Source organism: Scardinius erythrophthalmus (assembly GCF_964197995.2).
Source record: "Scardinius erythrophthalmus genome assembly, chromosome: 14".
Lineage (NCBI taxonomy): Eukaryota > Metazoa > Chordata > Actinopteri > Cypriniformes > Leuciscidae > Scardinius > Scardinius erythrophthalmus.
Genome location: NC_138234.1, coordinates 36,668,061 through 36,740,149, shown reverse-complemented (window position 1 = coordinate 36,740,149; position 72,089 = coordinate 36,668,061). Strand labels below are relative to the sequence as shown.

At 40.3% G+C, this 72,089-nt stretch overlaps 4 protein-coding genes across 7 annotated transcripts in view; 3 read left to right on the top strand and 1 right to left on the bottom strand.

Moving 5' to 3' along the window:
* The window catches only part of tm4sf18 (transmembrane 4 L six family member 18), a 7,243-nt gene extending 51 nt beyond the window's left edge, over positions 1-7,192 (top strand). Inside the window, exons 1-4 of the mRNA XM_081384303.1 lie at positions 1-358; positions 1,870-1,941; positions 2,675-2,817; positions 6,660-7,192. The exon at positions 1-358 is cut by the window's left edge and continues 51 nt beyond it. Coding sequence (XP_081240429.1) covers positions 182-358; positions 1,870-1,941; positions 2,675-2,817; positions 6,660-6,858 — 591 coding nt within the window. The 5' untranslated portion in view covers positions 1-181 and the 3' untranslated portion in view covers positions 6,859-7,192. The remainder of the gene's footprint in view (positions 359-1,869; positions 1,942-2,674; positions 2,818-6,659) is intronic.
* A 9,167-nt stretch (positions 7,193-16,359) lies between these two features.
* On the top strand, positions 16,360-30,984 carry cp (ceruloplasmin). The gene is made up of 20 exons (XM_081383652.1): positions 16,360-16,547; positions 17,483-17,727; positions 17,822-18,034; positions 18,995-19,168; positions 19,375-19,629; positions 19,720-19,885; positions 19,977-20,116; positions 20,284-20,424; positions 20,503-20,547; positions 21,408-21,622; positions 21,805-21,955; positions 22,062-22,274; positions 23,226-23,433; positions 25,341-25,480; positions 25,586-25,714; positions 25,820-25,926; positions 27,304-27,523; positions 27,825-27,964; positions 29,917-30,079; positions 30,326-30,984. The coding sequence occupies exons 1-20, from the start codon at positions 16,390-16,392 to the stop codon at positions 30,361-30,363; spliced, it is 3,261 nt and encodes a 1,086-aa protein (XP_081239778.1). The 5' UTR covers positions 16,360-16,389; the 3' UTR covers positions 30,364-30,984.
* On the bottom strand, positions 30,434-54,338 carry hps3 (HPS3 biogenesis of lysosomal organelles complex 2 subunit 1). 4 transcript variants are annotated; one of them, XM_081383654.1, is made up of 19 exons: positions 54,020-54,338; positions 52,411-52,632; positions 50,350-50,643; positions 46,933-47,110; positions 46,747-46,829; positions 46,279-46,465; positions 45,276-45,357; positions 43,497-43,651; positions 43,233-43,334; positions 41,250-41,358; positions 39,801-40,006; positions 39,554-39,731; positions 38,890-39,123; positions 37,128-37,313; positions 36,856-37,050; positions 35,252-35,359; positions 33,274-33,480; positions 31,439-31,529; positions 30,808-31,358 (listed from the first exon to the last, which is right to left on the bottom strand). In XM_081383654.1, the coding sequence occupies exons 1-19, from the start codon at positions 54,255-54,257 to the stop codon at positions 31,246-31,248; spliced, it is 3,168 nt and encodes a 1,055-aa protein (XP_081239780.1). In that variant the 5' UTR covers positions 54,258-54,338; the 3' UTR covers positions 30,808-31,245. The 4 variants fall into 4 exon arrangements, with proteins under 4 accessions (XP_081239782.1, XP_081239780.1, XP_081239779.1 ...); XM_081383653.1 differs by having other exon boundaries at positions 30,812-31,358; positions 37,128-37,337; XM_081383656.1 differs by lacking the exon at positions 43,233-43,334 and having other exon boundaries at positions 30,434-31,358.
* A 1,290-nt stretch (positions 54,339-55,628) lies between these two features.
* Positions 55,629-60,931, top strand: LOC308701766 (serine/threonine-protein kinase pim-2-like). Its single transcript, XM_081384192.1, has 6 exons — positions 55,629-55,987; positions 57,458-57,649; positions 57,878-57,972; positions 58,072-58,122; positions 59,457-59,838; positions 59,913-60,931. Exons 2-6 carry the CDS (start codon positions 57,523-57,525, stop codon positions 60,209-60,211), a joined length of 954 nt encoding a protein of 317 aa, XP_081240318.1. The 5' UTR covers positions 55,629-55,987; positions 57,458-57,522; the 3' UTR covers positions 60,212-60,931.
* The last annotated feature ends 11,158 nt before the right edge of the window (positions 60,932-72,089 follow it).

Here is a 72,089-nt window from a genome sequence, read left to right as displayed (position 1 = left end):
TCATATGGTCTGTCAAAGAGTTTGCGGTCACACTGTATAATGTCAGGCTGTTTCCTGTCTCCTCCTCCTCCTCGGGGGGGACGAGGAGGGGGGGGGGTCTCTTAAAATCCCTCCACTCCTCCGTCCACCACCCTAGTTCCCTGTCCCGGATTACAGTCTCCTTCCCTCGCTGCGTGTGAAGATGTGTTCCCTGGGCTTTGCCAGGTCTCTGGGATTCGCCCTCATCCCTCTCGCCACTTGCTGCATCGTGGCAAACGTCCTGCTCTTCTTTCCCGACGGAAAGATGATATACATTCAGGAGGATCATGTGACCACATATGTCTGGTACTTTATGGGGATCGGAGGAGGTGGTTTTCTGGTGAGTGTCAGATTTGTGTTGGTGTAAATGTTGTCTTGTGTGGGAAAGTGTTGGTGGATTGAGGTGAGCAAAAATGAGCAATGACCAATAAACTGAATAAACACTACATATTGTCTTAGTTCAAATATAAAAATGGTAAATGTTAGTGTTTGGTTGAGAGGTTAATATAGAGTCAGGCTAATGAAAAATCACTGCAATGAGGCAATAAATATATAATAACTGTAAGGTTTTGGCTTAGGGGTTAGGATGTAGTAAATAAGCGTAATAAAAAAACAGAAGTCAATGGGAATATTCTTGGTCAAAAGCGGTTGAGTGTGTGGGATGAGCAACACACTCTCAAGACAGTTTGAAAGTATTTTATGATTTGGCAAATTGGTGATGAATTCGCACAATCACTTATTCATAATCAAATTCAGCTGTTCCTGCCCACGCCCCCTTGAAGGATAGATTTACGGTGGGTTTAGGGGTGGACGCGATGACCTTTTACCCATTTTTCGTATTTTTCGCACGGGTCAGATTGTGTGAATTTGGGCGACTCATACAATACTTACAAAATCTCCTAAGATTGGGTTAGAATGAATGTTATAAAGTAAGCTTCTGGGCATTTCTTGGTTGAAAATTAACTCCTTAAATGAGAAAATAATGAGTTAACACTTAAATAAATGGATAAAGCGCCCTGAATTATACAAGACATAAGCTACATCTGAGGAAACAATGAAACACCTAAGCAATGAAAACTTTACTTGTAATGGAATTAAGCTTAAGCTGAAGTACAAGTGCTAGGTCAAAATCTTCAGATAACCAATATGTTTGCCAATATATCAATCGCATTAGGGGTGTAACGGTACCCTCATACCACGATTCGATACATATCACGATGCTGAACTCACGATACGATATTATCTCGATACTCCAAGACATGTGATAAAAAGTTAACAATAAATGTAATGTTCATTGAAATTGCACTCTTACGACAAACATGTCTTCTAATATCTTCATCTGTTGCGTATACCGATCTTCAGCGGACACATTATGCACTTTTGTATTGCAATATAATGTGACACGATATATTGTTACAAACCAACCTGATCTCACGGCAATTCGTAAGTATTTTACGAGGTGGCTAATTTGTACGAATTCATACTATTTTACGAGTTGACCAACTTGTATGAATTCGTACGAATGACCTACCCCTGACCCCGCCCCTAATCCTACCCATCACTGGGGTTTAGACTAATCGTACAAATTCGTATGAATTGTTCGTGGGATAGTGTTGTACAACCCTAGTTCCTTGTCGCCGATATCTTCATAATCTTTCATCAAAATGGCAGATTGCTCCACATCCAACACAATTTTCCTTTTTTCCTGACATTACCAAACCACTTTTCACAGTCCATGGATAAAATGTTCCATTCTTGTTGAATTGGTGTCAGAAGTAAAATGCAGTAATTGAGGTTCAATTACTTAAGTAGCTGGTTGAACTGTATTGAAAACTGCTTGTCCACATTCAGGTGCTGATCCCGGCCTGCGTGTTTCTGGGAATGGGGAAGTGTGTGGATTCCTGTGGGACAGAGAATTGTGCGGTGAGTGTTGGGAAGGGGGTCGTGGCCCTGATTTGAGCTGTAACTCAAGGACATGCTGTACAGGGCTGTGTTTCCCGAAACCATCGCTAGCCAACTACAGTCGCAAGTTCTGTCGTTATCATCATAGTTCAACGAGTCAGTGTTTCCTGAAGCCATCGTTCAAACGAACATTCGCAAACAGCATCGCAAAGTTGTGTGGTTGGAACGACAGCTCTCGAGCTCGAGTTTTTTGTTTGCATGACGTGGACTCAATAAATCCTTATCTTGAGCAAAATAAGCAAGCTGACATTCAGTGCAATCTATATATTTGATTTAGAATACATACAAATGTAATTTATGTTTAAAGCTTCGTTTTTGAAGAGTGTGTGAATGTGCTTTAGTACGTAAGAACGAGCCTATGATTGAATCTGGAAATAAAGCAAAATATCGGAGAAAAATGAGAATTTCACATCAGATGCCATGTCTGTAATGTATAGCAAAACATCTAGCGTTAATTCGATCTCAAACAGATTCATTTACAGTAGTTATTACTCCAACACCTGTGTGTCATCATTAACCAACGTGGTTGAACGACCAATTTGCGACAATAGGGTTTTGGGAAACAGTCGTGACTAGTTGATTTCTTCAATGATGCTACAGTAGTGAAGCAGTGAGTTACAGTGCTGTACAGGAAACACACCCCTGGTCAGCCAGATTCATCAGTTTCACACTGTGTGTGTGTGTGTGTGTGTAGATGTGTGGTTCGGTGATAGCGGCTCTGGTGGGGCTCGCCGGATCTGGGTTCTGCTTCCTGATCTCCGCTGTGGCGCTCCTGAAGGGGCCGTACTGCTTCACTTCAATGGGATGGGAATATCCTTTTGAGGGTGACGGGGGATGGTGAGCTCTTTTTCTCTTTCTTTTTGATATGCATTGTTGGTGACTTCATTAGAAAAAAGTCCTGAACTTGGTAACACTTTAGAAAACTGTTCCTTCATTTATGAATAACTACACAGGAACAAATGTGTAACGCACTATTAACATTCTAGTAACTACTATTAACTAACAAGAAACTTTGAGTAGCACATTAGTAAGTAATAGCGCTGTTGAATGTGGTAGTTCACTATTAGCTAATCAGTAACCACTATTTCTGTCATGACCACTATCGTCAAATACGATTGACAATTAGCATTCAGTTAGGATTGGCGGTATGGTTCTGTTCTGGGCGAGTACTCCCTGCGCATCCATGAAGCCTAGCATGGATAAGAGCAATAACCCCCCTCACGGTTAACAAAACCAACATGAATGTGTTGCAGATATCATTAATTCAAGATTTAAAGTACAACATAATTCGAGAATTTATTCTGATTCAAGGGCACTCAGAAGGCCAAATCCTGACTGACGACAGGAGGAGCTGGGGAGGGAGGAGGGTAATTCGCTCCTGAGAAACGTGATAGCTGCTGATAATCCTGAAGGAGCTTATATATGAATACAGGGATAGGTGTTGTATTCCTATAGGTCAGTGGTTCTCAAAGTGTGGGGCGCGCCCCACTGGTGGGGAATGGGGACGTGACAGGTGGGGCGCGCCAAACGGGAGGAAATTTTCCTTTTTATGCCTTTATATCTTTCTTTATCCAGACATCCCAACTGTCCCGGAAGTTCCAGGAGTCTCCCACATATTCACTGTAAACCCGAATAAGTTAGCAGAACTCAAAAAATTTAAGGCAATCGATTGCCTCAATTTTTTAAGTTTTGAAATTCAAAGATTAAGTAAGCAGAACTGTCAGATTTTAAGTTTGTACTTAAACATTTCAAGTTAAAACAATTAAACATTTCAAGTTAAGAACAATTAAACATTTCAAGTTAAGAACAATTAGTGAACAAACTCCATCGCACACCTGCAGGTGATAGGTGCGATAACAAGACCAATTAGGTAGGTCGTTTCAGCAGATAAGGAACTGATGAAGGTCGTGTGACCGAAACGTTGTGTTAATAAATATTCATTTTAATAGCAAGTTAAAAACAATTAAAATCAGAGTACACTATTTCATACATTTAACTTAAAACCTTCATGTAATCTCAATGTGAACACTTTCATTAGTATTAACTTACAGTTTTAACAAGCTAGTTTGCTAACATACTATTATGTTATCATGCTATTAATAGTATGTTATACAGTAGCACTTGCTGAATGAGTGCAACAATAAAAATATTTTATTTGCTCTCAAATCAAGCCGCATGCACCACTTGTCACCATGATGGTAACTATCCTAAAACCAACATTAACAGAAATTCTTCTAAATTAGCATAACAAAACATTAATCAATACTCAATCTCCCACTTAACATTAATCTTGCACAAAAAAAACATTATATTACGCTTAATTTTAGCATTTACTCATTCCCATTCAAGTGCCATCGGCAAAGCATGCTGGGAAATATACATCCCAGCCGTTTCAGTTAAACTTAAGTTTGTTTAAATTAAAATAAATCATTTCATAAAACTCAAAACAATGAAACAGTTCAGTTTACTTAAAATATATCAGTTCTGTGAACATGAAAGAAAAAGAAAGTGCTAAATACTCATAAAAGTTCATTTGACTGAACTAATTCGTTTAATTTAAGTTTGTCCTACTCAAACTAATTATGTATTTTGAGCGTTAGGGTGTACAGTGTTGATAGCGGCTCCTTGATGCCCGCAAATGAGATCCAATCTCCCAGAATCGTGCACTAGAGAGTGACCGCGCGCATGTGTGTGTTTGTGTGACTATAAAGGCACATTACTGTAATATTAGCGGAACAAACTTTCGCGCCCATAGATACAGTATATGTGTAGCTATATCTATGTTTCGTGCCGATGGGTATCAGGCTAGTGTGGGCAATAAATAAATTGTGCAATGCAAAACAGGCTCATTGCAGCCACTAATGCAGGGATAAATAGACCTGTCTTGCCAAATGGATTTATCTTCTTTTCTTTTTTAACAGATTGCAAAGTGACACTTTTATTGCTTTTCTATTTTTGAATTTCATGCAAATTATGACACAGCTGCACTTTTATTTTCTCTATTTTTGAATTTCATGTAAACTATGACACAGCTGCACTGTGTATTTTTGAACTTGCTGTTATTTGATGTAGATAGTTAGTTTGTTTTTAGATATAACTTGTTACTATACTGATACTACTTGTTAATTCAATAAATTTGAACATTTTATTCTTTAGCATGTTGAGGCGGGTGGGTCTTGGAAATTCCCCCTTGTCCAAAGTGGGGAATTACCGAAAACGTTTGAGAAGCACTGCTATAGGAGGATGTGGATCAGCTGAGAGTCACTGATGCGAGCTTGACTAACGTGACCTGCCAGAACGCTACGCTTGATTTGTTTCATACCTCACTGAGAACTACTATATACAGGTTCATAATTAACATGAATAATGCATAGTTTATAATAAAAGGTAATGGTAACCCACTAGTAATGACTCAAGTGTTACTACAGGAACTACTAATTATTTGGATCAGTATTCTAAAGTGAAAAACATGAAAACTACCTAAAATAGCTTTTGAGATTTTTGTAAGATTTTGAACAGTAATTCCTGTCGATGGATTTGGCAACACTTCAGTCATTACTAGTGTGTTCCCATGATCTTCACTTTAGAATACGGATACAAATAACCAGTAGTTCCTTTAGAAGGATGTAGTAACACTTGAGTCATTACTACTGGGTTACCATTATTACCTTTTATCATAAATTATGCATTATTCATGTTAAAGGTGCATTAAGCAAGTCTCTGAGTTTTTGCAGAACTATGCCCCCTCTGGCGGCAAGCGAAACTGCAACCAGAGGTGTGCACGCTCACGGACAAAAGTTTTCTTTTTTTTATCTTACGTGGAGTTTGCGTTGGTGTTTGAAATGAACTATAAGCAGGTCTCTTACAATCCATCTTCTACGGAGAATGCCGGCGAATACACAAACCTGCCAGGCATAGCTATGTGAGCGTGCCGTGAACGCGCATGACGTCACGCCTAGTCTAAAATTCCGGCCCGAATCCCTCTTATTTATTTTACTTTACAGGATTATAGAGACATTCTCAGTGATCAGAGAAGGGCTCATTCAGCCCATCAGGCAATTGTTTAAGCATGTATGGGTTAGAAAACGGGTATTTTTAACATGAAAAGTTGCTTAATGCACCTTTAATTATGAACCTGTATATAGTAGTTCTCAGTGAGGTATGAAAAAAATGGTATAGTTACTAGAATGTTAAGTAAGGGATAATGTAGAGCGAGGCGGTTGTTATAGCGAATACAACCCCGACAGGCTGATCGGGAAGCGGAGCTTGAATGAGCCTGAAGAGGGTTGTATTCGCTATAACAACCGCCTCGCTCTACATTATCCCGCTTATTACATGGCTACCCACCAAATAAATCAATAATTTGACACAAAATATTGATTTAAAAAGGAGTTTATTGATTTAAAAAACGATTGTATTGCTTCCGCTAAAGAAAATAGTCTGTTCCGTCTCTACGGTTAGAATCCTGCGTCCATAGCAACGCTCTGTTTTTCATGGCAACGGTGTGTTATCCTTCACAGCGGTCTGATATCAAGAAATTACACACCGCATTCTACATTAGAATTCAACCAAGCCATGTACTAATAGTGCGTTACTCATTTGTCTCTGTGTAGTTATTCATTAATGACGGAACAGTATTCTGAAGTGTTATGCTGAACTCGGTTCCTTGATTTCTCCAGGTATCTGCTGGATCGAGAGAGGTGGTCAGACTGCACTCAGCCGGCAAGCGTAGTGGAGTGGAACGTGACGCTGCTGTCGATCCTGCTGGGTCTCAGCGCGCTGGAGTTCCTCATCTGTGTCCTGCAGCTCATCAGCGGCCTGGTGAACGCCGTGTGCCGGCCCTGCTGCTACAAGCAGGAGTACAGCCTGAACGCTTGAGGCCCTGGACGCCAGGCCCGGACTGAGATCTGACGATCACACACACTAACAGCTGTGTTTCTGATGACCACACCACTGCAGTCGAGATTAGCAGCGCATGTTTTCTGTATAGAACAAACATCTGTATTGTATACTAGCTGCATTATGCATTTTTTGCTAAAATATAAAAGTATTTTTGTATGAGTTCTGGTCATTTTGTACAGGAAGCTGTTTTGTAAATTATTTAAATACTGAGAGTAATAGAAGAACGTTTGATGAATGTTGTTTTATATACTTATAAACGCTGTAATATGTTTTAAATATTCCCTTCAATAAATACATAGGTTTCGTTTGGTTTTAGACTACTTTTGTCTGTTTTGTTAAATTTGTGGATAATTTCACATTTTTGGGTTTCAGATTTCTAAATTAATAATGCAAGAAATCCCCTGGGAAGTGTTTGCTGTAAGCCTCATTATCCCCGTTGCAGCAATAATCTCTCAAACTTAAAGCCGTGTCACACCGTACACTTGCACAAAGCCTTGTTGGTATGTGTTGGTGTGGTCTCCTCTTGGTATGTGTTTTATAGACGTGCAGATTTCTCTCCAAACATAAGCAACACTGAGTACGTGAGCACAAACTCTTTAGTTTACAGATCTGTGAAAAGGTATTTAGTCCCCATCCTGATTTTATGTGTTTTTGTGTATAAGTCATACTAAACAGTTTCAGATTTTTAATCCCTACAGTAAAGTATTGCCCCATAATCTTAATAACTGGTTGTGCCAACTTTAGCAGCAAAAAGCAGAACCAAATGCGTCGGAGACCCGGAGCTCAGTCTTCCACATCGCTGAGGAGGCGCTCTTCCTTTCAGACCAGCTTTAGTTCAGCCTCAACGGAGGTTTATTTCAGCATGAACTCCTGTAAATCCTGCATCTCAATCAGGTTCAGTCTCGGACTAGATATTCAGAGGCATGTTTACTCCTATGCTTTGGATTATTGAAGTCTCCTGTGAAGACTTCAGATGAAGCAAGCTCTGAATCAACATGCACCAATGCTACATTTTTCTATATATCCTAATCATTTGTTAACAAACATGTATTCATTACTTAAATGAGCTCATTCTTTCTGCCTTAAATTAATACATTGTTTAAATGAATGCATTATTAGCTAACTGTGTGATTTTACATGTACATTTCTGAAATTCATAACTTGGACACAGTCACCTCTGATAACAGATCACTCTAAACACATGCATTTTCTATAAAGCTGCTTTGAAACAACATGTATTGTGAAGCACTATGCAAATAAATGTGAAATGATTTGGATGATTGCACTTGCGTTTCACAGACTGATGAAATTCTCCTTTTAGTATTTTCTGGTAGAGAGTGAAATTCATCCATCCATCTTCCAAACAACTTCTTCTATGTGGGGTCACGGGACGCTAGAGCACATCCCAGTGTTTCCCAGCCCTGTTCCTGGAGGAACACACATTTTGGGATGTCTCCTTTATCTGATGCATTCATTCATGTCTTGAGTCTCTTCTAATGAGCTGATGAGTTGAGTCAGGTGTGTTTGAGTTGGAAGAGTTTGAAAATGTGCATTGCTGGTGTTCCTCCGCACCAACATGGGCAGAACATGCAAACTCCTCACAGAAAGAGCTATTGGCTACACTGTAAAAAAAAAAATCTTAAAAAAACGGTCAATGACTGTCAGCTACGGCTGCCAAACAAAAACCGTAAAAATAAAGTAAAATATCCTAATTTAAATGAAGTGCAAAAAACTTTTACAGAAATTTTCCTTAAATGTTTTACAGAAAAACACTGTTATTTTACAGCTATTTCCTGAATTATTACGATCAAACACCTTCACTATAAAAAATCCCATAAAAAAACAGTCAAATGACTGTCAGCAATGGCTGCCATACAAAACCATACATGTAAAATATCCTAATTTAAATAAATGCAAAATACTTTCACAGAAATCTTCATTAATCTTTTTTTAACAGAAACAGTTATTTCACATTTATTTTCTGAATTTATTCCTGAAAAACATCCAGTTAACTACATGCATGATTTGCTGTGACTATGCATCACTGCATCAGCAACTACACAGTTACTGTCTGTTAAATACAGCAACATGCAGCATAACATCTGTGTTTCTCTGCTCATCTTGGACTGAAGCTCAGGCTCTACTCTTCAACATATCATCTGTGTTTCTCTGCTCATCCTGAACTGAAGCTCAGGCTCTACTCTTCAACACAACGGTGACACACAAAACACACCATACAGAAACACTTTAAACCCCAACAGGACATTAAACACTACCAGATCTCTCAGGATCTCAGCATCTTCACTTATTACAATCCAGACTTTATTTCTTTCATACTAACATTATTATTGAGAATTAACAGAGGTTTAGAAGTTGAAGCTTCATTGAAAATAATAAAGTTTGATGTCACCATGATGGAGATCAGTGTTTGCTTTAGTTGGGCTCTTGACCTTTTGGTTATTAACATGAGTGATTCTCTGGCTGCTTAACCTGTGTGTCTCTGATGCATATTTGTTATGCTGGGAATCCAAGAGCAACTCAGATCAGATGATGTTAGTCACTTATTAGTGATAATAGTCATCATGTAGTGTCCTGCTTCATTGATACCATCTGAAGTGTGATATCTGATTAAGGCGATAACTATTAGTTGTTCATTTTGCATGACAAAACTGCTATATTAGATCCTGCAGTGCTGTGATACTCAGATTTTATGAAGTTCTTATACAGAAAATGTTTTGACAGGATCATATAGACTCACTCAGACATCAAGAATCAGCGTATGAATCGCAACAATGGTGACAATGAAAAAAAAATCTGTACTACTATAAAGTCACAAAAAGGCTTTGTTGGTTGTCACCATTGTTGAGATTCATATGTTGATTCTTGATGTCTCTATACTACTAAACAAAATGAACCAGCTCAAAACTTTTTCTGTATAATATATATTTTTTTTAATTTCAGATTGTTATAATACTGATGCCACAATATTTCAAGGGCCATATGAAAAATTATGACATTAATTATACATGTTGTATAAAGCTAAATTCCATCTACATATTATGTAATCTAAGATATTATATTCAGAGACTTGACTGTCACATCAGTGAATCTGTTCATCATATGACTATTACATCATTAATGAATGACCAAGATCATCTGATATTTTATCCTGCATTTATTGCTATAATAAATGTGTATCAAATAGACAGTCAAAGCAGCCAGAGAAACACTAAAGTCAAAAATTTAAGGGTCATGAGCCCAACTAAAGCAGACACTGATCTCAATCATGGTGACATCAAATTTATTTTAAAGATTTTTACACTTTATTTAAATTAGCTTTAATTTTATGGTTTCTGTTTGGCAGCCGCAGCTGCCAATCATTTGACCCTTTTTTTTCCGATTTTTTTTTACAATGAAGGTATTTGATCATAATAATGCAGGAAATACCTGTGAAATAACAGTGTTTTTCAGTTTATTTAAATTAGAATATTTGACTTTAATTTTATGGATTTTGTTAGCGTAGCTGCCAGTCATTTGACCCTTTTTTTTTTACAATTTTTTTTACAATGAAGGTATATGATTGTTATTTTACAGGTATTTCCTGAATAATCACAGTGTTTTTCAGTTTATTTAATTTAGGATGTTTTACAGTTTTTTGGGGGGCTGACAGTCATTTGACCATTTTATCATTTAACTGTTCTGTTACTGTTTAATTACAGATTATATTTGTAATTTTACATACATTTTTATGTAATTTAAGAAAACAGAAAAAATACTCTATGAAAAATACAATACATTTTCTGTATAAAAAATATGAATTACTTGAATTTGTCATTAATGTCACAATACCTAAAATAACAGCTGAATTTTTATTTTACAGATATTATTTGTCATTTTACAGTGTTTTGAGTACAATTTAAAATTAAAGAAAATGATCGTCAAAAAATCACAGTTATTTTCTGTAAAATTAGGATTTTTTTTTTTTACAGTGTAAACTAACGTTTCTTTGAATGATGTCAAGTTTCCCTGGAGCAGCAAATCATCTTCATGCCACACACTATCGCATGACTGTATGTATGATGTTCTCAGAAGTTTTGAAGATCATCAAGGTGTGTTTTTGGCAAGATTCAGACAAGCTTAAATGTTCCTCAGCTTTACCACTCTTCCTTGTGTCTTTGTGAACGCTGACCTCTACTGATACGAGAGAATCCTGCAGTTCCTTGGATGTTGCCCTTGGCTCTTGAGACTTGCTGGATGAGTCCTTTATGTACTTTTAGAGGAATGTTGGAAGCTCAGCCAGTTCTGGTCCAAATTAGGGTTAGGATAATGGATGTCACTATGGTTAGGCTTATGGTCAGGTTCAGGTTAGGCTTAGGGTTAGGATGGGTTAGGGTTAGGATAATGGATGTCAAATGGTTCTGTGGTGTTCCAGAACCCTGGAAATAGCTTTGTAACCCTTCCCTGATTGTCAATCATCTTCTTCCTCATCATCATTTCTGTAATTTATTACGCCTTCAGCTGAGACCTCATGGAGACTTCATGTTGCTGAAAATGTTTGGTTTTCTAAGTCAACATTTTATATATATATATAATTCTGTACAAAATTAAGGAATAACCCCCAAATGAAAATTCTGTCATTATTTACACACCCTCATGTTATTACAATTTCCAAACTTGTGTGACTTTCTTAAGTCTGTGAAGCACAAAAGGTGAATTTTTGAGAAATATACTGGATACACTTTTTGATATAATGAGGGACTGTAGCAGCAATTCATAATGTAATAATTGCACATAATTTAATAGGTATTACATTATTAATGTAATACAAATTTTTATAATGTAATAATTGTTGAAATGTAATAAAATCTTGAGCCCATAATGTAATAACGATTTTCCAATGTAATATTTTTCACATAATATAATAGGTTTTTGTATGAGAACTTTGTTGCATTATGAACTCACTGAAGCAACTTATAATGTAATCACAGTTCATAAGGTAATGTCAGCACATAATGTATGAGTTAAACAATTATACATTGGCATTACAATTACAATTATGGCATTGCATCAGATTTTATTTATCTATCTTTCTTTCTTTTTTACATTACAAAACCAAACATGCGTGTGTAGACTTTATAATAACCACTGCACATGATTGTAAGTTGTACTGTATTCTTCAACATGCCCTCTGATGTTTTGTTTTGATATAACTTGTATCAAAGTGAAGAAATGTTTACTTAACTTGTGCTCAAACACACACACACACACACACACACATAGAGAGAGAGAGAGAGAGAGAATTTACAGAATTTGTACACAGTGTTGGTTTTTAGGTCACAGTGTTTTGTAATTTAACAGAATGTATACTAGTAGTAGTAGTAGTAGTAGTAGTAATAGTTGTTAGTAGTAGTTAGTAGTAGTAGTAGTAGTAGTAGTAGTAGTTGTTAGTAGTAGTTAGTAGAAGTTAGTAGTAGTTAGTAGTAGTAGTTAGTAGTAGTTAGTAGTAGTTAGTAGTAGTAGTAGTTCCCTATCGTCCGGTCACTACGACGTACATCGTGGTGAACGACGAATAGGAATCTCGCTAGAGAGGCCAATCTACTTCGAGTGAAACTAAAACAAGCCAATAGACATTGGCGTGCAATTATTTGCATCAGCTGTGCAGCCTCGCAGCGCGGGTATTTAATGAGCAGCTGGTGCGATTGCACTTCAGTTTTCTGCTTCTGAGCCAAGCACTTCGATGCATCTACACAGAGTGATCAAAGAACGAACTTTTCTGGACCTCTCCTTCCCGGGTGTTACAACACAGTCTTTTTTTTTCTCTCTCTCTCTTCTTTCTTCTCTTTTTCTCTGTCTTTTTTGTTTTGGTATTGAGCAAACAATAAAGCTGTTATAACAGCTGGTAAGGTGCTCCATCAGAGCGCTCAAAAGCTGTTTTTACAGCTGGTAAGACCTGCCAGCGAGAGAGAGAGAGACACATTCCCGTCTGTGTTCGCAGTGACTGTTCCCCTGTGTGTTTCAGCACCAGTGAGAGCAGTCCCTAAAAGAGCTTACACAGATAGAGAGCGTCTTTTTAAAGATGACTTTCTATCTGTGTGTTTCTGGATGTGGTCGTTACCTGGTTTCACGGGATGGTCACAATCGCTGCCTCGTGTGTTTGGGCATTAAACACGCTGAGGCAGCGTTTGTTGATGAGTCATGTACCCATTGTGGGAAGATGACCATCGCGGAGCTGCGGTCGAGACTCACGTTCCTGCAAATGGGCAGAGTCCCCGTGCCTCTTCCTCGATCCAATCCTCCTCAGAGGGTTGCTTCGGGCAGTGACATGGGAGACCTGAGGATTCGTGTGGAATCCTCCATCGTGTCCCGAACCCTCGAGGTTGGACGATTGGTATCTCGGGGTGGCGCACGCTGCTTCTCAGCAACCCACCCCAGTGCCTTTCTTCCCGGAAGTGCATGAGGAGCTTACGAGGACGTGTATGACACCTTTTACTGCCAAGAAAACGTTCCGGTGGCTCCTCCTCCCTCACCACCCTTGATGGCGGGGCGGCTAAGGGATACACGCGTATCCCGCCAGTGGAACGGACCGTTGCTATGCAACTATGCCCTAACTCCACTTGGCGTGGAGAACCGTGTCTTCCTTCCCGGGCCTGTAAGTACTCGTCGCATTTAACCGGCAAGGCTTACAAGGCTTGTGGGGAAGCTGCCTCTGCCTTGCACACCATGGCGTTGCTGCAGGTCCATCAGGCCAAGGCACTGAAGGACCTGCACGAGGGTGGTCACAATCCCCAAGTTCTCCAGGAACTTTGCATTGCAACAAACCTCGCGCTTCGTGCGACGAAGGTGATCGCGCGGTCAGTGGGTCGTGCGATGTCCACCTTGGTGGTCCAGGAACGCCATCTCTGGCTGTGTCTGGCCGACATGAGGGAGACCGACAAGCTCCGGTTCCTTAACTCCCCCGTGTCCCAGACCGGCCTCTTCGGCGACGCGGTCGAGAACTTCGCCCAGCAGTTCTCGGCTGTACAAAAGCAGGCTGAGGCCATCAGACACATCCTGCCGCGACGGCCAGCTGCTGCCTCCACTCCACCGCCTGCGGCTCCTCAGTCTGCTCGTCGCCGAGGGCGGCCTCCTGCGTCTGACCCTGCTCCCGCGCCACAGCAGCAGCGTCCATCTAAACGGCACCGTCGAGCCAGTCGCAGGCAGGCCCCCCCGCCCGTCCAGGCCCCCGCCAAGAAGGGCGGCAAAGCCAGGAACAAGCAGCCCTAGAACGATGAAATGGTCCTAGGATGGACCCCAGAGATGGAAGGGACTGCCCTCCAGGAGACGATGACCACATCGCTCCATCCCCCGGAAGAGGGCTGGGTGGAAAATCTTAATTTTCCTTTTGTTTTTGTTCCAGGCGCTGGCCTCAAAACCAGCGGTACCCAAATTTTCAATTAAAGAGCAGTTTCTTCCGCCTCTGGGTCCGAAGAGAGCCTCACCATTCTCATCCACCTCTTCTATCGCCAGCAGGCAGCAGTGTGCAGTTCGAGAACGCAACCAAGCCACCTCCTGCACCTCCTGCCCCGTGGAACCAGGTAAGTGTTGCTCAGCACACTCAGACTCCGCTACGGGCCACCTCCCAGAGAGAGCCTCCCGAGCCGAATCCCTGTGTTCCACCTCGCTGCCCCACTCCAGGTACGCCTACGGTCCCTTTGGTCCCGTTTGCACGGTCTCTACGAGCCTGGTTAGCACTCCCCAGATCCCATATGTGTATATTTTCCACGGCTGCTCCTAAACGGAAGCCTGTGTCTTTCCCTTGGGTTAAGGCACCCACTATTCATATGCAGTACAACCCTCAGGTTAGTCCATATGTCTATTCCCACATAACTCTCTTTAAGAATGTGGCTCCCACAGCGTTCCCCTCCCTCAGATGGGGCACGCTTCCCAGTGTTATCCAATAATCTCACTGTATGGGTTATCACGGAACAACAGTGACGGATACTCTTGGTGTAAGCCCTCTCCTATCGTCCTTCCAGGCAAGAAGGTGTGGAGGCTTACACAGGGCGCTGGATGGGGTGCAGCAGCTGTGGCGCTTTGGTAGGGATTCCTATTCATCGTTCACCAAGACGTACGTCATAGTGACCGGACAATAGGGAACGTCTCGGTTACATATGGTAACCCTCGTTCCCTGAGGGAGGGAACGGAGACGTACGTCCTGTCACCACATCTGCTGCTACCCACCGGGGCGACCAGCTTTTTCAGGCTTGGCTCCTCAGCAAAAAACTGAAGTGCAATCGCACCATCTGCTCATTAAATACCCGCGCTGCGAGGCTGCACAGCTGATGCAAATGATTGCACGCCAATGTGCATTGGCTTGTTTCAGTTTCACTCGAAGTAGATTGGCCTCTCTAGCGAGATTCCTATTCGTCGTTCACCACGACGTACGTCTCCGTTCCCTCCCTCAGGGAACGAAGGTTACCATATGTAACCGAGATGTTAGAAGTAGTAGTAGTAGTAGTAGTAGTTAGTAGTAGTAGTAGTAGTAGTAGTTAGTAGTAGTAGTAGTAGTAGTAGTAGTAGGCAGAGACTGGATTTAGATTTTTTTTAAATTACTTTAAGGGAATACTAATATTTTTTATGTTTTAAAAGCTATTACAATTATGACAATATGACAATGTTTTTGGTGAGTTTATAATGTAATACATTTCTCAAGTAAAATTTTTTATTACATTATGAGCTCGAGATTTTATCAAGTTTTGAGAAAACGATTATTTTAATAATGATGTATAACAATAATAATGTAATACGTATTACATGATGTGCAGTTTTTACATCACATGCAGTTATCACATTATGAGTATTTATTAAAATTCTTAACTTTTGCCTTATCTCTCCTTGACGGGTTCAGAAGTAGTGAGGTGTGATCTGTCAAATTGTTAGCCTAGTGTAGCATACATTAGCTTGCTTCATTATTTTGAAATGATCTCTCCCAGTGCATTGCAATTGGGTTTAGCTGTCAGTTCCCAGCAGATAAACATTTCTTAACTCAACATGAGAAAAGCACTCAAAACCCTATTGATTTTTACGCAATGCAATCACAGTTGGGGATTTTTTGGTCAGCAGTGTCTACCATGCACAAACACACTTAAGCACTGGGGTGACTACTTTTCTTTACAATTTTTACCCAGTCCATACAACTTCTGTGGTTGGTATGGTATGGAATAAATGGTCTAACCAAGACAACATAATTAATGTCTTAATTCAGAGCCAAATGGGAGATATTAACACACGATTCAGTCCCAACCTTTATCAGGGTTGATGACTGCAAAGAAAGTTTCCTAGAGTCCATCGGGTCACACACTGCCAGTAAATTCCCAGGGTCATGTACTGCCAGACCGCCCAGCTGTGTGTGTGTTAGTCAACTTGCCCTCTTCACGGCTGTTGTGATTGGCTGACCGCGGTCACCTTCTATCATTAAAGAAGCGAAGCATCTGCTCCATTCTGATAGTCACATCCCACTGATCCAACATGAAGGGGCTGCAGTGGACTCTGCTCGGGGTTTTGTGTTGTGCTGGAATCGTGTCTTCAATCACAAGGGAATATTTCTTTGCCATTAAGGAGATTCAGTGGGATTATGCTCCTAGTGGTAAAAATCTGATTCAGAACAAAACCATAAAAGAAGACGAGTAAGTACAAACACTTCTGAGTAGGATGTACAGGAGTTATGAGTTCTGTACGCAAGAAATGAGATTATAATAACATTTGATTTAACATTTAAACATTAAGAATACACTCTAGTTGCAATTTAGAACATATGATTGTAAATTGTAGCCTTCTTTAGAACTTTAATGACAATTCCACTTGTATATTGCTTCTGCCTATTACTTATTCAACTGTGGTATCACTGTTTCCAATCTCACGACTCCCATTGGACGTCACTGCACTGCTGCTTATTTGCATAACGTTGAATTGCCGCTTCATACTGATTATGTTGATAATTAATGATTTCAACTTTGGAACTGGAGATGACTGAGTTCTGGAAACTTTGTTTCTACAGATAGTTTTCAGAGTGAATGCAGCTTTAGAGTCTGGATCTTCAACAAACCATTAAATCTAAGTATTAAATGAGTTTAGACTTAATATTTTTTAATGGTGGACGATTAAATGAGCAGTAAGAGATTATTTAGCAACGCCGCATTCATGATCTATTAACCGCCAAGCAACACTCTAGAAACCCCACAGAAACACTTAGAAATTGCCTCGTACCAAAATTTTTATGCAGTGGTTATGAATGATATCTCAAATCATGCAGCATTTTGAGAAGATCTCTGCTACTCCTCAGACATTTTGATAGAAATTCTGCACGGGAAAGAAACATTCACGTTTCCTTCAGAAGTTTATACAAAAAAAATGGTACCTGGGTAGGGTTGTAGGTCACTACCCAGACAGCAAAGCATAGTGTCGGCCCAGATCCCAGATCCGGCAGAGACGCGTGGATTCCACATGTACCAGATGTGGGCCGGATCTGGGCCGACACTATGTTGCTGTCTGGAGAGACTTTTAGTGAGTGAGAGAGTGCACGTAAAAGCCTAACAGAGAATGATGTGTTGGTGTTTGGCAGAGATGCACGGGTGTTTCTGGAGAGGGGAGAGCAGCGGATCGGGCGGGTGTATAAGAAGGCAGTGTATCAGCAATACACCGACGCCACCTACAGGCAGGAGATAGAGAAACCCAAGTGGCTGGGTTACCTCGGACCCCTCATTGGTGCAGAGGAAGATGACACAGTTGTTGTGCACCTGAAGAACATGGCCACACGAGCGTACTCCATCCACGCACACGGCCTCAGCTACAACAAGAGCCATGAAGGTGCGCGCGCACATTATGTCAAATATGACTCATTTCATCAGTTTAACTTTTTCTCATAAATTGCAAATACTGTGAATATTGGATTTCTCTCCAGGAGCACTGTATCCTGATTCATCAGAAAAGGAGGAGAAAAAAGACGATTCAGTGGCCCCTGGGAAGTCGTTTTCCTATATTTGGACTCTACCGTCTTCCCATACTCCTGGCAAAGACGACACTAGCTGCCTGACCAGAATATACCACTCCCATGTTAGCGCCCCCAAAGACATCGCCTCAGGTCTCATTGGACCTCTCATTATATGTAAAAAAGGTACAAATCTTTCTCTTCACTTCAGGGTTCACATGCTAGGACCCCTCTGATTACAGTAATGTTTTGGGTTCAAATACAAGCTACTTTAAAATGCAAGCAAAAGTATAGCCACAGTTAGCATTATACGTTAGCATGAGGCTAGTTTGAGAGAATCGCTTTGGCGATTGTAATTGTGATTGTAAAATCCCTTTTTACACCTGTCATTAAAATGTGTTTTGGTCGTTCGGATCACAAGTAGACGAGGGAGACACATTCCCGTCTGTGTTTTAATGTCTCTTTTGTCCACTTTCAACCACTTCTGTCCTGATTTCTTCAAGGGGAGGGTCTTTTTTGGGGGGGGGGGGGGGGGGGTTCCAACTCATATTACGACAATGTAAACGTGTGAATGCAGTGATTTTAATATGATTCACACAAAGAATTTACATCAATGACAAATTCATCCACTTAAAAGTAGTCCCACCTCAAACATGATAATTTAGATATGTTTTCAGCTTGAATAGAATCATCTTAAAAGAAGAACTAATGTGCAAAACACATAAAAAATAATATGCGTATATTTACTGAGGGGGGAGTAAAAATTTTATCTGATTTTTGTCATTGTAGGTCTGATATTTTATGCATAATAAGTAAAAAGCATTTTTAAACAGTCTTTTCAATCAGGCTTTCAGGAAGCACCCAGTTAGAATACAAGTTTGTCAGTTTATTTTTAAAATAGAGAGTAGATTTATAGATCACAAATAGCATATATAACAAATAACTATGTTTTGTTTAAAAAAGTTTCGAAGACAAGTTTGAACATCTGGCTAACTCAACAGATTATGTACAGAAAATTACAGACACAAATTCATATAAAAAGCTGACCACCATAAAAGTCATTGTATAATTCTCACACTTCAAATTCTGATATAGTCCACTAATAATGAATCATTCTTTTTTTGTGTGTGTGTGTGCAATTCTTAGGCACTCTAGATGTCCATGGCGACAAGACAGCCGACTATCTTTACGCCCTCATGTTTATGGTGTCTGACGAGAATTTCAGCTGGTATCTGGATGATAATATCAAGACCTACTGCTCAGCAGCAGCCAAAGTCAGCAAAAGTGATGAAGGATTCGTGGAAAGCAACAAAATGCACTGTGAGTTCAGTAATAATGTCCTGCAATAATGACTAATGATAACAGTGAACAGGCTAACAGGTCAAACCCTGTTCTAGACACATCTATTAACTACCTATAATAGTAGCATACTGTACAGTATATAATATATACTGCATTCTGTTTATTAAAAGATAGTATGAATAACTATCCAGGAATTTCAACTTCCCTTGTGAACTTTATTGTAGCTATAAATGGGTACGTCTACGGCAACTTGCCGGACCTCAGCATGTGCATGGGCAATAAGATCCACTGGCACCTGTTTGGGATGGGGAACGAGGTGGACATCCACTCAGCCTTCTTCCATGGACAGATCCTGACGAACAAACGGCACCATGTTGATACTGTCAGTCTGTTCCCGGCTACTTTTGTCAATGTAGAGATGGTTGCGGACAATCCCGGCCAATGGCTCCTCAGCTGTCAAGTCAATGATCATCTGGAAGGTACAGACAGGCCAGATCTGAGTGTAAATGTTGCATCGTTACACCTGTAAATTGTTGTGTTGAAATTAATTACATTTCTCCCGCTTTTAGCCGGCATGCAAGCCATTTTTGAGATAAAGAAGTGTTTCCCAAATGTGCATAAACCCAGACCGTTTGGAGAAGTGAGACAGTATTTCATTGCTGCTGAGGAAATCATCTGGGATTATGGGCCAACAGAGATAAATCAGTATACAGGGAAGAAACTTGTTGATGACAGGTAACAATGTTGTTTTAAGATCTTCACTGAAAGACATCTTGAAGTCAAAGGGAATGTCCTTGAATTTAAGCTTGTCTCTGAATTTCCACAGTGTATCTGACACTTTCTTTGATACCCGCAATGATCGCATCGGGGGCAAATACAAGAAGGTCCAATATGTGGAATACACTGATGACACATTCACCAAGCGCAAAGACAGGACCCCAGAGGAGCTGCACCTGGGAATTCTGGGTAGATGTTGTAGACAGAACATTGTATTTAACTAGGAATCTTCCTTTAACTGTGATATTACTATGAGGCTGTTGCAGTGATTTGCTTTTAAGTGCAGATATTATTTGTCTTTAATTTATTTCAATGTTTTGATTAGCACAAATTAATGTCTTTGAGTTGTTTTTTAGGTCCAGTCATCAGAGCAGAGGAAGAGGACACAATTAAAGTGACGTTTAGAAATAAAGCAAGCAGGCCCTACAGTATTCAGCCTCACGGAGTGCAGTATAGCGTAGAAATGGATGGAACACTCTACCACAACGTCCTGGAAGGTAAAGAAGTAACCTCATTAAAATAAATGTATAAAATGTATGACAGTCTTCATTTGTTTCTTTTATTTTTTCATGCAGAGTCATACACTGCCAAGAAGCTTCGTGAACTCAAAAAACAAGCAAGTAAGAAAAAGATCTCAATGATATATAAAAAGATCTGGAAAATAAGGGATAAGCAATTCCAGACTGTTGTCTATTAAGTCAAATGTTGAATCAAGGTCAGGGATCATTGCGCAAGTGTAATTTCCAGTCCTGGCTGGACTCAAACAAATCAGTCCAAATCTATGAGACCAAAGTTCCCTCTTTGAATTATCTGGGGGATTATGAGCGCATGACTGGCTTTTCTGAGAATGAACAGAGAGGAAAATCCAATCAAATTCACCCTATGATCTTCCTTAAGACTTGTTTCTGGTCTTATTGCGAACAATTCAGCAGTTCACATTACTCCATAGAAAAAATCTTTATAATACATCCATCCATCTATTAAATCCATCCATTTTCCAAGGCATATGTCCTACATAGAGTTGCAGGGATGCTAGAGCCTTTCCCGTCTTGCTTTCAAAGGTAAACTTGACCTTTAATTTCCCTATTCTAGTCAAAAAGTCCCTCAAAAAGTGGTGTTCTGGGATCCACTGGGTGTCCAAACCTGCTCATGGAGGGCCCCTATCATGCAAAGTGTAGCTCAAATCCTAATTAAACACACCTGAACCAGCCAATAATGGTCTTCAGGATCACTAGAGTCTCCCAGTCAAGTGTGTTGGAGCTAAACTCTGCAGGACATTGACCCTCCAGGGGCAGCACTGGCCAAACTCTTCAACTGCAAACTCATATTCAGCTCTGACTTCATCTTGGTACAGAACATCCACTTTTAACAATTCAATCAATTCCTAATGGATAAAATCAGTTCCCATCCTTCATATTACTTATAAGGCAAGAAAACAATTATGGAATGTAAAAGGTTGTATGTTGTTCATCTCTTTCAGGGGTGATTGAGCCACTTCCTGCTGCACTGGTCCGCCCTGACACCACTTACCAATATGATTGGGTGGTGCCTAAGGGTGGAGGACCCACCGAAAAAGATCCAGACTGCATCACCTACTTATACTACTCAGCGGTAGATCCCATCCGAGACACCAACTCTGGGCTGGTTGGACCTCTTCTGATCTGCAAGCCAAAAACCCTCAAATCAGGAAAGCAGGTGGGAGACGGACGCCGAATGAGCTATGCAGAATTCTTCTTATTTGCAAAATGTTGAGATGAGATTATTACGTGATTGGTGGCTGAAAACAGGGGCAGAGAACTTTGTAATTTCTGAGTTGCAACAATATTGTGTAACAATTATTTGCTCACAGCTTTGCCAATATTTATTTTCCATTCCAGAAAAACGTGGATAAAGAGTTTCACCTTCTTGCGACAGTGTTTGACGAGAACCTGAGCTGGTATTTGGATGACAACATCAAACGAAGTGTGAAAGACCCCAAATCTGTAAAGAAAGATGATGAAGACTTTCAAGAGTCCAATAAAATGCACTGTGAGTGCAAGTCACATTCCTTGATAAATCATTTATGAGTTTCTTTAGCACGCAAACCGTATTGCTTGCTCTTTCATCCAAACTAATATTTGTTCACCATTCACAGCGCTCAATGGATTCATGTATGGGAATCTCAAAGGTTTGAGTATGTGTAAAGGTGATAAGGTGTCCTGGCATCTGTCCGGGCTAGGATCAGAGACAGACATCCATGGACTTTACTTTGAGGGCAACAGGTTCCTCTACAAAGACACCAGGAGAGACACCATCAGTGTGTTTCCTCATATCTCTCACACCGTCATCATGGAGCCTGACAGCATGGGTACAGTCCAATCTTTGACCTCACTATGTCGAAGAACAATTATGTGCTATATTGAAACGCTTGACAAGTATCCAACCAATGTTTTACCAACCTGCATGCATTTCATTTTCCTGCAGAACACAAAAGAAGACAATCAATTATAACACAAACATAAGAACAGCTGAAATAAATTAAATATCCCTTACCGAAGATTAAGGAAAAGCACAAAACAAATAACAAACCAGAAAAGAAAACAAATAACACTAAACAAAAGAAGCAAAAGGAGACAATTACAAAAATATTAATAAATCAAAAAGAATTCTGAAAAGAATAACAAGTTAAACTAAATAAATCATAAACACCATGATATGAGCTGACGTACAACAAAGCAACAAGAAAACTAAAATAATCAGAAGCCATCAAAAACCAAAGCAAAACAGTAGCGTCGAGACTAAGCCATGTCGCGATCAAACGCCCAATTTACAGGCCTAAATTCACAAGAAACAAAATTAGATGACATACTTTTTCTTTATGGTGACCTTTTTCTCAAGCGGGACTTCCTGAAAAGTTAGTGAACAAACAATATAGATGCCCAACCGTAGCCATGCCAAACAAACACCTACCTCTAGTACAGAGCAGTGGAGTACCGGCAACCATGACGCAATCATGACGCAATAATGACACAATATCTCGCTAATCTGGGGATGCCCTTTATATACTCTTTTTCTAAATACAGCTGAGCTATCTGTGAACCGCACTTCACCACAATCGTTTGGACAAAAACATTTTAAACATTTTTTTTTAAATTAAGTGTTCCACAGAGGAAAGAAAGCCATACAGGTTTGGAGTTTCACTGAATGTAGATGTATGTGTATAACAAGAAAAACATAATCACATAAATATGCATTTATGATAAACTTCAAAGTATTACACATTGTGCTGTTCTGATGATTTAACATGCTGCGTCTGCAGGACAGTTTGAGGTGAGCTGTAAAACCACAGATCATTATCATGGAGGCATGAGAGCCAACTACACTGTGGAGAAGTGCCACTTCTGGAACCGTCAGTCTGAGACGATGCTACACCAGAAGAAGTATTACATCGCTGCAGTTGAGATGGATTGGGACTATTCACCCACCCGCACCTGGGAGGAACAAATGCTCCATGGTCTGAAAGACAGGTATTCCACATCCTTCACCAGAACTCCCATTTGCTAACAGTACTTGGAAAATTTCATTTAAAGAGTTTGCCTGCCCATCCAGTCTTAATAGGTAATGGTAAACAATATTGGATTGCTGTCAAGTCAAGTCACATTTATTAATGAAGTGCTTTTTACAATAGAGATTGTTTAAAAGCAGCTTTACAGAGATAACAGGAAAATAATGCACAAAAGTTTGTTTCCAGAAGAAAATAGCGTCACAGTCCAGCTTAAGTAAGTTCAGTGATGGTTCATTTTTGTTTTTAAAAAAAGTTATTAATTTAGTTCATTTATATATATAGCCGCTCTGGAGTAAGTTCAGTTCAGCTCAGTTCAGTTCTTGTATAATAGTGTCTGCAGGCAGATCAATATTATTATTGAATATTAAATGTAATGTTAAATTTAATGTCCCCAACTAAGCAAGCCAAGCCAAAGGGCAACAAAGGTAAAAAAAAGGCGACTATGGCAAGGAACCGAAACTCCATCAGGTGACAGAATGGAGAAAAAAAACCTTGGGAGAACCCAGACTCAGTCGCTCAGTTCTCCTCTGGCCAACGAGTGAACAGTGTATGATCCAGGCAGCATTACAGGTCAGAAGTCAGATTGGATTGGAACAATCAGAATATTATCCAGTTCATCTGGGTGAAGATCAGAGTCACGCCGGTATGGAGACGAGTTTGTTAAGGATCAGTGCCGATGGCTGTCGTGTCGATGAGGCCTTCGATGAGAGTCTAGTTAACACAATCTCTGCTGACACTTCAGGGATGCGTTGTGGTCGTGTCTAGCCGCAGGTCCTCCATCTGATCTGGATACGGCCCGGATCCGGCTGATTACAGTAAACCTTGGAATAAGCAGAAAGACTAACATTAGCGTAGATGCCATTCTTCCTATGATGTAACGAGTACATTGGGTGTTATAGGAAGTGTTCCCGGTTCCGGCTGACCTAATCTATGCAGCCTAATAATCATTCAACTGATTTGAATAATAGGAATATACAGTATAATTTTATATATGTATGCTAGGTCAAAGAGATGTGTTTTTAATCTAGCTTTGAACTGACAGAGTGTGTCTTCTTCCTGGACAATGTTAGGAAGACTGTTCCAGAGTTTTGGTGCTAAATAGGAGAAGGATCTACCGCCAGCAGTTGATTTTGATATTCTAGGTATTATCAACTGGCCGGAATTTTGAGATCGCAATAGACGTGAAGGACTATAATGCGTTAAGAGCTCACTCAAGTACTGCGGAGCTAAACAATTTAGTGCTTTGTTAGTAATCCGCAATATTTAAAAAAAATGCTGTCATCAAAGAAGGCTTGAACCCGAGTCTCTGCGTGAGTTTAACCTTATAAGTTTATAACTGTGATACATAGAACTGCGGGAGAATTCCTAATGGGAGAAATAGTTAAGGAGATGGGGAGGTGAAGGGATGCCAGAGGAATTGTAGCTGGGATGGTGCAGTGACTGCTTCTTATATACGCTCATAATGATGATTGCCAGGACTGAATGATTAGGCTGTTCCTGAACCTACGTTTGGAACTTTATTTAAGGTATTGAAGAACACCAAAGGTGTTTAGTGTGATTGAAGCCAAACCTGGTTATATACCAAGTTTCAAAAAAAGATAATCAGCGAAATACCACATCAGTGACAACAAAGCAAACCATTGGTTCTTGAGTAAATTGTGAAGGTTTAAGTTTTACCAGTTTGGAACAACATGAGAGTTGGAAAATAATGACAGAATTTTCATTTTCACATGTAGTGTAGTTTTGGACTAAATTGAATTTACAAAGACTGTTCAGACTATATTTTGTGAAAAGGAACATGTTTTTAGACTGTACTGTCATTAAAGCATGAATGCAAGTTCTGAATCATATCTATTTTGATATATTCAGTCCAGGCAACGCGTTCCTCAAGAAAGAAGGGAAATTCATTGGTTCAAAATATAAGAAGGTGTTGTACAGAGAGTACACTGATGAAACCTTCACTAAACCCAAGGACAGACCAGCAGATATGGAACATTTGGGAATTATGGGTAAGTATTTACAGAATTTGCTGTATATTGATGGTTGACTCATTATTTGGTGTAAATGTTTGTAAACATTCAGAATATGCTCAGCTGTGGTATTGCTCACCTCAGGACCCATGATCCATGGTAAAGTAGGAGAAAAAGTGAAGATTGTGTTTAAGAACATGGCTAAGAGACCGTACTCCATACATGCCCATGGAGTTAAAACCGACAGTCCCCATGTCGCCCTGACACGTCCAGGTAAAGGACAAGATGATCTGACAGTTGTAAATTGACAAATTTCAAAGTTTATATTGTTCATTAAGTCTAAAGCTCACTCATGCTCACTCATGTTGCTCACTCAAGGAGAAACTCAGACCTATACCTGGTACCTCCCAAAGGCTTCTGGGCCGACAGAGGAGCAGGAGGAATGCAGTGTCGGAGCATATTACTCCACCGTAGATGTTATTAAGGTACCTTTCTCACCATTGAAACAAGGTCATGGGACCAAAGGCCAGTTTGGATCTAATATTTTGTGAAAGTCCAGAATATCTCCTGTCTATCCAAGAAAACAGGTGTGCTATTTCTTAAACCTTAATGAGCTTGCCATTTGCCAACACAGTCTCATGGAAATTTGTTGACGCATAACTTGGTATATTAAAAACTTGCACGACGAGGAATAATTCCAGGAAACAGTCTTTAAATCACAAACACTCAGGAACCAGGAGAAGAAGAAAAACAAACACACAATTACCCAGGAAACAAGAGAAAAACCACACAAACATTAACGAGAACAGACAGAGACTTAGGGAGAACGGAGGGTTTAAGTATACAGAGCAAACAAAGGAACTTAATTAGTAAATTAACAGGGCACAGGTGAATGACATAACTAATTGAACAGACTGGGAAAAACTAGGTCACAGGACTAAACTAAAAATACAATGAAACATATGAGACAGACCGTACATGTTATAGTCCGCCCCCTCCCAAAAAAGGGACGACCTCGTGCCATAAATAGTCCAACTGAGGAGGCAAGGCCAGATGGAGCCGAAGGTGCAGGCAGGTCGATGGCAGACCAAGGCGTAGCCGGTGGAATGAGTGAGCCTGGAGAAGCCGTATGGCCGATGGTTTCTAGTGTAGCCGAGGAGCCAGGGTTGAGCCGATGTGTCGACAGGCCGAGATGAAGCGATGGGTACAAAGACTGGAGGCGGAGACAGGGGATCCTCTGTGCTGGATGGAGCTGGTGGCCTAAAGACACTGGGCAGGTCTTCACAGCATGTGGGAGCTGAAGAGGACTGAAGGACATCAGCGGAGGCGGGGCTGAGGAACTGGCTGATTGAGGAGGAGGAGGAGGAGGAGGAGGAGGAGGAGGAGAGGAGGAGGAGAGGGAGGCTGGGCGGGTATTCTGGAGAGACAGGGGCGCTGGAGATACAGGGAGACTGGGAATAATCTCTCCAAAAAAGTCCATTAAGTTAACCTCAAAATTTTATTTAGAGGAGCTTAAAGACCTTGCAGAGTCCATAATTAACATCCACCACGGCAGGGTTATTCTCCCCTCCATCCCTTCAAACTCCACTAAAACTCCCTCCACATCAAATGATGTTATCGGCTCACTCACCTGGTCAGACTCTAGCGGTGGTATGGGCTCCGGGGCGATGACTCCTTCCGGCCTCCTCTCTGGTTCTCTCTGGATTTTTCAATGAAATGCATTAATTGCAATTGTGATGCCGCCTTAGAATTTTGTCAAAATCTTAGATGGTTGCATAATTATATCTTTAGAACAATATTATGACCCATGGTGTCTAAAACATTTTTAATCAGAAATGTAAATCTGATTTCTTCCCGCGCAGGACATGTACAGTGGTTTGATCGGGCCACTGGTCATCTGCAAGAAGAGCCTGGCACGTACACTGGGGCTGAAGAAAGAGATTGAGGAGTTTGCTCTGCTCTTCATGGTCTTTGATGAGAATGAATCTTGGTATCTGGATGACAACATCAAAACTCACGTTAAAACCCCTCCAAAAGAACTGAAGGGGGATGAGGAGTTTATCGAAAGCAACAAAATGCATGGTGAGTTTAATGTGTTCTGGGTTGCATAGATTTGGTCATGGTTTTTGAGGATGAGGGGCATGTTACTTAGTAAGGACTTATTAATTTTAAAATAATTGAGTTTTTATCATGAAATGGTTTAGCATGCTAAAATATATTCTAAGTAACTATTAGCTCTGTTAGACTCTCCATGAGAAATCTCTCTTTTAATTAATTTCCTTTAAAGCATCATTGCCTCAGCATTAAAAATCAATGAATGTTCCTGTTATTATTATTAAAAGCTCTAATGTAAAACTAATGGTTATTCCTTTGTTTATTACAGGAATCAATGGTTTAGTCTACGGCAACCTTAAAGGCCTGACCATGAAGGTCGGAGATAAAGTGTACTGGTATCTGATGGGAATGGGAAACGAGGTGGACATGCACACCGCACACTTCCACGGCCATAGCTTTGACTACAAGGTAAAGCATCCATCCCTCCCTCCCTCACCCAACCACTCACTCACTCACTCACTCACACCCACTTACACTCAACCCAATCACACTCACCCATCCACTCACACTCAAGTCAAGTCAAGTCATCTTCATTTATATAGCGCTTTTAACAATGTAGATTGTCTCAAAGCAGCTTTACAGAGATAAGCGTATAATTTAAGGTAACAGAGATTGTTTCGGCTTTACAGCAGAGTTAAGTTATTTCCATCTAAAGTTAGTTTTAATTGATTTGCTTCCGTCGCAATGATCATTTGTTATTAAATTAGGGGCCGCTAAGACGACACCATTCTCTCTACACAGACTTTAAACGCGAACCTGTGATAAACACTGATGGCGTTCACATGCGCATTTAGAATGGGTTCTATAGTTATGTGTGTTTAAATATACGCAGGTTTGGAATTCCCTACAAGCCAAGCCTAAACAAAATACTTGTCTTTCCTTATAAATTTTGATAAGGAATTTGATAAGGAATTTTATTTTATTTGTTGCTTTGGGGTAGGACCGCGAGACGAATTTTCCCGACAACGCCTTATCTGTAGAGTGGTAGTGGGATCCTCCATAGGGAGAGACTAGTTGGCACTTCAGCACTGCGTTGTCATCAGTCCAGGCGAAGGTCCTTCGTCAGATCTGGATACGGCCTGGATCCGGCAGGCTGCGGGAAAACCTCGGGATAAACACAGACACTAAAATTAGCGTAGATGCCATTCTTCTCATGATGTAACGAGTACATCAGGATTTTTGGGAAATGTTCCCGGTTCCGGCTGACCTACTATATGCAGCCTAACATTAAATTATAGAAGTCTATAATGTATTATGTGAAAGCTAGGTCAAAGAGATGTGTCTTTAATCTGGCTTTGAACTGACAGAGTGTGTCTGCTTCCCGGACAATGGTAGGAAGGCTGTTCCAGAGTTTTGGTGCTAAATAGGAAAAGGATCTACCGCCAGCAGTGGATTTTGATATTCTAGGTAGGCGATTATCAACTGGCCGGAATTTTGAGATCGTAATAGACGTGACGGACTATAATGCGTTAAGAGCTCGCTCAAGTACTGCGGAGCTAAACCATTCAGTGCTTTGTTAGTAATCAGCAATATTTTAAAACTGATGCGATGTTTAATAGGGAGCCAGTGCAGTTTTGACAGAACCGGGCTAATATGGTCATACTTCCTGGTTCTGGTAAGAACTCGAGCTGCTGCGTTTTGAACCAGCTGTAGTTTGTTTATTAAGCGTGCAGGGCAACCACCCAGTAGAGCATTACAGTAATCTAGCCTTGAGGTCATGAACGCATGAACTACTTGTTCCGCATTTGTCAATGAGAGCATATGACGTAATTTAGATATATTTTTAAGATAGAAAAATGCAGTTTTACAGATACTCGACCCAACCACTCGCTCACTCAACCCACCCACCCACACTCACTCACTTACTCTCACCCATCCACTCACACTCAACCCACCCACACTCACTCACTCACTCACTCACTCACTCACACACACGCACTCACTCACTCTCACTCACTCTCTCTCTCTCTCACTTACCCAACCACTCACTCACTCACTCACTCACCCAACCAACCACTCGCTCACTCACTCACTCACTCACCCAACCAACCACTCGCTCACTCACTCACCCAACCACTCACTCACTCACCCACCCAACCACTCACTCACTCTCTCACTCACTCTCATCCAAACTCACTCACTCAACCACTCACTCTCTCACTCGCTCTCACTCACCCAACCACTCACTCTCTCTCTCTCACTCACTCACCCAACCACTCACTCACTCACTCACTCACTCACCCAACCACTCACTCACTCACTCACTCACTCACACTCTCACCCAAACTCACTCCCTCTTCAGAAACTGTAAAACTCTTCCAGAGCAGCAGTGTGATGATGACTGTCGTCTTTTACTGCAGATCAGTGGTACACATCGAGCAGACGTGTTTGATTTATTTCCCGGGACGTTCCAGACAGTGACCATGCGTCCGCAGTATTCTGGCACATGGCTGCTGCACTGTCACGTCACCGACCACATCCAGGCCGGAATGCAGACCACATACACCGTACTCGAAAAAGACGGTGAGTTTGCAGGACATGTACAGCATGTACAAGTCTGAGATCAGTTTTACAAATTTAGGACAAGAAACATATTTTACTACTCTGTTATGCACAGCTAAAGGGCAGAGCGGGGCATGTTGTCACACGGGGCTGTTTACACAAGAACTCAAGAAAAGTCTAATTACACAAATGTTTGTTTTGTGATTAAACTGAGCACATTTTACCAGCAACACAAACTGAATGATATGATTTTCTTTCTTTTTTTAGGGAAGAAGAGGTTCCTGGGTTTGTTTGGTAGCGGTTAAAATGTTCTTGTAACAGGAAGTTTGTTTTAATACTTCCCCATGATTTTTCTAAATAAACACTTGTAGTTCTGCACAACTATTTTATTGTGATTGCAAAAGAGCAGAAAAACATGACAAAGACATTAAACACTTATTTTACTTAAATGCGACATAAATGAGACAGGGAATTGGAATTAAAACGGGAATGATTGGATGGTAAATAAAAAAATCTCTAAATAGGCTGTATTTGAATAAAAGGGGTCAGAGGTCATTATTTTGTCTAAAGGTTATATTGATATTTTTTCTGATATAGGGTCAATTTGTAGGGTCGAAAATATGATTCTGTAAAGGGAAGACTGGAAGTAGAGTGTTAGCATTTGAATAATGTTACTGAAGCTTTAAAATATGATTTTGTACATTGAAGAGAATGTTCAAGAGAATGTTTACAAAATGATCTGCACGTGAGACTCTGCATCTGAACATAATTTAATAAACAAAAAAGGACACTTGAAAATGTTCATTCTGAAAATCTGATGAAATGAGATGATAGATGCATTGTGGGTAATGTGCACAAATATTGCAGATACATAAAAAAAAAAAAAACAGTGCAAGCCTAACAAATCATTAAAAAAACACTTCAGGATATTTTGTTATATTTTGTAGTCTATATTTATCCTGATTTAATAATGGAGTACTTGTTTTGTTTTGTTTTTTTAAGTAAACTTGTAGCATTCCAGACTTTATGAATGATAGTGACATGTAGTTGACAGCAGTCATAGATCTGACAGTTTTTGGTAATCAGCATTCAAAGCAGCAGGACGACTGTAAACCCAGATCCTGTCTTTAAACAGGTTTAGTGTTGATTCACCGATTGTCTAAAATAAATGGCAATGTCATGAGGTTTCATTGGCAGCATTCAAGCAGATGTGGCAGGAAAAAGTGTGCCGTTCCATCATCCGGCAGCAACTCCAGGAACTCGAACGGGTTCAGCTCTCGGGCCGCCACGAGCAGAGTTTCTGTGAAAGAGAAGAGCAGCAGAATTCACTTCAGTTCAGTCTGTTGTGTTGGACATCCAGTGGCTTCAGGCGGCTGCTACCTTTGAGTGCTGAGAGGAGGACGGCGTTGTCGATTCCTGTTTTCCTCATCCGCTCGCACACCTCAGGGAAAAGCTTCTGCCACCACAGAGGCTGGAGGGAGAGAAGGAGAACTCAATCAGCGGACAGTAAACCAACAGAAAAACTGACTGACATGAAAGTCACACTTTTTATTGCGTCACATCCCTTTCATTATCGTTTTTTTAATGGAATTATCATTGGCAGAGTTGAATGAGGGTGAAAGATTTCCCCAGATTTCGCATTATGTTCAAGTTCGGGCGAATTGGAAACAAGCGGTGCTTCATACACACCTATACTAGTAATGGATAATGGGCACCCTTTTTTTGCCCTGGCAAATCCATAGACAGTAAAAGAAATGGACACAGCGACCCCATTGGAACTCAATTGAGACAAGTGAAGCCCATTTTTAGCGATTTCTTAGCACTTCCTTTCCTGACGCGCAGACTCAAACCGAGCAAAGCGTTACACGGACCACGTGAGCAAACCGTCTGTCTTCTAGTAGCTGTGCCAAGAGAAATCTGAATCATTCCCTTCCGAATCTTGCAGAGACGGAGAGTGTGAGTAGGAATTGTCCATGAGCTTGGAGCAGGATCAACTTTTGCTAGGTATTCTGATTAATTATATTGTCATTTTGCCTCCACGTCTCCCCGATTGCCCGCGAGCTTCTCCTCCCGCCCATACGGTCGCTTGGTTATGACGCAATCGTTAGCCTACTTTTACAAAAACTGCTTCTACGGGGCCATAACATAAGCTACAAGGTAATGGAGCATTTTATACATTGTCGTGTTTCTTTAGAAATAAAAAATGGACAAATGGAGTCTTCAAACGCCTCAGATGTAAAGTTATTCGCTGTCAAAGTGACGCCAAAATGAATGGGAGTCAATGGGATTGCTAAGGCAAGTGAAGTTCCGCTCAAGATGGCGGCACCCGGCCGACTTCAACTTCCGGTCGACTTCCTTCCCGCTTGGGCAAATCCTGGCAATATTTTGCTGATGTGGCCGTACCTTTAAGGCCTGTTAACATAAAGAACAATAACTATAAAGATAACGCTAACTCTTTGCAATAAGGTTCATTAGTTAACATTAGTTAATGTATCAACTAACATGAACTAACCATGAGCAATACATTTGTTACTGTATTAGTTAATAAAAATACAGCTGTTCATTGTTTGTTCATGTTAGTTCACGGTGGATTAACTAATGTTAACAAGATTTTAATAAAGTATTAGTAAATGTTGAAATTAACATTAACACAGATTTATAAATGCTGTATAAGTGCAGGTCATTATTAGTTCATGTTAACTAATGTAGTTAACTAATGTTAACTAATGAACCTTATTGTAAAGTGTTACCAAGATAACGCTAACAGTATTAGCATCCACAGCAGCGCACGATAATGTTCTGTTTATCACAAGTGCTGCAGTTTTGTCGTCTGCAGCTTTAAATGCTCGAGCTCTTTAAAGTCAGGTGGATTCTGATTGGCTGTCAATGGTTTTATCGTTCATGAGCTGAAAGTGATTCCTACGATACGTTCCTTTGTGCCGTTGTGGTTGTGGTGTGGACTTCTGTTCTTTTACATTTAGAAGGATTTTTAAAACTGCATGTTTATCGTTATCATTTTATTCGTCCTTCATGAACATGAACATGCCTTTAGTCTGAATATGATCGGAATCGATTTCAGTGAAGTTTGGACAGACATTTTAGGAAAGTAGCAGTGAAAAACAGTTTGTGAATCCATTCAAAATGGCCATTTTTATGAGACAGATCAAGGCAGGCATGTGTGGAAGTCTTATGGCTCGAGCGGTTGAGCTTGTTACCAGTTTGTCGTTCTGCAGCTCGTGGTTGGCGTAGGGGATGATGGCTCGTGGGCATCGGTCCAGAAGCCTGTCGATGGAGCTGTGGTGCTGGCCCAGTCTGGTGGCGCAGAGCACATGAACGCTGAGGCCGGTGGCGTCCGACTCCGACAGCTGCTCCAGCAGAGGCAGAATGGATGACACCTCCAGCGTCGGCCCGCACAGCAGAGACTGAGGGGAACACATGAGCTAAAGCTTTATCTGGACCCAACTTTATACATTTATCATGTGTGATCCAAAGGAGAGAGAGAGAGAGAGAGAGAGAGAGAGAGAGAGAGAGAGAGAGAGAGAGAGAGAGAGAGAGAGAGAGAGAGAGCGCAATTACACAACACTTTAACATGAAGAGGCTCTCTTTGGTTTTCAGCTGAGATAACTAATATGCTCACTGTTGCTTTTTTACACAATGCATTTCCCATTATGAATTATGATACAGCTTGGTTCATTGATCCATTGGGTTGGATTGCTTTTTCATCACATCTAGAGTTAATTTTCCAATCGGATGAGACCACCTCGTTCAGGTGATCTCGGAACGACTGTGTTTGGTGCGAATCTGAGCGTGATTGCCGTGTTCATACATACCTAAACAAACTGAACTAAGGGAGAAAACATGCCAGAATCTGAAACTAAGGATGTCAGAATTGTCATTTTTGGGTGAATTGTCCTTTTAAAGCAGTGACAAAGTGCATGTAAGAAATAATGGAACCTGGAATAAGGTTCATTAGTTAACAATATTAATTAGCATGAACCAATAATGAACTGCACTTATACAGCATTTATTAATCTTTATTAATGTGAATTTCAACATTAACTAATACATTAATACATACTAATACATACATATCTGACCTCTGACCTGTAATGCCCCTGGATCATAATCATACACTGTTCTCTCGTTGGCCAGAGGAGAACTGAGCGACTGAGTCTGGGTTCTCCCAAGGTTTATTTCTCCATTCTGTCACTGATGGAGTTTCGGTTCCTGCCACTGTCGCCTTTATCACCTTTGTTGTCATTGGCTTTTGGCTTGCTTAGTTGGGGACATTACATTTTATATTTAATTTAATATTTAACAATAATATTGATCTGCCTGCATTGACACCATTATATGAGAACTGAACTGAGCTGGACGATGACATCATGGTTTTCTCCAGAGCGGCTATATATGTATATATATATGAACTAAATTAATTAATATTAATTAATAATTAACTTTTTTACACCAAAATGAACCATCACTGATCTTACTTAAGCTGGACTGTGATGCTATTTCCTTCTGGAAACAAACTTTATTGCATTATTTTCCTGTTATCTCTGTAAAGCTGCTTTGAAACACTCTGTATTGTAAAAAGTGCTTTATAAATAAATGTGACTCGACTTGACATTATTAAAATCTTGTTAACATTAGTTAATGCACTACTAATGAACAAACAATGAACAGCTGTATTTTTATTAACTAACATTATCAAAGATTAACTAATACTGTAACAAATGTATTGCTCATGGTTAGTTCATGTTAGTTAACACATTAACTAAAGTTAACTAATGAACCTTATTGTCAAGTGTTACTGGAATTATTTGCAGAGCTGAGGTTCCTGTACACTGTAAAAATGATTTTTCAAAATTGTAAATAAAACAAAGATTACTGGATTGTTTTACAAGAAAATACCATTTCTATTTTCTACTTCAAATCCCATTTCTTTGTACTTCAAAATTTTCTGTTCAATTCAGTGTTACTTGTTTCTTTGTAATCATTTGTGAAATTTACAAGCAATTTCTGTGTGAAAACCGTTTCAAAGTGAATCCTACAGCAATTTTTTTCAGTGTGCACAAGGCCAAACTCCTTCACGTCAGCTCTTCTGGCTGCACTTCATAGAGCTCCTGGATGTTAATGTGTGTTATTTAATGGTGTTGCTTGCCAAAAAGAGAGAAATGCACGAGTACACACCTGAAGTTTGTGTAGGTCCTCCTGGTGGTCATGGGTGATGTTCAACTGGACAGGCGTCAGGATGCTCACCCACGGATACAACATCCCATAATGAGAACAGGAGTTTATCTGGATATGAAGAAACATTCGATGAGGAAAATGAAAGTCTCTAAATACCACTTCCAAGCTACAGTAATTGTCATTTACGCAGGCTTTTTTAAAGACACATCTGACAGTCTCTTGAGACCTAATGTCACTTACAGGCTAACTGTGTTATCTTAATTACTGGTGTTTGCTAAGACAACATTTTCTGCACCATTATGCACAATAAAACAAAGAAAAATCATCAAAAGAAAGGTTAACATACACTATCGGTAAAAAAGGAATAATTAATTGTTTTAATATTTTTTTAATTAAGTCTATTCAACTCAACAAGGCTGCATTTATTAGATCAAAATAGAGTAAAAACAGTAATGTTGTGAATTATTACAATTTAAAAGATAATTTTATTTTATTTGAATATATTGTAAACTGTAATGTATTCCTGTGATCAAAGCTGAATTTTCAGCATCATTACTCCAGTCTTCAGTGTCACATGATCCTTCAGAAATCATTATGATATGATGATTTGCTGCTCAATTATTGCTGTGGCTTGACATGAACTTTTTTGCTCACCAGTCACTGTGCTTTTCCAAAATTACTAGTCAAGTCAAGTCATCTTCATTTATATAGCGCTTTTAACAAAGTAGATTGTTTCAAAGCATCTTTACAGAGATAAGCGTATAATTTAAGGTAACAGAGATTGTTTTGGCTTTATTTTGAAATCACAATGAACAGTTTGCATATTTAGAAACATACTGGTGTATTCTCATGTGTTGGTGTAAGTTTAAAAATGATTTACCTCACAAATCTGGTGAAATGGCGCACATTGCGTTATCAGATGAATATTATAAGCTACCCAAACTCACAGCATTTGTAGAGATGGAGTTTGTTAACCGCGCTGCTGAGACGCTGCACGCATGTACATTATAACAGAGCCACACTTCGCTATGAAACACAAAGCGTGTCAGACTTTATACGAGTGAGCAGTGAGCGTTTTGTGCACTGTTTATGCGCCCCGGGTTTTAACCACCTGTTACGCCTCACGTTTTTAAAGGAGCGCACTGAGTGCCTGAGGTTTACAGAAAAATCTACTCTGAGCAAAAAAGCTTTTTTTCCACTGTCCAATTGAATTTTTCTGAAACCGTACGACAAAGGAAGGAAGGAACTACTCAGCTAGAGAGAGAGTTGGTGCTGGAAAAGCTGTATAAATATGGTTTTCATGATACTAAATACAAATTAAGCTTCCAACAGAAGACAGTTTGTTTGTGTTAAGGGTTTCTATTCTAATAAAGCGAGATCACTCTGTGGTGTTCCCCAGGGGTCCGTTCTCGGACCCTTATTATTCCTTATATCTTATGTTTTATCTATTTATATGTATGTTTGTTACACTGGTTTTCTTTAAACTCTCTTGTGGCCCACTGGGGATCCTTGGACCCCAGTTTGAGCACTCTATTCATAACCTAGAAACGTGCAAACAAAACACCTGCTGTGTTACATTTTGATAGGCAAGTTATCTTGCTCACCAGATCCTCTGCCGTTTTGAGGGCTTTGACGCCGGAGCGATCTCTGCACGTGATGCGGTCGATATAGACAGACGTGAGACGGAAGAGCAGCTCTTGGATGATGGATTCATGAGAGGACGCTACTAACAGAGCCTCCCAGAAGTCCACCAGTAACTGAGGACTGCTCTCAACCTCAACGCCACCCTTACACAGCTCCTGAGAGAGAGATTAACACACACGGCTATGAGAATGACACGGACAGAAACACTCTCTGACTCTCTGTGTGTGTGTACCTGGAAGAAGAGGTCGGCCTCCTCCAGCCGCATCTTGCTGTTCTCGTGCAGCGCCACGACCGCCGCCACCAGCAGCCCGGTGTGTGTGTCGCGCAGGTGCCGGGCCAGTGTGGTGGGCATCACCTCCTTCCCTCGGCCGTGGAGCAGCAGTTTGGGCTCTTCGATGAAGCCGTACACCTGCAGCATCTGCAGACGGCAGAGAATTAACACCTGATTCAGAAACAAAGTCACTCACAAAGTCAGGGAAAACAGTGGGCGATATGACCAAAATCTTATTTCACGATATGAGAAACGTTATTTCACGATAAAGGTTTATATTGCGATATAGCCGTTTTTGTTATTTAGGGTTTTTTTTACAATTAAAAATAAAGCAGCATTTATTTAACCTGTAGTAAGAAATACTTTAGAAATGTAATAATCAGGAGTAAAAATAAAACACTGCATAGTCTTCACTGTATGAATTAAATATAAATTGATTCTTATTAAATATACAAAAGTGATTCAGTTAAAAGCAGAGGTGCAAAGGCAATTAAACTTCAATTACAATTACATAAACTATGTGAGATTAACATTTCATTCAACGTTTATATTTAACACAATTTTAAATATAGAAATATGAAATGATGGGAAAACTATGTTTTTAAACATGAAACTAAAACTGGTTAGGTGTCGGCAAGTCACTGCCTTACTGAGTCATTTAATCATTTGATTTGTTCAAAAGGACTGATTCATTCAAGAACAAAGCCTGTTATTTTATCAGTGGGTAATTGAATCATTCGCTCAACTAATTTGTTCAAATGTGGATTCATTCAGGAACCAAACACCACTATTGATGAATTCGGAACAAAGTGTTGTAGCCAAGACCACCTAAACTGAGACCAAGTCAAGACCAAGACCAGAGAGAATTGGGAATGAGACGAAACTTGGTCTCGAGACCAGTCTCAAGAACTACAACACTATCAGAACTGCGTACTAGGATACTACTCGAGTACTCTTACTACTTTTACCATAACTTTCTATGGATAAAGTCGTATTGTATGCAGTTCTGTATTTAGCAAACTTGTTCTGATGTGTTTTTTTTGCGCCCATATCTTGATTTTTGGAGGGCAAATTAACCATAAAACCATACATTTCCGACATGCTTTCCATTATTATGAAGTCAAGTTAAGTCACATTCATTTATATGGCGCTTTTAACAATATGAATTGTTCCAAAGCAGCTTTACAGTGATAATAGTAAATTACAGTAACAGAGATTGTTTTGGCTTTACAGCAGCTCTAGAATAAAGTTATTGTCCAGCTAAAGTTAGTTTCGATTGATAAATTGACTTCCGTTGAAAAGATCATTAGTTATTAACTTAGGGGCCGCTAACACGACACCGTTCTAACGCGCCCCGGCCGCCCAGCCGCACAACAGCAGTGCCTGGAAGTGACAGTACAGATCCACTCTGCCAGCGTCGCTGTCTGTTTTTCCTTCAGAAAACAGTGTGTGCAGTCCTTGAGTGTGTTTAGAGTTTTCAGAGGGATTACGTACAGATCTGGGACAAATAACTAACAATGCTGCATGGTGTCAGCACAATAATTTTTTGTTTCTAGTTTTATGTTTATAGTAAGCTAGTTTAATGAAACATTACGGGGACCCCCATGGGACTCACTGTATGGGAGGTCAGGGACCCCTCCAGCCTGCCCTCAATTTGAACACTTTTTAAGCCCAAAAACGCAGCCACATTCCTACATCACTTGATGAATTCCTGCTGAAATACCTCAGCGTGGCGGTCCATCTGCTGGCTGTAAGTGTGCAGGTCCCCCTCCCGCAGGGCCAGGGAGGCGATACACAGGGACAGGGTGATGGACGGGGCCCCGGGGGCCTCCAGCGGTCTCAGGAGGGCGATGGCCCCGGCAGGGTCAGCCTTCAGCATGGACGGGCTGCTCACAACATGAGGAAGCTGAGCCGGTTCAGCCACACTAAAGATCTCCAGGACTTTATCAGCCATGTCCTGCAACACACACATCATACAGGATTACTGTTATTACAATGTCATCATTATATTACAGGGTTTCTGAAGGTGTCTTCAAATTCAATTTTATGCATTTTAATGCCTTTTTTAAATGCCATTTTTTTATTTTTAATGCCATACATGACACTAACCACAGATAATACATACATTTATATATTTGTTCTGTCAGTCGATTAAAAACATGAACTCAATCCCAATCCCCGTATCAGATGATTTTTAGATGATTAAATTTCTATATATGTGTTTGCGTAACCTGCCTACCAAGCAAGCGAATTCTGAGTAAATATGTAAAATAATTGAAACTTTATCCACATCTCATTTGCAATAATTGAATTGCGTTTTAGCGAATATTTGAAGACCACTACATCAAAAATGTCCATGTGTGAGACACAGGTGTTTCCTTCAGTACCTTGCTGAGCTCCTCCATGTTCTCCTCGTAGATCGAATGCTTCAGGAAGAAGAGAAATCCTTTGCCGTAACCGTTCGAGGAGCTGCTCATGGACATATTCCTCTTAATGACATCAGTCACAGTGAGGCCTGACATCTTGTAGTACGGAAGAGCCAGATGATAGTCCTTCTTATCAAACCTGCGAATGAAACATGAGGTCAGAGTCTGACACAGATAATGCCTGAGGCCATGAGAGCGCGCGGCTGACCTGCTGAAGCAGTCTCCTAAGTGAGCGCAGCTCTCCTGGAAGGCCTGCTGCAGCTGCGCTCTCGTCTCCGCAGGCTCGGGGTCGGGCTCGGGGTCATCATGCTGCAGGAGCAGGGCCGTGCGCAGGAGCAGGTGACCTTCACTCAGCAGGTGAACGCAGCTCTGAGACGACGGGCTCGACTGCTCGTATCTCCTGCTGTACTCCACCTGATGAAACAAGGAGGAACGTTTACATGCGGCATGAGGGAAACATGGACCCTATGAAATGTAGATTCTGGATTCAGTTTTATTTAATAAATAACATTTTACTGATAAAAAGCATATATGATTCATTGAAATCATGAAACTCACATACAATTTACATACATACTCACATACAAATTGTAATAAATACAATTTAACACCAATTTATTAAAGTAATAAAAAGGACATTTTTAGGCTTTTTTTCTTCTTCAAATTCAGCTTATTTTCCCTAAATTTCCTATGTTTTCATTCTGTTTTAATTGTTTAATATAATATTAATAATCAAAAAAACATGTCTAATGAATGGAATTCATAAAACTTTAAAAATCTAATAATTTTGTAAAAAAAAATACAATAATAGGGCCCTAAAAAAAAAATTCAGAAATTCTGTCGTCTTTTAAAAAATTTCTGGATTTATGATTTAATACAAAAGTATTAATAACATAAAACATTAACACTTTAATTAATCTTTTAAAATATAAACCAAATGAACATTTATCGATTACTTGTTTTTTTGGCAAACACAGTGATGCCCAACATTTACTGTTAGAATATGAAATTACTTAAATTATTATGAGTTTTATTATTATTATTTACTAATTTAATTATTTATTTAATCAGCAGTGGGGGCCTGTCCACATGATGGGGGAGGAGAGAGAGTAACCCAATCAGCAGTATTGGCTGATGTGTTTGTTTGGGTTGATATCAAGTGTTCAGCAACGATTTAAAAATAAATAAATAAAAATTCACATACTGCGCCTTTAATTTGGTTTGATGTAAGCAAATTAGCCTTAATAAAGGATTTTCTGCAAGTTAGTGAAGTGAAGTATGGTAACCCATACTCGGAATTTGTCCTCTGCATTTAACCCATCCAAGTTAGTGCACACACATTAGGAGCAGAGTAGTGAGTAGTGAACACACACACACACTGCAAACCGCGACACACACACCCACCCGGGGAGCGATTGGGGGTTAGGTGCCTTGCTCAACGACTCAAGGTCATTTCCTACCGGTACTGGAATCGAACCAGCAACCTTTGGGTTACCAGTCCGACTCGCAAACCATTAGCCCATTCATAACTGTTGTTGGACGCTTCACACGTCAATCAGAATAAGAATAAGAATAAGAATGAGATATAAACGCCTCAGCAATAGCCTGGCTCTAAAAGCGTTTGGGATAATCAAATCAATATGTGAAGCTCCAGTACTATTTCTCTGTAGAGCTGCAGTGTGGACACAGAAGTGATGACGTAGAGGTTCCAGCCATGACCGCTGTCCGTCGGCTCTGTGGGTTTGGAGATGGAGATCTTCCTGGATCTGAGGAACACAGAAGACAATGATAACAGTCAAAGGTCCCAACTGCTCAGTTGCATTTACTGCTTGCGTTTCCTTAAGTTAAGGTGCCGCCACATTTACTGTTGTTTTTGGTCAATAGGAATCAACAACCATCTGGAATTATGTGTAAGGACTAAAGATTTGTCTATGCTCATTTCGCAGATGTTCATGCAAATTTGCCGCATTGACTAACAGAAAGCCGCTTGGTTTAAAAGTGATTTCTGTTAAAGGTGGTATCAGCGATTTCAGGCCCAAACATAAATGATCGAATTCATCTAATATTTCGCGTGCAGCCGTCATAGGCAGCCGTGCACGAGCGCAAAACCTCACAACACCCGTCCCTGTCGATGATTGGTTGGAACACTATTTATTTTGGTTTTGAGTGATGTTGATACCAACTGTTTTTGTGTGCAGATCTCAGAGCCTAGGCTACCTAGAGAGACGCGTTTTTTGACAGCATGCTTATGGGGCGTGCAGCTAGCGAAATATTAGATGAATGTGATCATTTATGTTTGGGCCTGAAATCGCTGATACCACCTTTAAACTGTGCTTCATACTTTACTATTGACAATAAACAATTGACCAGTTTTGCCCAAAAAAGTTTAATGAATTTCAATAAAATTTTCACAAATGTGACGGCACCTTTTGTCAGTATTCTAGGTCATTAAACAAATAATACTAATAAAACACACTTAAAGGGGTCATGATGCATTTTATTTTATTATATATACATGTTCCTCAAGCTTCACTTATAATGTTTATACATATATATTTATATTTATATATATATGCGGGAAAAACAATTCTTTTCAACCTTCATTCTGAGCCTCTGACAGTTTTTAAGGCGCGGCTCCTTTAAGGCTAGTCAGTAAACGGCCACTGTTATAATTGGCTAACGTCACTGCATAGGAAACAGTCTCAACGCTCACAGACTATTGCACGTGAGTAAGTGTTTTGAGAACATTATCCATATAAAACCGCCATTTGCAGACAAAGCATTATGAAATCATTTAATTATGGTTTGTAATGCTGTCAGATCCAATATAGTCGCTGCTTTCTTTGCGAACTTTCCATTACACTGTGCCTCGATTACAAAACAAAATGCTCCGAACAAACATATAATCCTCTGATGTGAACCGGGACACCATTAAAATAAACCAAGTCTGTACAGAGACACAAACACGCTGTTTAAACTGAGCGCGCATCTGTATACTGTATCAGTGTAGACAGCGTCAGTGTTTATAATAGGTTTTATTCGCGTTTGACGCAACGCTCACATCCAGTGTAGACTCATCAGTCAGCCGTTAAGTGACGCCAGTGGGCGGAGTCTATGCTGCCATGATGTATCACTATTCGTCGATGTCTTGCTCTGGAGGAGGTCGTATGCAAATGTATTTTCGTGTGTTGCGCCACAGATCCCGCGATATCAAAACAAGCCGTTTTTGGAGCTTTATTAAATAAATGATTTGTTTATAATGAGGAGGATGTTTTAAGCTATAGAAATCTTGCAGGGTGTTTTAATAGTATAAAGACCACTTCTATATCAAAAGATCAAGGCACATTTGATTTCTAATGTCATGACCCCTTTAAATGGAGGGACAACGAATTACTTGTTAAAATGCCAGACTGAAAGGGGTTGTGGGATTAGTACAGCTGTGGTTGGTTAAATTCAGCTATAAAGTGTTCTCTACATAAGAGGAAGTCATGAACCATACTGAGAGGTTCTTGTCTCGTCTGAACAAAACTGAGATGTTATGAGGGACTGCATGCAGGTAACACTCACAGTGGGTTAGGAGGAGTTTTAGGGCTCGTTTCAGAGCGGCCCACTGTTAGGATCATGCTACTCGCTAACTTACAGGAAGGACCTGGACAGAAGGCTTTCCAGAGTCGGCGTTGAGGACGGCTCTAGACCTACAGCTACTAAAATGCCTGTCAGGGCCCTGAGTTCCCTCGATTCACTACAATAAGAGTTACAGGCCGTGTTTACTCAGTGCACTACCATTCATCTACAAACCAAACAGCAACGTCATACTGAAAGAATCAGGCAGTCAAAACGTAAGTTCATGCACTCTGAAATGTGTACTCAGGATATAAACGTGATCGTGAACAAGCACACGTACGTGTTTTTGCGGGCTGATCTCTCGATGTCCTCTTTGCTGTCCACGTCTGCTGCTGTCAGGAGAACAACGTGATTCCCATCCTGACAGAGAACCTTGAGTCCGATGAAGAGCTGGATCCGCAGAGCGCACACCTCCATCGTGGAGGGTGGACAGGCCTGATGGGACAGCGCTCACATATTCAGACAACTAGCTCTGAAGTCAATATGACTGGTTTGCATGGCCTTGATTCGAGAGTCGCTTTACCACAGTTGGTTCGAAGAACGGTGAGGAACTCTTACAGTTATACTTTAATTTGAGCTTGTTTCAGCACGATTACTGGTAGAATGCGTGCACATGTCTATTCCCTGCCGATACAGTTTCTCTCTGTATCTGGCCAAGCGCACTATTTGAGCGGGGTAAACACAAGTTTTTAGAGGGTATGCGCGTGACGTCACCGTCGGCCGGAGTGACTGCGGTCACACACACACTGAGTCGCAGAAACACTGAGCGACAGCATTGGTTTTCAGCGTGAATGCCACGAAAAACACACTAAACACATCTAAAACGGGAAAGAGCTGTGAGATTGACTGTACAACTAGATTTGACAAGAATCTGAGGTATATTTTTACAGACTTCCGAAAGCTACAGAACAGAGAAGCAAATGGATCCTGCAATTCACAGAAACAACAGGATCCAGGCAGAGAAAGGTGAATTTGCAGTTATTATTTTGTCTCGATATGTTGAATTTTGGAGTAAGATTATACCCTATGTTGTATTGTTATATATTGTATTGACAACTCCTCAATTCAATATTTACCATCTTATATTCTGCATAATTGGACGTTTTTAAATAAACACTGACAAAAAAACTATACAAGTTTTAGGGCTGGATGATATGATGATATATATAACATTGATATAAGTGATCACATGGATTTAGACCTATATTGTGTTTATATAAAGCGTTCACAGGCAAATTTGCTTTATTTCCCCGGCGTCAGGCACATATAAATGTCAGGAAACACGACTGTCAATATCACTGGATCACCGGATCTTTGGTAAGTTGTGAGGAACACTATATCGAGTCCAACCTTTAATTTAAACTGATAATCGTTTATTTTACTGGTCCGGCTGAGGGAGCGTTATCCGGCGGGAAAGTAGATAGAAGTAACCTCTATAGAAGTTAGAAATATCTGATCAGTCGCTATTTACATCTCATACCGTCTGTAAACTTTTGTGTCACCAAGGCAACGACTGACGCATTTGTATTACAATGCAAAGAGCTCCATTATCAGTCCCACAGCAGAAAAAGAAACCGTATCCGTACTGGCTGGGTCGGATCAGCACAGAATCAAATAATTATACAATGAAAATGGTTTGGCCCGACGGTGGAAAAGTGGCTTTGGCGTCTTTCTATGCGTTTCCGGGGCTCATAAAGACCCCGTTCTAAAGATGGGGTCACATTACCGGATTCAGATTAAAGGCGAAATCCAGTCATTTCAATAGGAATCCGTGCAATTGGGAATTTTATGTAATGTGACCACACTGTCGAGATATGACTTAAGTCCCTCCTTCTGATGAGGTTTACGGGATATTTTCAGCCATTTTGTCTGATCTGGCAGTTGAAAATCTGCCGTAAAGTAATAGCACACAAGACACATGATGCATCACTCAAGTTCGAAGCACAAACGGTGCAAGACTTCCACTGAGGGGTTTTAATAGTAGCACTGAGTTTAAGGACCGTCAGGGAAAAAAGAGAAAATATACAAAAACAGGGAAACCCATGATGACTTGTGTTACCTTCATGGTGGTGTCGATGTATGGGTCATCGACCCGAGCCGCTACCGCACTGCACCTGACGGTGAAACACTGGAGAGCATTCCTACAGTAAACATAACCACAAATGATTAAGACCAACTTCTCTGTTTTATGCTAAAAGTCAGCATGAAATGGAAATCCTCATCTATTTTCTAGATTCATGATATTATGAACGACTCTTTGTTTTTTTGCCTTGTAATTTTACATTTAAAATCTCATAACTTCATCTTTTGGTGACAGGACAGACTTCTCTCTATTAGACTTCTCTCTATTAACTGCTCTGTGTCTGCATAAACCCTCCTCATTTTTAAAATCAACTGAAAGCTTGTATTAAAGTCTTCATGAGATTTAAGTTGCGCTGGTCTTTTCTTCCCTATTGTGCCGTATTGAGTGAAACGCTTCAGGAACAAGAACAAATGTGGGCTATTGGCTGATCTAATGTGATTGACAGGTTATAGCCCTCGTCATCAGAGAAGAGAAGAGATGCTGCAAGTGGAAGAAATTATCATTCAAGATTACCAGGAACATTAATTTAAAACAATAATGACGTGCACAGATAAATAATTTATAATAAATACTGCAATATCCCATAAAACAAAAGAACTGTCAGTTTTGACTTCATAGTGACTTTAAGATTTGCCTTCATCCAATCAACAACAGATAAATTGAACCAAGTCCCAATCCTACATGCTACATGTATATCACAATATGGTAGAAAAGATCTGTCATTACTTCCATTACAATGAGAAATTAATGTTGTGTATATTGCTCTTAAGTACAAATATATAAATATAAACGCCAACATTTGACCAATCACAGTGAGCTATGGAATAATACATAATAAGACAAAATAAGAGCGTGAAAAACCTGTTCATCTCACTATGTACTGTATCACAGCAGACAAAGACAGCAATTATTAACCTTAGGTTATCAGTCAAGAAGAGCCGTATGTGTACAGTGAACAGCGGGAATGTATCCGCCCTACCTGGTGATGATGTAGAGGAACTGGTCACTAAGCACAGCCTGGTGGGTCTTTTCTGGGTACTGGTAGGTAGACACGAGCTCCACGGTGTCCTTCACGCTGTACATGTAGCCGGTGTTCGGCAACGAGAAGAAAACAAACATACAAGTAGGTTCCCCAACTTTGGAGATGGAGGCTTCTTCCTGTTTACCTGTTAACCAGAGAGAGGTGTGAGTGAACGAAGCACACTATGGGCCCTATTTTAAGGATCTAAGCACATGGTCTAAAGCGCAGGGCGCAAGGGCACTTAGTACGTGTTCGAATCCACTTTTGCTAGTTTAACAACGGGAAAAATGGTCGGCGCTCCCGGTGCAAGGTCTAAAAGTGTTTTCACTATTCTCTTAATGAGTAATGGGTGTGTTTTGGGCGTAACGTGGAATAAACCAATCAGAGTCTCATCTTCTATTCCCTTTAAAAGCCAACTTAACTTACCAGTAAACATGGGGTGGAGCTGTAGGGAATGCAAATGTGTCTCCTCAACACTGCAACCTTGGAAGAAATCAGGTGCAAACCTCCTAGACAGGGCAAACAAGAGAGGTGACGTCTGACAAACACACTCACGTACACACACACACCCCATTCAGAAAGCAGCTCATTTTCCTAAGCTCTTCATTATACCTGAATAAGATGTAAACCACGCTCATGTCTCCTCGGCTCTCCGCCTCCATACCAGTCCACTCCAGAACCAGAGAGATGCCACACTCCTGGGCTTCATTACCCAACATCTCCTGATGCTTCGGGAACAGAAAGAAGTCCTCTTGCTCATGGAGGGGGCTGAATCCATCTTTTTTCATCTCTAGAAAAAAATATATATAAAAAGGTAGGAAATAACACTTGTTGCAACTCGTTTAGCAAAAGAATTGCAAGCCAAAGTAGATCGTAGAGATCTTCTGTGTCAGTGGTTTCTACTGTCTAGATAAGCCCAAAGTATATTTCCTTTTTTTTTTTTAAATGCAAAACATACTTTGGGCTTTAACTCATCCTTCCCTCGGGTCATTTTGACCCGGAAAATATTTGTGATAAAATTAAATAAAATGTAGTGTTCATCAGAGGGGTCCAAGACCTCTGGACTTTTGTTGCACTTGAACCATGAATACACAAAAAGAAGAGGAGTTTTGTGGTTGAAATTTTAAAAAGTAACAAATCCTTCCATCGCGAGTCAATTTGACCCCCCATAGGAATGAATGGAATGCGAGGAATGCTTCAGTTCACATAGAAAAACCTAAAAATGCTCAAAATTCAAACTAAAATTGCTAAAACTTTACCAAATTTTTTTTTTATAATATCTACATGTGTATCTGAACGCATACTGAATGAAGTGGCTTTAGGACCCAGCGGAACAGCTTATTTGCTCCATATAGAGCTATAGACCTTATGAGCCAGAGAAACGAGGGCGCCGCCATCTTTAGAATATTGTCTTTGAACTTCCGTTTTTGCGGTCGTCCTGTATATTTCTATGGCATTGCTGTCCAGGAGTAATTAGCTTTTGAAGTGGATTTACTTAATGCAAAGTTAACGAAAGTTATCATGAGGATTGTAATGTTTAAAGCAGATTAACAATTAACAAATTCCAGTAGACCGGGAAGATTTAAAACGAGCCGTTCATTCATAAATATGCAAGTTCACTGTGAAAATACACTCACCTAAAGGATTATTAGGAACACCATACTAATACTGTATTTGACCCCCTTTCGCCTTCAGAACTGCCTTAATTCTACGTGGCATTGATTCAACAAGGTGCTGAAAGCATTCTTTAGAAATGTTGGCCCATATTGATAGGATAGCATCTTGCAGTTGATGGAGATTTGTGGGATGCACATCCAGGGCACGAAGCTCCCGTTCCACCACATCCTAAAGATGCTCTATTGGGTTGAGATCTGGTGACTGTGGGGGCCATTTTAGTACAGTGAACTCATTGTCATGTTCAAGAAACCAATTTGAAATGATTGGAGCTTTGTGACATGGTGCATTATCCTGCTGGAAGTAGCCATCAGAGGATGGGTACATGGTGGTCATAAAGGGATGGACATGGTCAGAAACAATGCTCAGGTAGGCCGTGGCATTTAAGCGATGCCCAATTGGCACTAAGGGGCCTAAAGTGTGCCAAGAAAACATCCCCCACACCATTACACCACCACCACCAGCCTGCACAGTGGTAACAAGGCATGATGGATCCATGTTCTCATTCTGTTTACGCCAAATTCTGACTCTACCATCTGAATGTCTCAACAGAAATCGAGACTCATCAGACCAGGCAACATTTTTCCAGTCTTCAACTGTCCAATTTTGGTGAGCTGGTGCAAATTGTAGCCTCTTTTTCCTATTTGTAGTGGAGATGAGTGGTACCCGGTGGGGTCTTCTGCTGTTGTAGCCCATCCGCCTCAAGGTTGTGCGTGTTGTGGCTTCACAAATGCTTTGCTGCATACCTCGGTTGTAACGAGTGGTTATTTCAGTCAAAGTTGCTCTTCTATCAGCTTGAATCAGTCGGCCCATTCTCCTCTGACCTCTAGCATCAACAAGGCATTTTCGCCCACAGGACTGCCGCATACTGGATGTTTTTCCCTTTTCACACCATTCTTTGTAAACCCTAGAAATGGTTGTGCGTGAAAATCCCAGTAACTGAGCAGATTGTGAAATACTCAGACCGGCCCGTCTGGCACCAACAACCATGCCACGCTCAAAATTGCTTAAATCACCTTTCTTTCCCATTCTGACATTCAGTTTGGAGTTCAGGAGATTGTCTTGACCAGGACCACACCCCTAAATGCATTGAAGCAACTGCCATGTGATTGGTTGATTAGATAATTGCATTAATGAGAAATTGAACAGGTGTTCCTAATAATCCTTTAGGTGAGTGTACAGACCGGAAGTCAAAAGACAGCGAGCGCAGCGCTGAAAAGGGGCGGGTCTACATAAGGTCTATAAGGCCATCTAGTGGCAAGAGTCATGAAATATCATGTTATTTTATTTTTCTTTCACAAGAGGTCGGCAAAAGCCCTATTCGGATGGGACTAGTTTCACAGGGGGACGTTAAAGAAATTTCTGTTTCACAGACGTACTTTGAGATTTTAATCCTGTCCGAATCTGCCATGTCTGTCTTTTTCTCACACAACCTCTGTAAAAATTCCAGAGCAAATTACCAACTGTATTTCGTCAAACTCTGCGGTCCTCAGAGAAATCTAATCCCGTCCGAATGCGAATGTCTGTGATTGCTGAAAATGTTTTTTCCAAAGCGCTTTTTCTTGTGTGTTTTGGTCAACGTGAACTACCGTACAATCTCTCGCTATGGCGCCGGTAAGTTTCTGCTTTTTTTGCGCATCGATAATTGATGTAGATGTGTTCGGTACACTGCGAAGAAATAAAAAAAGAAATCAACAAGAAGAGCCAAATCACATAAACTGTTAAGACTTAACAGTCTGTAATATCAGTTTCAGGTAAGATTAATTTCATTTCTGCACTTAATTACATAACGTGTAAATTATATAAGTTAAAACGTTTTATTCCAGTGGGTTTATTATAAGAACCCAGTTCTATAAAATCATGATGACAAATGTATGTTTAGTTTTTTTATACTACAATTTTTATAAAATGTTTACAAAACACTAAATACGTTAGGACGATATTTTGAGCTGAATTAAAAGGTTTAGGCATGAAATTGTGAGTTATTTTGAATTTAAGTTGAAAAAAATGTGAGGAATGTGCTTAAATTACTAAATTACTATTTATTTATTTATTATTTATTGATCAAATTAATAAAAGGTAATTAAAATGAAAAATAACAAAACAAATCTCCCCAAAAATTGCATTAATTTTTTTTATCAAAATGAAATTACAAAAATTTGACCCGCGAGGGAAAGATGTGTTACAGAGCGTGAGGGAAGGATGAGGGTTAGGTTTATGATGCATATGAGAAGTACATTTAATTTAAGTTGTTTTTTGCCATTTTTCTTAAGACTTTATTAGATAGTACAGTGAAGAGAAAGGAAACAATGGAAGAGGAGAGAGGGGAACTGTTCATACTAGCTCTGATAATACCTGCATCTTCATCTAAGCTGGGTTCAGTCATGATATCTTCTGGCAGCAGTGAGTGTTGCTCTGCTGTGTTGTCCTGGCTGCTCTTCTGCCGCGGGGTCAGCTTCACCACCAGGACCTCCAGCTCCGTTTGAAGGGCCACGTATCCAGCACAGAAGGCCACCTGAGACGGGCTCCAGCCCTGGATGTGAAGGATGAGGACCCTCTCGAAGTCCAGCACAGAGAACTGCTCGCTCAGCATCTGCCGCTTCAGACTGAAGACCACCAAACTCTTGGCACAGCCCACTAGAAGATCACCTAAAGCAACAGAGGACTCAGTTACATGCATCTCAGGTAAATGTGCAGAGTGGACTGTGGTAGGTCAACTCCCTTGTGTATGTAAACATAAGCTGAGTCCCGATCCTCCAAAGGCTGAATGCATCACAGTGGTGTGGCAAACGTCCCAATTCTAAGCCTTCTTCGAATGTGGCCTACAAATGCATCCTTCATTTCCTGGGAGGATTGAACGAATGGATCCTTCGCAGCCTAGCCCATCCCAAGAGTCATTGGGCACCGGTAATGATTGAATTCGTTTTTTTAGCTTTTGAGAAAATGCCAGATTACACTCCTTATTGTAAGTATTGTTGGGTCAGGGCTCGACAATAAAGACTGCACAATGGGGAACCAGCAAAAACGACACTCGGGACATGCAATCGAACTCTCATGTGCCCGATCGGGCCAGTACTGCATCGTCACAAAAGTTTATTATTTGCACACATTTTTAAGACTTGCCAATTAAAATATTGCGCAAGAAGACGTGAATAAGAACTCAATTCAATACTCATTGAGACATCAACACACATCCGGAGCGTGCGCCGAATAACCCTGCTGCTGTTTTTAATGTTAATCAAACAACAAAGAACAAAAATCACTCACTACTTTTGACTGAATAACTTTTATAACTTTAATAAGGATTAATCTATATATAATTTATGCAGAGAAGACTATATAGTGTTATTTTACATCTGATTATTCAACTTCTGTACCTGAAAACTACTCAGAACTAAGCTACCTAAAAAGCAGGTTATATTGTATTTATTTGTGCTCTTGCTTGTAATTTGATTATTTGTTCTTGTTTACTGCTTACTTGTCTTTTACAGTGTTTTGAATGTATATTAGTACAGCTAGTAGTTTTAGCTGTAGTATCGAAATTGGAATAGCTAGAGAATTGTGAATTTTTCACCGGTATCTAAAATGTTGGTGTCATTATTGCCTGTTTCATAGCCGCTAAAAAATATTTATGGTCGGTAAATTTTCTAAGTCACCAGCCATTGGCAGGTGTGGCAAAAAGTTAGTTTTAGACCCTGGTTATCTGTATAGTTATCGTTCTTGATGAGAACGGCCCTTTAGGCTAGTCGTTTTTGGTGTCATAGCCTTATTTATTAAGATTATGGGCCAAAAACAATGAAAGCAATAACTAGGCCTGTTTTATTTGAATTATTTATTACTTTTTTGTTGTGGGGCCAGTCAAAATGTTAACCACTGGCCCAACTGGGACAGTAAAAAAAATGCTTAGCGTTGACCCTTGCGGGTTTCAACTCGCTCGAATATCTAACCATACAAATGTTTGTTTTTTTAAATGGTTCAAAAATTTCAATTTCTTTTAAAAGCTGTTCAAATATTGATACCTTATCTTATAAATATCTATCACATATTGATATCTTATAAATATGTGATTTTATATAATTTATACTCTTTATGATATACAGAATGGACCATGGTGAACATATTTAGGCAGGTTGTGAATCCTGTTTAGTTTTCAGAAAGTTGAATATAACTTGCTCAGTCCGACCTTGGAAGGACGCAGCCTCTGAATTGGGACGCAGCTTGAGAGTCCATAAGCAGCCTGACATGTTGACTTCTGGCTTAACCAATGGTGTGAGTTTGGGGGACGTCCCATTTGTCTGAACTTGTAATGTTATACTTGTCTGAAGTGTTAAACCCAAGTGTTTAGGCTATGGATATATAGAGCGTCGTAGTGTGGAACTCCACGCTAAAGCGAGTTGATTGTGTTTGTGTTCTCACCGGTAACACTGCAGCATGCCATACAGAGCGGCGGCTCAAAAAGAGGGATTTCGATGATCTCCATCTGCTCTTTGGGAGCTCCGCGGAAGGACGAGCCCCGCAGGAGGTGACCCAACAGACGCACCCCGACGCGAGTCTTCTCGACAGCCTGGTACCTCCAGTTAGTGTAGGCCCTGAGATAAGTGGCCTTGTTCTTCTCTTCAATAGTGACTAGATAGTCCCCTGAGAACAAAAACAGACAAACACCACTGGCTCAAAAAACATACATGACCGCAGACTTACTGTAGGAAAGAGTACATTTGGACATTATCTGTACCATGGTAATCACACCAGTTTTTAATATTGTAATGTGATAGTTTTCCAATGGTCTTATTTTAAATGAACGAATAATCAGTAACATCTATTACCATAATGGCGCCCCTTGTGAAAAAAGAAGTACACTTAATTTTATTTAATTTGCATTGAACTTCAAATCTTAAAAGTTTTAAACAACTGCACTTAGAGGCAATGTAATGTTAATAAAATAAAAGGCAACTTAACACACTTAAGTACACTTTTAAAAAGTGCACTTTGTAATAATGTCACATTAAGCTTTTACTTGAAATCATGTTTTAGTAACTATTTGTCCCGTGGTAAAGATGAACAGGACTTGTTTATAATTATGTAGAGTGTGTTTTTGTATTACATTTAAAGTTAACATATTTTAAATGTACTAAACTACAACTTCATCATGACAAATGTGTGATTTCATTTAAATCATGAAATACAACTTTCAATAAAAATTACATTTTGACTTGCACCCATATGAACATTTTGGCCGATACCGATAACCGATAATTCTTAATATTAAAAAAGATGATAACTAATTTATTGGCAGATAAATCTAAATCCAAAATTGTATGTAATTTTTGAGAGCCTCTCTCATCACTAAAAGCCACATCCCAAGCACACAATTACAGTGTTCTCATAATTTTACGTACAGTAGCTTAGGCTATATGACAGACTTGCGCTGCACATGTTGCACTGAACTGTATTTTCCTTTTTGAAGTGATTCCAAACTTCAAGCAGTTCATAACCATCATGTTGAACAGTGCGCATCTGAAGTGTCTCAGCTGAAAGATAAATACATTATTTATCGGCTGTAATATATCGGCCAAATCTTCTTGTCGGGCCGATAACGCTGAAATGAACATATATCGGCTGACACAGCTTGCATCCCTAATAACAATGAAGTATATTTTAGTTTATGACAAATTCTTGTCAGTACATTAAGCAGTATACACTTTAATTAACCATATTTAAATAACAATAAAAGTTGTTATGAAATTACATAAAGATCTACTTAAGTGGCTCACAAAAGCACCCTTAAGTTCAGCTGAAGTCAAGGCACTTTTATTTATATAGCGCTTTATACAATACAGATTGTCAAATCGCAAATAACATGCAATGTTAATTAAGAGTCCAAAACCATTAGTCAGTTTTCAGTGTGTTCTGTAATGAGTACTCTCTTTTTTAAAAGCATGCTACAAAGTGTACTTAACAGGGGACCACGGTACTGTAAAAAGACTAGAGATGATGTTGCAGTGCAGTGAGTGACTGAGTGACTGACCCACAGTGCTGTGTCGGATGCTGAGCACCGAGCCCACGCTGTTGAAGCGGCAGATGAGCGGACACCCCCCCTCCTCCTCCTCATCCCCCCGGTCCCGGAGACTGTACGCCTCGATCCTGCAGCCTCCGGCGCTCACCACGAACAGCGCCCCGCCGCCGCAGCACACAAGCCCGGGCTCCTGCTCCGCCGGCACGATGCGCTGCGACGCGAACGGGTGGCAGTTATACACGTGAACCATTTCTGCGGCGCGGACTGTGCTCTACATGTCTGTGGATCACGGAAGAGTGGTGTAAACATTGACAGAATAACGATTCGCATGACACGGGATTGAAAGTGGGCGTGGTTTAGCGGCCACGAAAGCTGTCTCTAATTGGTCCGGTACGATGGGACTAAATAATTATTCTGCTATTTTAACTACTTAATGTGTCTTTTCAATTCATATACGATTTATGTTTCTCTGTCCTTATTTAGGTAATAATAAATTGTTTACACCCCTGCTGAAGCAACATATGGACGTTAGCGTGGTCACGGGAAAGCTGTTACTTTGCTCATCGCTGTTCAGAGCGGACCAATCACAGTAGAGCACTGTGTAGCAAACTATAGTTTTTAAAGATCCTTTTGTAGAGATTGATGCGGCGGATTTTAATTTGTGTGCCAGAAACCAATAACTAATGTTACAAGATTTAAACAATTATATGTAGTCATGTTCAAATGTTTTAAGCAGGACGAAAAAATCCTACTGATATTTGAATGCGTCACAATGGAGGACTCGGCTTCCTGAGCCGCTAAGCGCCTCCTGTGGAGGAAACACAATATGACACAATATTTACATTGAACATTCACCGCACAATGCTGGATGTGTTTAATAGTCTGATCAATATCACATGCCTCACAGTCTTGTGACGGTCAGCACAAAATCATTATCTATCATCGTGAGCTGTCAGTTCACTTGCCCGCCGAAAATCAGTTTATGAATTGATATATTTAGTCAAAACATACAGTCGAGGAAAACTGGTGTGTGAATCTGTAAAGAATTGTAAAATGTCCTGACTTCCTGGAAAATAAAAAACAGCAATATAATGGGTTGCTGACCATATATTGGTTTTCATATCTGTCTATCAAAAAACTTGGGTTTTGATTGGTTTCTTTCGTTGTTTGTTATTTTAGCCTAGGCTACTGATCATTACTTTTATTTCATCATTTTGTTATGTTCAGGACAGTTTTACTCACAACTCTCTTACCTGCAAACTTATCTGTGTGCAAATTTACTAATTGTACACACCATTGATTTGGTTAATAAAATGTAATTGATAAAAACTGCTCATTGCATTATATTTGAAAACATACTCATTTTAATGTTCAATTTTATGTTCTAAAAAATCTGAAGGTCGTCCATCATTTTGACAGATTACATTGAGGGTGATCTATTGTACTGGTAACTAGTAACTGTAATTCCCACCCCTTTAGACATAAAAACATAAAAACGCTAACAGCAAATCCAGTTCAGATCATCGCACTGCCTCAATGCCCATGGTGTCTGTCCACGAAAAATCAACTCAACTTTTAAAATGCGCACTTTTAAAATAGGCAACTACTACATCCCTCTCTCGAACGCGCTTGTGTTACTGTGACGTCACAGAGCAGTGTAAAGAGCGAGCGAGTGTGTGTGACTAAACTCCCACAGCGAGTTTGCTTTGAGATACGAACGTCTGCGGACAGAAACACACCGTGTATCCAGTCTTCTCAAACATATATCCACATCTGGCAGCAGTATATCCACAGCATCGGTACCCGTGCCCGAGGGCAGTGCAGTTGACGTAGGATGTGTCTCTGCATGGGAAACTACGAGCAACTGGGTCGAAAACGAGTGTAGAATCGATTCACTGACAGCTGACAGTGACACACAACTACAGCCTGTCAAGTCAACAACAGCTTCTCCTAAAGATAGTGAGAGGAAAAGCCCAACAGGTGCGAGTTTACAGTTTTTCTCAATTGTTTACACACAAATCCTGGTACTTGAGACACAATGAGCACAACATGTAACTCATTCACCAACCCCCTGAACCAATTCTGCCAAACTAAAAGCACAATTCCTGCTTTACACTCAAATTGCAGTTCTAAAACACACTTTTTTCAAAACACTACACGCAATTCTCTGCTTTTGGCACTGCAATTTTCATGCAGAAAATCTCGTTTTCACAAGGAACACACTGCCATTCAGATATGCACACTGACACATCACATGGGCAAACACCCATCACACAATTTTACATATTTTACAACACACTTATGTATGTACTGTCTGTAGTAAGTGTAACACTGAACCAAAAAAAAGGCCTAAATCATTATGATGAATGGAGAAGAAGTGTTTTCCATTCATCATAGTGTTTTACACTGAGCACATCAGTGTTCAACTGGTTCTTATAAATGTCTATTCATGATGGTTTGTGTGTGTCATTTGAAAACAAAATACCATTTTGACAAGAAATAACATTGTTTTGAATGTAAAGTTTCATTTTGCAGGAGAATTGAGGGGGTTTGCCCATTGTGTGTGTGTGTGTGTGTTTGATTTGTGTGTGGAGTTCTGAGAATATGAGGCATGCTTTCAGAAAATGTGTGTAAACAATCGAGAAAAACTGTAATTACAAAATTAACTTTATACATTTTTAAAACAATACAATGTTGGGAAATACTTGAATTACTTTTTGCAACAAAGAAACAAAGTGGTTCAGCTGTTTTTCTATTAGTGCTAGACAGACAGTCACTGAGTTTAAACATCTGCATGACATTTCATATGTTTATTTTCTTCCCTTTTTAATGCATATGCGAGTGAAACAGCTTATCGGACAAGAAAAACTGTAGGGTGGGACTTTTTTGGATTTCTTTAGACTTCTAAAGTCTGAAATTGAATTCATTTCTCAAAATGTCCCCAGAGTTTCCCTGGTAATTACTACCCACTTTGTTTTTATAATCTATTTACCTGTACGAGCTGGATATCAACAATTTTGTTTGTGCTGAGATCCATAATGAAGTGTGAGCCATACTTTGTGCAATGGCCTGGACTGTCAGCTCTCATGTCACCACCAAGAGAAACAGTTTCGCTCTGTTTTAGTCCCTCAAGCAGGTCGGTCTGGTGTGATCGCCATTTATGCAGTACGGAAGGCAGAATGTAGTTGTGCACATGATTTCATGTGTCATTCTGCTGAAGGTTCTCACATGCATTGCATTGATGCACACCTGCACCACTCTATTTAATCTCTATTCACTCTAATTAAAGGTTATTTACAAAAAAATAAACAATAATGGATAAATCATTCATAATAAACAATGCAATATTCCATAAAAAAAATAAGAATTGTCAATTTTGATTTAATGGTGACTTTAATCTGTGGTCAGACATGTTTCAAATATTTTCTGCTTTGTTTTTCTACAATTAAGAAGTTCATACACAAGGCAGCAGGAGGAGCAGAGTCCATGCGTTCTCCGGGAGAGCATGGAAGCTCATGAAGCAAACTTCCCTCTGCTTCAGACGGACAATAATGATGACTCCTACACCACAGTCGACTCCACATCAGTCTGATCCCGAGCCGTCATCTGTCCCAGGTCCCTTCGAGTGTGAGCCAAATAATGGTGAGTCTGCTGTCAGTTCTGCCCTGTTTCTTGTCTTCTGTTTTATTTTTTGAAGTACTTTTACTTTGTAATTCTGATGAACAGAACTGCAAACATTAACCCTGCGTATATAGTTTACTTGTTGCAATGTTTTATGAGTTTTATAAGAGACACATTCGTTAAATGGATTTTATATTGGATGTTATTATGAGACAATTGAAGGAACCAGCAACCTCTTCTGTTTTTCAGGATGTTTGAACACTTTCTACGAAGTGAAAAATATCCTGGGATCGGGAAGCTACAGCAGGGTGTACAGGGGAATCCGTAAAGTCGATGAGCAAGAGGTAACGCGCTCTTACTGAACATTTTGCTCTCCATGTCCAATTGATCCAAACTTGAATATGAGAAAAAATTAATAATGTTTTTCTTTTTTCTTTTTGTAGGTTGCCATCAAAATTATAAAAAAAAGGGATGCTGAGCATCATCTTTTAATTGTAAGTATCAAAACTTAAAGAATATATTTAGTTCTTTTATATTTACTCTGTTAAATAGTGTTGGCAAAAATATTGATATTTCGAAATGTATCTATTGATTTTGAAATGGTTCCAATGCTGCTTTTCTGCAGTATCGATACACCGATACCAGCTGGGCTTTCTCGCTCTCTTCTCTCCGACAGCGAATTGACACACACCCGCCTCCTGTCACTCGCTCGTCTCAGTCGCTCCGGTTGAATAGTTCTTGTATTGTGCATAATTTCACTCATTCCCACAGGTTTCGCGCTCACAGCCTCACACCAAAAGCACACGCACCACTGATCTATATAAGTGGCACTCTCATAAAGCCGCCTCTCAAACAGATCGCGAGTGCCAAATTGACTTCTTTTTCATGGCTTATTGCACTTAAAGGAATAGTTCACTTCACCAAACGGTTGATGGGCCCCATTGACTTTCATAGTATTTATTTTTCTACTATGGAAGTCAATGTAAGATTTTCTGATTAAAATGTACTTAAACACTTGAACAATGTTATATATTTTGTTGATTTGTGTACTTACATCATACCAAATGATTCTAAGAATGTTTAAATCCAGAGAAATAAGCAGTTTTAACCAGGACACGGACAGTGCCTGTGCGTCGTCTGTCAATGACATCATACTTGCGTTTCCCTCGATTTCTGGTTTTATTCTGTAGAAACCACGGAAACACCAAAGACGCTTTAATATATGATGTGTTTTATTAGTCAGGTGAGCAACTGTTTGGATACATTCATCGACAGAAAACTAATCATTGTTATATAGCTCTACACAGTCTTTTTGTTTAAATCTCGTTTTCTTGAATAAGTAGCATATTTTCCATTTTAGTCCCGTCGTATTCTCCACCGGCTGTAGAGGTGAAGACAACAACTCCCATGATTCTGCGAAATCAAGGCGTCATCAAGCTACGAAAAATTACATAGTGTGCCTTTAAAGTGTTAGTTCACCCAAAAATGATCCCATAATTTACTCACCCTCAAGCATTCCTAGGTGTTTATGACTTTCTTCTTTCAGCCAAACACAATCAGAGTTATATAAAAAAACATTATGGGAGTGAATGGTACCATTTTTTAGTTTGAAGCCCAAAAAAGCGCATCCATCCATCATAAAAGTGCTCCATACTGTTAATAAAAGCCTCCTGAAGCCAAGCCATGCGCTTTTGTAAGAAAAATATCCATATTTATAACTTAGAAAAAACAACAACAAAGCAATGTAAAGTAATTTAAATACAACTACATGTGTTCTTTAAATCTATAGCCAACTAACCTTTTGCTGTCTTGTTCTCTTTTTCTCTAGCGTGATTGTTCCAGACCTCTGGTTACAGAAGTGGCGATGATGCTATTGTTGAGGCGTCCTCCAGTAAGCCCCTACATAATAGAAATGTATGAGTGGTTTGATCGGCCCAGTTTCATCTCACTCATTTTGGAGTTCCCTCAACCGTGCAAAGTCTTGCGAGAGGTCATCAATGATTGTTACACACTTAGTGAAGAGATCGCACAAGACTTAATGCGCCAGTTAGTCCTGGCAGTGCAACACTGCATAGACCACGGCGTGTTTCATAATGACATCCATGTAGACAATATCCTGGTGAACACACACAGTATGGAGCTCAAGTTGATTGACTTTGGCCTCGCTCACCTAGTGGATGGAGAAGGCTACAACAGTGCTGCATTTTTAGGTGAGCTGGCATTTTGTATTATGTTTTTTTTTTTATTGTGGAAATGTATTGGTAATGAAATGTCTTGTTTACAGGAGCAAAAGAGTGCTGCCCACCAGAGGTCTTCACACAGCTCAAATACCACGCCGTCCCAACAAACGTCTGGGCTCTAGGCATTGTGCTGCATTCGATGGTGAAAGGAAGATTGCCATGTTTTAATCCAAGGGACATAGTAAACGCCTGTCCTGATTGGAATCATGACTTATCCAACGGTGAGAGAATAGACATTCATAAATGCACAAACAAAGCCTTTGACCAAATGTTGTTAAACAGAAAAAAGTCAAAAACACCCATGAATGTTTACCAGAGTAATGGAATAAAAAATTTACGCTAATGTCTCCATATACCTTACATTTACATTATAGCTTATATTCATCACGTATTTCAGAAGACTTTTTCCCACATGTCAGCTTTGGTGTGTAACAAGGTCTTGACTAACCTTCTCTCTCCTCCAAACTTGAACAGCATGCCATGATCTGATTAGCCAGTGTCTGAATCTCCGTCCAGCGAAACGGCCGACGTTAGAGCAGATCTTGCAGCATAAGTGGTTCAGTTATCATGCTAGAATGAAGGCAGGCAGGAGATCCCATCTATGATTGAGGTCAGACGTAGAGTAGCACAACAGAGCCAGAAACTACATTTGCTATCATTCCAGTACATTAGGACAGTCATGGGCTAATGGTTAGAGAGTCAGTGTCCATGGCTATGGGGGTGTGGGTTACCGTACTTGGCCTTCACATGTCATTTTAAATTTTTTTTAAGTACTGTCATATTTTTCTTATTCTGAGTTATGTTTAGGCTAACAATGCAGCTATTGAACAGTACTAAACTGACTAGAGGACACTTTAATATTCTGGTCCTACTATAAATATCATAACTTACTGATGAAAGAGAGACTGGGTGGAAACAGACCATTACAAGAATTGCTTCACCATCTAGTCTGCTGAAGAACACTGGACTAGAGAAGAAACAAGATCCAGAGGCAGAAAACATTTCTAAATGTCCTTGATTCATGAATGCGTACAGGCCTCCAAAGGACCATGTGACCTAAATTAAAAAAAAAAAAAAAAAAAGTCTAAAAAGGAAAAAAAAAAATCAATAATGGGAAGGATGGGTCAGCTTGGCCATGTTTGATAGCCCAATCCTTTTATTTCCAGTCTCGGTCTGGCCCAATATTATTTGACAGCTGTTACAGCAGAAAATGTTTCCTCACAAAACGCAGCAGCTCGAGTTCTTACCAGAACCAGGAAGTATGACCATATTAGCCCGGTTCTGTCAACACTGCATTGTCTCCCTATTAAACATCGTATAAATGTTAAAATATTGCTGATTACTTACAAAGCACTAAATGGTTTAGCTCCGCAGTGCTTGAGCGAGCTCTTAACGCATTATAGTCCTTCACGTCTATTGCGATCTCAAAATTCCGGCCAGTTGATAACACCTAGAATATCAAAATCGACTGCTGGCGGTAGATCCTATTCCTATTTAGCACCTAAACTCTGGAACAGTCTTGGATACATCACAAAGCTGATCAGACAGGGGATTCTCTACATTCACTGGTAGGAAATTCACAAACATCAACAGGTTTCGATGAACCACTTTTTCCTGACCAGTGGTCGGATTACAGATCCTGTAAGTATGAGTGTCTGGTTTACGGTCCACAACAGTGTAAACTGTTGTCTCCCACCAGTCAGCACCTTTCCTCTTACCCCTATCAGTTTAATTTGCCAGGAGCACCTGATCACCGATTTCAATGTCCATTCCTTTTACCCTTCGGTTGTACAACTCTGCATGTCTTTTCTGCTCTTTTGTTACATGTTCTTGTGCGATCAGTAATGCTTCCTTCAGATCTTTGACCAGAGTGGTTACAAACTTATCACAGCAGGTCAAAGCTCACAGCAGAGTCATTCAAGACTGAACGAAAAAGAATGTTGATGGGCAAACGAGGCACATGCCCAAACATCAAATAAAAAGAGGCATAAACCCGTTGTTTCATGGGTTGGGCAATAATAAAGAATGTAGTGAGTGCCTTTGAGTGCCTCCAAAGAAGCACTAAATGGTTTAGAAGAATGGTAAGTCTTCTTCTCCAAAGAAGACTAATATGGGTCATAGTCTTAGAGCTCAAACATGACAATCTGGGACTCTGGTCAGGAAGCAGACAGACTGGCTAAACTAACCATCTGCTAAATCCCATCACATAGAGCCTCTTTCACCTAGATTTCATCATATAGAGACGGTGTCTGTTCCCCGAATTAGGACATACAAAAAACTTCCAAACCCATCTTAGAGTAAAAATTTAATTGATGTTCAACAAATTAAAAACAGTTATAATACGGATGGACAAATGATAAAGCTTGGGTTGCTGAATAATTCGATCCCTTACTCCAAAAGCACTTATTGTTAATGATATGATTACAGACTATAACCTAGATGTGCTGTGTTTGACAGAAACCTGGCTAAAACCAGACAGTTACATTATGAGTCCACCCCGCAAGATTACTGTTATAAACATGAGCCTCGTCTGAAAGGCAAAGGGGGAGGAGTTTCTGTAATTTATAGTAATATTTTTAGAATTACTAAGAAGTCTAGTTTCAAATATAATTATTTTGAAGTGTTGGTGCTTAATGTAACAATATATAATGTAAATGATAAATCACGTTTGAGATTTGTGCTGGCTACTGTATACAGGCCACCAGGGCACCAGACTTTATCAAAGATAAATTCATAGGTACGTATCCTAATGACAAAGATGAATAAATGATATTAAGAAGAGGATCTATTACCTCTTGAAGCATCTCTTTCAATAGTTTAGCTGGTATAGGGTGAGGGTCTAATATAAGACTAACATACATGTTGTTGATTTAGATGATTTAACGAGTTTAGTAAATTCTTCCTCTCCTATAGCAATGAATGAATCGAAGTTTTCCTCAGGGAGACTACAGTGCTCTCCCTGATGCAATACTGTTAGTAGACGGTTACATAGTTATAATTTTCTCCCTGATATTATCAATCTTATAAGTGAAGAATTGAAGAGAAGAAGTTTTTTGTCCAATAATTTGAACCTCTGTTTTTTAAGAATTAAGTTGTAGGAAATTACTAGTCATCCAATTTTTTTTATATCAGATATGCATACCAGTCATTTTGTGAATTGGTAAGTTTCGTCAGGGTGTGAAGAAATATACAGCTGAGTATCATCAGCATAACAGTGAAAACTAATTTCATGCTTCCTAATGATATCTCCCTAGGGTAGCATGTACAGAGTGAACAGCAACAGTTCTAGTACTGAGCCTTGTGGTACGCCATACTGAACTTGTGATCGATGTGACATCTCTTCATTTACTGCTACAAACTGATAACGGTCAGATAACTGTGATTTAAACCATGCTAGTGCAATTCTACTAATGCCAACATAATTTTCGAGTCTATTTAAAAGAATGTTGTGGTCGATAGTGTCAAATGCAGCACTAAGATCGAGTAACACTAATAGAGAGACACAACCACGATTGGATGATAAGAGCAAATCATTTGTAACTCTAATGAGAGCAGTCTCAGTACTATGGTACGGTCTAAATCCTGACTGGAAATCCTCACAGATGTCATTTCTTTCTAGAAAGGAACACAGTTGTGAGGATACTGCCTTTTCTAGCATCTTTGACAGAAAAGGTAGATTCGAGATCTGCCTATAATTGACTAATTCCGTATGATCAAGTTGCATTTTTTTTAACAAGCGGTTTAATCATAGCCAGCTTAAAAGTTTTTGGTACGTATCCTAATGACAAAGATGAATTAAAGGGGGGGTGAATTACTGTTTCATGCATACTGAGTTTTTTACACTGTTAAAGAGTTGGATTCCCATGCTAAACATGGTCAAAGTTTGGCCCGCCCCCAGCCGCTTGTTTTTTTTCGGAAAGACTCGGTACAGCCAATCTTTCAATTAAAAATATAATAAAACAAAAGACTTTTTGGAGATATGAAGGATGCAATATTACTCTATAGGTACTCAAGATTAACAGGAGATTGAGTGAAAATGAGCATTTCACCCCCCCCTTTAATGATATTAAGAAGAGGATCTGTGACCTCTGGGAGCATCTCTTTCAGTAGCTTAGTCGGTATAGGGTCTAACATACATGTTGTCGATTTAGATGATTTAACAAGTTTAGCTAATTCTTCCTCTTCTATAGCAATGAATGAATCAACTTTTTCCTTACGGCGACTACAGTGCACTCCCTGATGCAATACTGTAGTAGACAGTTGCATAGTTATAATTTTCTCCCTGATGTTATCAATCTTATAAGTGAAGAAGTTCATAAAGTCATTACTGCTGTGCTGCTTGGAAACTTCTGGGCTTGAAGCTTTATATTTCGTTAGTTTAGCCACCGTTTCAAATAAAAACCTAGGTTTTTGTATATTTTCTTCTAATAGGGTTGAAAAATAAGCAGATCTAGCAGCTTTTAAGGCCTCTCTGTAAGCAATCGAGCTCTCTCTCCATGAAATGCGAAATACCTCTAGTTTTGTTTTCTTCCAGTTGCGCTCCATTTTTCTGGCTGCTCTCTTAAGCCACTATAGTCCAAATATAGTCCAACGCCGTGGTACAACGAGCACACTCGGGCCGAGTGTGCTCGTTGTACCACGGCGTTGGACTATATTTTCTTTAATCTTCTTTAAGCGCAACGGAGCAACTGTGTCTAAGGTGCTGGAAAAGAGAGAGTTAAAAACTTCTGTCGCAATATCGAGTTCTTCTAAGCTATCTGGGATGCTGAGATGATGAAACTGATTAGGAAGATTATTAATAAAGCAATCTTTGGTGGCAGAAGTGATAGGTCTAACATATTTGTAGCACGGAGTCGGCTTTGCAGCCTTGGCTAAATTAAGTTTACACCAGACTAGATAATGATCTGTCATCGAGATGTCATCGCTCTGCTGCAGAATTTCAACGGCATCAACGTTGATTCCATGTGATAATATTAGATCTAGAGTATGATTACGACAATGAGTAGGTCGTGACACGTGTTGTCTAACTCCAATAGAGTTAAAATCTTTAAATGCCAATCCCATGCATCTTTTTCGTTATCTACATGTATATTTATATCACCAACAATTAGTACTTTATCTGCAGCCAGTACTAACTCTGATAGAAAATCAGCAAATTCTTTGATAAAGTCTGTATGGTGCCCTGGTGGCCTGTATACAGTAGCTAGCACAAATCTCAAATGTGATTTATCATTTACACTATATATTGTTACATTAAGCACCAACACTTCAAAAGAATTATATTTGAAACTAGACTTCTTAGTAATTTTGAAAATATTACAATAAATTACAACAACACCTCCCCCTTTGCCTTTCAGACGAGGTTCATGTTTATTACAAGTCCAGTCAAGTCAAGTCACTTCATTTATATAGTGCTTTTAACAATGTAGATTGTTCCAAAGCGGCTTTAGTGATAATAGGAAAATAAAGTAACAGAGATTGTTTTGGCTTTATAGCAGCTCTAGAATAAAGTTATTGTCCATCTCAAGGTAGTTTTGATTGATTCACTTCCGTCGCAGCGATCATTAGTTATGAACTTAGGGGCCGCTAACACGACACCGTTTTAACAGAAAACTCTTAAGTTCTTTCTGCACAAACTTTCAAAAACGCGAACCCATGAGAACGCTGATGGCGTGCACATGCGTATTACGAGTTCAGTCTATAGCCTAGGTATGCGTGTTTGAATATATGTGCGCAGGCGTGTAGTCCTTCCCTACAAACCAACCCTCAACAAACTACTTGTCTGGCCTAAAATTTATAAAACAGAATTTTTATTGCTTCCGCGTAGCCGCGCGAACCAGAATTATCCCGACAACGCTTTATCTGTAGAGAGGTAAAGGGAGGGGAGGAGGCCTTCACAGGGGAGAGAATAGATGACACTTAACCTCAGGATAAACAGAGTGACTGTAGCTTTGAACTGACAGAGTGTGTCTGCTTCCCAGACAATGTTAGGAAGACTGTTCAAAAGTTTTGGTGCTAAATAGGAAAAGGATCTACTGTCAGCAGTCGATTTTGATATTCTAGGTATTGTCAACTGGCCGGAGTTTTGAGATCGCAATAGACGTGAAGGACTATAATGCGTTAAGAGCTCGCTCAAGCACTGCGGAGCTAAACCATTTAGTGCTTTGTTAGTAATCAGCAATATTGTAAAATTTATACAATGTTTAATAGGGAGCCAATGCAGTGTTGACAGAACCGGGCTAATATGTTCATACTTCCTGGTTCTGGTAAGAACTCGAGCTGCTGCGTTTTGGACCAGCTGTAGTTTGTTTATTAAGCGTGCAGGGCAACCACCCTGTAGAGCATTACAGTAATCTAGCCTTGAGGTCATGAACGCATGAACTAATTGTGCTGCTTTTGTCAATGAGAGCATATTATGACATAATTTAGATATATATTTTTAAGATGGAAAAATGCGGTTTAACAGATACTAGACACGTGACTTTCAAATGAAAGATTGGTATCAAAGAGCACACCCAGCTTCCTAACTGATGACGAGGACTGGACAGAGCAGCCATCAAGTGTTAGACAGTATTCTAGATCATTACGTGAGGAAGTTTTTTGTCCAATAATTTGAACCTCTGTTTTTTAAGAATTAAGTTGTAGGAAATTACTAGTCATCCTATTTTTTTATATCAGATATGCATACCATTCATTTTGTGAATTGGTAAGTTTCGTCAGGGCGTGAAGAAATATACAGCTCAGTATCATCAGCATAACAGTGAAAACTAATTTCATGCTTCCTAATGATATCTCCCAAGGGTAGCATGTACAGAGTGAACAGCAACAGTTCTAGTACTGAGCCTTGTGGTACGCCATACTGAACTTGTAATCGATGTGACATCTCTTCATTTACTGCTACAAACTGATAACGGTCAGATAACTGTGATTTAAACCATGCTAGTGCAATTCCACTAATGCCAACATAATTTTCGAGTCTATTTAAAAGAATGTTGTGGTCAAAAGTATCAAATGCGGCACTGAGATCGAGTAACACTAATAGAGAGATACAACCACGATCAGATGATAAGAGCAAATCATTTGTAACTCTAATGAGAGCAGTCTCGGTACTATGGTACGGTCTAAATCTAAATCAGTATGGCATCCGCAGCCGCAGTAACACCGCTCGGACTGCTTCATATGAGACCGCTTTGGCTTCGCGATCGAGTCCCAAGGTGGGCATGACAACACAGCACTGAGTACCAGTTACTCCGACCTGCCGTCAGACCTTCACCCCATGGTCGAACCTCAGCTTTCTACGGGACGAAGTGCCCTTAGAACGAGTTTCCTGGCATGTTGTTGTCTCAACAGATGCCTCCACCACAGGCTGGGGTGCCATGTGTAATGGACATGCTGCCACGGGCTCCTGGACAGGACCTTTGGCATGTCAGTTGCCTTGAGTTGCTGGCAGTATGTCTCACTCTGCACCGCTTCCATGCGTTGCTCAAGAACCAGCACGTACTAGTCCGATCAGACAATACCGTGACAGTAGCGTACATCAACCAACAAGGTGGTCTACGTTCCTGCCGTATGTCGCAACTCGCTCACCACCTCCTCCTATGGAGTCAAAAGCATCTGAGGTCGCTTCGAGCCATTTATATCCCAGGAGACCTGATCTGTGCAGCCGACGAGCTCTCATGGCTTCAGCTTCTCCCTGGAGAATGGAGACAACATCCCCAGTCGGTTCAGCTGATTTGGGATCAATTTGGGGACGCGCAGGTAGACCTGTTTGCCTCCCTGACCAAGGGCACGCTCGGCACGGACACACTGGTGCTGCAAGTATGCGTTTCCCCCACATGCGTTGAGCCTTCTTGCACAGAGCCTGTGCAAGATCAGGGAGGACGAAGAGTAGGTCATTTTGGTTGCCCCTCATTGGCACAACCGGACCTGGTTCTCCGAATTTGTACTCCTCGCGACAGAACCTCCCTGGCCAATTCCTCTGAGTTAGGACCTCCTTTCTCAGAGACGGGGCATCCTATGGCACCCTCGTCCCGATCTTTGTGGCTCCACGTGTGGCTCCTGGACAGGACAGGTAGGTTTGAGTACCCTACCACCAGCGGTGGTGGCTACCATCACTTCCGCTAGAGCATCATCCATGAGACATGCCTACGCGTTGAAGTGGAACCTCTTCATCACCTGGTTCTCTTCTCGCCGAGAAGACCCCAGAAAATGCCTGATCAGTGTCATGCTTTCCTTCCTGGAAGAATGGTTGCAGCTAAGGCTGTCTCCCTCCACCCTGAAAGTGTATTTTTCCGCTATCGCCGCATATCATGACCCAGTCGAGGGTAAGTCCATGGGAAAGCACGACCTGGTCATCAGGTTCTTGAGAGGAGCGAGGAGACTGAATCCTCCTCGCCCTCCTCTCGTTCCCTCTTGGGACACCTCAGTGGTTTTAACCCTCTGAGGTCTGAGCTGTTTTCTGGGCCCTGGAGGTGTTCTGACATGCTCTGACATTTGTGGTTATTTCTGTTACTTGTGACATTTTCATGGCTAAAGTCTAATTACACTGTATTCAGCACAAACTCTGCTACAATAATATATCAGCAGCATGTATGTAAAAGTTTGTAGTTTTGAGATAATGACATTTATGCGTGGTTTGTGAAAATACAAAAATAAATTCTCACTGAAATAAGGTCATGAAACCCATACTGATTATTTCTTCACAAGACTTTTGAAAATTGTATCACGTAGCCTAGAATATTTGCTCTAAAACTATGTGAGAATCACCCTGACTGCTCATTCAGAGAAGACAATATATTGATTTAAAAATTTTACGACGTGTTTTGTGTTAGAAAGCAATATGCGAAGGGGCGGATCACCTCATTAATATGAAAGCTTTCCACACCTGAGAAAGACAAAGAACCTCCCTAATGGCCCTATTAGGAGCTTATCAGGGCCCATCATTCTGACCAACCTTGCACAAAGAATGAGGAGATTTAAAAAAGAATGGCTTTTAAAATTGTTTGGATTTATTTACAACACAACATAATCCAAAGATACACAACAAAAAAGCACTTATTGAAGAAAGAGACCTTTGTGCCATTCCTAAAAACATTGTACATACCTTTCATTTTCTAAGGTGTTTGATTTTCACTTTACCATGTTCATGTACAGAGACATGTACTGTGAATGTTGAAGTCAGCAGGACTCAGTGGCATCTGGGCCCTGAAAAAAAAAAAAGTGAACATACTGATATCAAGAGAAAGGCCTGCACGATTTTGGGAATACATTTTAGATTTTTCTTGTTAAAATTGCTTTTTAAAATTCACAGAATACACACACACACTCACACAAATGTTTCCAACAATATATAATGAACACCAGGTTTGTTGTGCCTTGTAGGTATAGGCTATGCGCAGTGCTGCATAAAATAATAACAATATAGCAGCCTATATATATTTTCAAAAAGATTTCAGTAACAACTAAGCTAGAGAAAAATATATTGATTATCATGTTACTTCAAATGTTTCCATTCGTTATGATGATATGAAATGAGATAATAGTAAAAACATGAAGCCGTTTGGAGCGTTTTGCTTTTCCAAAATATGATACATTCAAACGCGAACGCGATCGCGATCAAAAATATGATACATTAAAACGCGATTGCGATCAAATATAAAACATTATGGTTAGGCCTACCATATACATAGCCTATCTACGTTTGAGCAGATATCCACAAACACAGTAACAGTAAACACGGGTCTAAATATTATAATATTCACCATATATCTAGCAACAGTTCAACTGCAATGTGAAATTTATGCAACAATAGCAAACTAATATGTAAGAATTTCTTACCTTATCTTTCTTGTCTTCAAATATCGTTCTTCTTCTTCTGATGTAAATCCAATGTAAGTTCAGGCACGTCTTTCAAACCCGACGAAAAGTGAAGTGAAGTGTTTTGTTGTTGAGGTAATGAGGGCGATCGCGTTCCATGTGGAGATTTGCATGTGAATATCTTTTGCGCGAGTGGGCGTGGCCGAATTAAAAATAATTAGGAAGCGTTTGAGAAGCTGGAAATCTTGTTGGTTTTATACAAATTACTTAAACAGAGAATATTTGTTTTCGTTTTGAATCCGATCATTTAAAAGTACACACTTAAATGTTTATAAAGGTGTATGGCTCATAAATGTGTAACAAGTATTCGCTGAGTTTTGTTTCAGTTTATAGACGTGCTCAAGAAAAAAAAGTTCACCGCGACGGAGAGGCAGAACGCACACACTGTTTATTTTCTTTATTTTACAAAAGCACAATGTTTTGATTTGATTGGAAGTGGACACATACAAAAGTAGAAATACCACAGATTCTTTTTTTATATTTATTTTTTCTGTATGACCATAAATGACGGAGAAATTTAAGTTTAAAGTGCTACAATGTGGAGAAAATCCAGCAAAACGCGCCGGCGCGTTTGTCGACCTCAGAGGGTTAACTGCCCTGCAGAGTGCTCCCTTTTGAGCCTCTGCAATCAGTGGAGCTTAAGTTCCTGTCAATTAAGACAGCACTCCTGGTTGCATTGGCTTCCATTAAGAGGGTAGGGGCCCTGCAGGCATTTTCCGTTGACGAAGCGTGCCTGGAATTCGGGCCAGCCTGCTCTCACATGATCCTGAGACCCCGGCCTGGATATGTGCCCAAGGTTCCCACCACTCCCTTTCGAGATCAGGTGGTAAACCTGCAAGCACTGCCCTTGGAGGAGGCAGACCCAGCCTTGGCACTGCTCTGTCCAGTACGCGCCCTCCGTGCTTACGTAGACCGAACACAGTGTTTCAGGACCTCAGACCAGCTCTTTGTCTGTTATGGTGGGAAGCTGAAGGGAAAGGCTCTCTCCAAGCAAAGGTTGTCTCACTGGATAGTGGATGCCATTGCTTTGGCATACCAGCAGCAAGGTCGACTGTGCCCCCTTGGTGTGAAGGCCCACTCCACTCGGAGTGTGGCCTCCTCTTGGGCTCTAGCGCATGGCGCCTCGCTAACAGACATCTGCAGAGCTGCAGGCTGGGTGACACCCTACACATTCGCGAGATTCTACAATCTCCGAGGGGAGCCAGTTTCTTCTCATGTACTCGCTTCAACCAGCCGGTACTAGATTCTGCTCAGGTGTCTTCGATTGCTCGCCATTCCTCTCCACGGATGGGATACGTGCGATATTCTCCTCAGGTGAGCCTCCCCGCAGGCTCTGAGTTCCTCCAGCAATGTCGACGTCAACGCCAGAGTTATGTCACCAGCAGCTTTCACGTTTGGCTTGGTGCTAGGGCTGAACGATACATCGAATTTTCATCGTCATCGCGATATGAACTCGCGCGATGAACACATCGCAACAGACAGCCTGACACGATGAATAACACCTGGTTCAGATTACAAGATTTTTGTGTCTGTTACGATAGTCACGGTGTCAGATTACTTGATTTTGACTCCTAAATCTTGTCGTGTCATGGACAAGAAACATGTCAGACTACACGTTGCTTTCTGACCAGTCATCGCGTGCCGTCACACGCACACATTCACTCGCAAACATTCACTCGCACACACACACACACACACACACACACTGTCCCTCGCTCGCTCACGCGCGCACACACACACACACACACACACACGCACACGCACACGCACACACACACACACACACACACACACACACACACACACACACACTGTCCCTCGCCCACTCACTCGCGCTAAATAGTAATCCAGGCAGGTAATAAACGTTTGACCTATCACGCAAATAACCTATTAAAGCACTAAGACATGGGAACAGTATATTCTATTTTACAATGTCTATAAAAAAAAAAAAATCAGGAATTGTTGTTAGCTATAGCTAACATTCACATTTGAATATTTATCGCAAGTCATATCGTCATCGCAATATTAAACAATGTTATCGCACATCGCAGCTTTTCCTCATATCGTGCAGCCCTACTTGGTGCCTCCATGTGCATGGCATAGCGTAGGTCTCTGGATCACGTGAGAGTTAGCCGGCCCGAATTCCAGGCATGCTTCGTCAACCGAAAATGCCTGCAGGTCCCCTACCCTCTTGATGGAGGCCAATGCAACCAGGAGCACTGTCTTAATTGACAGGAACTTAAGCTCCACTGATTGCAGAGGCTCAAAGGGAGCACTCTGCAGGGCAGTTAGCACCACTGAGAGGTCCCAAGAGGGAACGAGAGGAGGGTGAGGAGGATTCAGTC

Bases quoted from the DNA above. Each gene is read 5' to 3' on its own strand.
- cp (XM_081383652.1), top strand. From the start codon at position 16,390: ATGAAGGGGCTGCAGTGGACTCTGCTCGGGGTTTTGTGTTGTGCTGGA. The intron at 19,169-19,374 runs GTGAGTTCAGTA...ACTTTATTGTAG, and splicing joins GGAAAGCAACAAAATGCACT to CTATAAATGGGTACGTCTAC. The intron at 20,117-20,283 runs GTAGATGTTGTA...GTTGTTTTTTAG, and splicing joins GCTGCACCTGGGAATTCTGG to GTCCAGTCATCAGAGCAGAG.
- hps3 (XM_081383653.1), bottom strand. From the start codon at position 54,257: ATGGTTCACGTGTATAACTGCCACCCGTTCGCGTCGCAGCGCATCGTG. The intron at 46,830-46,932 runs GTATAATGAAGA...TGCCCTGTCTAG, and splicing joins GTGGTTTACATCTTATTCAG to GAGGTTTGCACCTGATTTCT. The intron at 45,358-46,278 runs GTAGGGCGGATA...TGTTTACTGTAG, and splicing joins TTCCTCTACATCATCACCAG to GAATGCTCTCCAGTGTTTCA.
- LOC308701766 (XM_081384192.1), top strand. From the start codon at position 57,523: ATGAAGCAAACTTCCCTCTGCTTCAGACGGACAATAATGATGACTCCT. The intron at 57,973-58,071 runs GTAACGCGCTCT...TTCTTTTTGTAG, and splicing joins GTAAAGTCGATGAGCAAGAG to GTTGCCATCAAAATTATAAA. The intron at 59,839-59,912 runs GTGAGCTGGCAT...TCTTGTTTACAG, and splicing joins CAACAGTGCTGCATTTTTAG to GAGCAAAAGAGTGCTGCCCA.